This window comes from Streptopelia decaocto, assembly GCF_964273445.1.
Source record: "Streptopelia decaocto genome assembly, chromosome: 3".
Taxonomy (NCBI): Eukaryota; Metazoa; Chordata; class Aves; order Columbiformes; family Columbidae; genus Streptopelia; species Streptopelia decaocto.
This window is the reverse complement of record NC_138656.1, coordinates 34367977-34439006: the sequence shown is the minus strand read 5'-3', so window position 1 is coordinate 34439006 and position 71030 is coordinate 34367977. Positions and strand designations below refer to the sequence as shown.

General features: G+C 44.3%; 2 protein-coding genes across 3 annotated transcripts; one reads left to right on the top strand and one right to left on the bottom strand.

Moving 5' to 3' along the window:
- The first annotated feature begins 14598 nt into the window (after nt 1–14598).
- Nucleotides 14599–33511, top strand: RSPH9 (radial spoke head component 9). Of its 2 annotated transcripts, XM_082049343.1 has the most exons (6): nt 14599–14920; nt 15125–15287; nt 15845–15974; nt 16532–16678; nt 31644–31731; nt 33256–33386. In XM_082049343.1, exons 1-5 carry the CDS (start codon nt 14694–14696, stop codon nt 31700–31702), a joined length of 726 nt encoding a protein of 241 aa, XP_081905469.1. In that variant the 5' UTR covers nt 14599–14693; the 3' UTR covers nt 31703–31731; nt 33256–33386. The 2 variants fall into 2 exon arrangements, with proteins under 2 accessions (XP_081905469.1, XP_081905468.1); XM_082049342.1 differs by lacking the exon at nt 31644–31731 and having other exon boundaries at nt 14605–14920; nt 33256–33511.
- Nucleotides 33512–34737: 1226 nt separating this feature from the next.
- Nucleotides 34738–56523, bottom strand: MRPS18A (mitochondrial ribosomal protein S18A). Its single transcript, XM_082049344.1, has 6 exons — nt 56366–56523; nt 56147–56178; nt 52602–52706; nt 45427–45550; nt 44544–44610; nt 34738–35376 (listed from the first exon to the last, which is right to left on the bottom strand). Exons 1-6 carry the CDS (start codon nt 56463–56465, stop codon nt 35232–35234), a joined length of 573 nt encoding a protein of 190 aa, XP_081905470.1. The 5' UTR covers nt 56466–56523; the 3' UTR covers nt 34738–35231.
- Nucleotides 56524–71030: the final 14507 nt, after the last annotated feature.

Here is a 71030-nt window from a genome sequence, read left to right as displayed (position 1 = left end):
GCAGGTGCAGACACCAACTGTGTAATGGGGTGTGGGTGAAAGGAAGCCCTGGAGGTTGTCCTGACATGAACCCCTTTTAATCAAAACAACTGGAAGCAGAGACATGAGGGGGAACCAACTTGTACAGTTCAGCCTCTTCCTGATAGGGTCTGGTGAGCCCTGGGAATCCTGATGAGTCTGCTAGGACAGGAGGAGCTGGGCAATCAGAAACCCACTTGAGTCTGTAGCTTGCACCATCTCCTGATGTATCCCAGCCTTGGAGAAATCTTGAGTCCCAGCAGCACTGCCTGCCTGAGGAACAACCATCCAGGAGAGCGGCTGGGGATGTGCCAGAGCATGCAACTCATTACGCACAAAAGCACTATACCAAAACATAAAGGAACAAGAGATTAAAGGGGAACAGATGTTGGCTGATCTTGTTCACCCTTCTCCTGGGATGTGGTCTGGTGCAGCTGCTGTCTGCCCCAGGCTCTATACTAGCAGGGTAGGGATCTTTGCAGCCTTGCACTGCTCTACAGAGGACAGTACTGAGTATGGCCCTGCTCCTACCCTTTGCTGTGGCAGCTTGTTTCATGGGGAGACCTTTCTGTAAAAATTCATTTAAATGAATCCCTGTGATCATAAGACATAAGCATTTCACTGTGGGATGCTGAGCCCCACTGAGATGAACCATCCCATCCATAATGGGAAAGGAGATCTGAACCACTGGGTCATTAGTCCCAAGCCACGTTAAACCATTTGTGATGCAAAGCTTGCCATCAGAAAACCCAGAACAGGCTACTGCCACCGCCTGACCCTATACACAATTCAACTGCCAAAACTCATTTTCCTCAGTGCATAAACCACATTATTCCCCATTTTTGTATCTTTTTCCTGCCTTCCTTTCATTGTCCATAGCCTTTTTTTCAATATTCTGTCTGTCCTTGCCTCCCTTATTCTGCACACTGTTATATCAAGCCACGACTTGCTTGTATAATGGCTAGTCTTCCTCTCCTCACATCCTCCTTGCTCACTTTCTTTTTTCATAAATCCTCAGAGAAATGCTCCCACCCATATTGACACCTATGAAGGATTTTTGAAGGTGCTTCAGGCAACTTCTGGAGAACTTATGCTCCTGTGTCCCTTAGTACAAACAGGCTCACTCTTCAGTCATCTACTTTCTTTCCCCTTTCTCCATCATCCCTGAAGGAGAGGGATGAAAAAAACTTAACCAAGAAGAAACAGCCCAAACTGAACAGCTTATCCTTTTTTTGAATATTCTCCCTCAGTATCTCTAAGCCCTTTCTACTGTTTACTGATCTCTCCCTTCAGCCAGTCCCCACTACTGGGAGCTATTGTCTGCCTAATGTAGTGCAGAACACGCCAGCAAGCTCCAGCCAAATTCAAACCATTACTTGTAATGTACCTACCACTACAGTATCCACAAACACCTGTGAAATCCCAGTGAATTAAGCTTGAAGACTTAATGGCAGAAACTGGCCTCTCAATTTCTATTTGCATTTACTAGCTCACTCATACACATTTGGTAACTGAGGAACTGCAGCTGGAGCTCATCGCCTTCCAGCCTGTGACGGTACCTTCCCTGCATGTGTATCCTATGTCCTGCCTTCCCCACCTCCTATAGAGTCAGAAACAGGAGAGGGGGGTCAGACCTGCTGGTGCAGCTCAGGGACTGTCCTTCCTCCCTCTGTGCCACATGCTCCAGGCTGTTGCGCTCACAGGGCTGGGCTGAAAGCACAGCGACATGGCTAGAGCTCTGAGATTGCACCGAGTCTTCCCTGCAGGGACACCTTAACAGCTCCCTGCGCACCCCTGCTCGCAGCCGGGCCTTCCCCAACACCACCAACAGCACCTTTCCCATGTCTCACCTGATACAGCATCATATGCTACCTGATCCTTGCAAAAAAAAAAGAACATCTTTCTCAGCAGGTGTCCTGAGCCCCCCCAGGAAGTGTTTGCTCTTCTCTGTTTGCAGATCTCTTCTCATTTATCAGTCCAGCCTGGTCACTCATCACCTCCTGATGTTAATGCTGGAAGATAGGGCCACTGAGTGCAAGAGTGGCAAAGCTGTCATGCTCCAGCTGGGCAAAAGTGGAGCCTCACTCAGTAAATATTGACATGTCTGCAAGCAAACAGAAAGCTTTCAGCAAGCAGCTCTCTGGCTCCCTAAGCTGATGCTGGACCAGAGATGATCAGTGCTTTGTGGTTATGAGCTGCTGTTTACAGAGGGCAGGATGCAGGAATGGATCTCCAGCAGCTGTGATGACAGTGGCAAATTGATGGGCTCACAGGAGCCACCAGCTGCGTGCCTGCTGCCCACCTGCAATACAACAAGTGGCTATGACCACTTCAGCCACTGGAAAAACAAGCTATCTTTTCCATCCCTCCATTAAAAATAGACACCACGAACCAGAATTTTGTTCCAAGTATTTAATTCCCGTGCTTTCCTGTCCTAAAACATTGCCCTTAGTATTTAGATAGTTACTGTGCCTCCTGTAAATTGTCAGATTTAGGCAAGCCACAGGTGCAAGTGAGTATAAACGCAGGAATAATTTGATTGAGTCGTTCTTGTAGGTCCACAGAATTGAGTAGCCAGTCATTAGCAGCATCAGTTATTAAAGAAATCCCAAAGTTTAGTTTTTGTACCCTAATAAAAACTACAACTTACATCCAAAAATGGGAGTTTTATGCCCCCTTTCAGACTATTGCCTGGTAGCTAAATGACCACATTCCCTGCATAGGTGGAGCAGAGTCCTTACGCAAAGAAGAGATGGGATTGCAAGCAAGGGGTCGTGATGGATTGGGATTGGGTTCACTTCCTGGCCCACCCTCACTGTGACTTTGGGCAAGTTATTTGATCTCTTAATGCTCTAATTCCCATCCATGAAAAGGGGGTGATAATGCTTTCTCTCTCCAGCTTTTTCTTTTAACCACTTAAACTGAAAGCGATTTTGCCCCCCTTTTTTTTTTTCTTTGGTCTTGTGGTTTGTGTTTATTTGTATTCCTAGAACAATTAGATTCTGATCCACAGCAGAAGTTCCCTGGTACTGCAGTAAATGCAAATAATTATCTGTTCACATTTAGAGCCTGGGGGCACCATCAACAACCAATAAACAAGAGAATGACTCAGATCCTTAACTGACACTGAGAACTAAGGAGTGTCATAGTAAGGTCAGAAGCAGATCTCAGGACTCACCATGTGATTCATCCCTTTTGCCTGTTTTTCTGAACATTCAAGTTCTTTCTTTACACTTGCTTTCCACTCTCTGTTTTGTTTCTACTACCTGCCTCTTGCTTGTAAAGACAACAGTTAATCCTCACCTCCTTTCACCTGCATGAAATAAACACTCTAAGTAATGTGTGTGCTTTGGAGAGACAGGAGATCCCTGCCATGGAGCACTTCTCTCTTCTTCCTTGCTGTCTCTTCTCATTTTTCATTTTGTTTCTTGAGAGCAGGGATGTTGGCTGTGCCAGGGAGCAAGCCCAGTGTGCCTATAGCACTGCGATACACTCATCAAGTTGTTGGTGTAGACTGTACCAGGAAGAGTTTCTTATTTATTAATTTCCTAGAGTAAATCAGCAACTGAAAGTTTTTCTGTCAGATGGGTCCTTTGCTGAGCCAGGTGTTAGGTGATGACAGGTACCAAAAGCCTGGGAGAAGAGGGTGAAAACTGCAGCCTAGGGACAGTGGAAGAGAGCCCAAGGGTTTGGTTGGTGTAAGACCAAAGGTCTCACTGCTACAACTACAACCCAAGCACCAAGCAGGACTGGAAAACACCTAACTGTTGTTTCAACCTTAGCTTCTACAAAGCAGCTGTTTGATAGTAAGTAATTTCAGCTGTTCCTCTCCTTGGGCCATCTCTGCCCCATGGGGCCTATATAGAGTCTCATGAAGAAACCCATAGCTCCAGGCTGGGGTCAGTTCTTTTGCCAAGATCACTGTAAATCATGTCAAAGCCAGTGCCGAAACTAGTATGTGCCTCCAGCACTGGCAAGCTTACCGGGACAACTGAATTGCAGAAATGAAGATAACAAGGCGCATTGCTGGGGACCCGGGGCAGGGACAGAGAGAGAAGAGGGAGACACAGCAAAGGACAAAAAGAAAGGGACATAGTAGACACAAAAGTGACCTAAGGGTCAATTAGAAGGGCAAACTGGTGACACCTTTTGTTAAATATTCATTGACTGATGGTTTGCACAATTACAGTCAGAAGCAACATTGACAGCAGCAGGCACTGAAATGTTCCTGTGCTGGCAAGCTGCATTCCTCTTCCAAAACTCATACATCTCGACCACTGCAACAGTATCAGTGTGGATATGTAAGTATATATGGTGCTGAAAGTTATGCCAAGTAAGTTTTTCATACAAACTGCTTCCAGTGTAAGAACATACAGGTATGGAAACTACACTGTATGTCACCTATGCATGGAAAACAAAATGAAGACTCTTGTTATTTGGTGGCTTGTCTTCCCACTCGACAGTGGGAAAAGTGGGACTGGACTGCACCTCTGTCTTCTGTGCCTGGAAGAGAATGAGCAGTAAATAATTTATTTGGAGGCTTTTTCTGGCACGGACAGATGTGTATAGACACAGAAAGGAAACATTGCTTGTTGAAAGGTCAGCATATATTGGTTATGAGCAGGGGAATGTTCTCACAGGAAACACTGAAGGTTGTGCAGAAGTAAACATACCTCCAGTGTGGAGTGGTGTGGTGATCCAGCTGAGTCCCTCTCTGGGGACTGGCTTCCCAGGGATGATGCAGAAGGCTCTTGGGGTATTTACACAGCCTGATCTCTAAAGGCCAGCTGCCACTCAGAACAGTTTATCTTCTTTTCCTGATTATTCAGTCTGTGTTTTCTTTGCTCCTCCTGGCTGCCTCTTCCTCCAGTTCCTGGAACTGTGAGGAGCTGAGGCCCCTACAGCACCTGTGTGGGTGCACCAGGCAGAGGAGCTGCCCCTTCTCCGATGCCAAGAGCAGCCTGTCCGCCACACACGTCTCCACACCACCAGGCAATAGGCTGCCTCCAGATCCTTCCCAGGCAGACTTGTTTCCAAGGCCAGAAACCTCCTGTTTTCCTGGAGTGTGAAAACTCTGCTCTTAGCCCCTGGCACCTCCGCATTTTGCATTTCTTTCCATCAGGAGCACTCCCAAAAAAGACCCATCTTCTTGTAGCTACCAAAATTAGGAGAGACAGTTGCAGCTGGTGACAAGGCTGGATGAACTCTAATAGAGGCATAGGGAATACAATGAAAGAAGATCTCACTGGATGCATTTGGGTCCTGTAAAGGCTCCAAATTCCAAAAGCCTTTCAACAGAAAGAGCATCTGAAGCAGATACAGTTCTGATGCTCCTAGAGATGGTCAAAGCCCTTCTTTATTTCTGCTGGCAAAGGCTTACATGTCCATGTCTGCTACATCTCCCTGCAGGGACACAAAAGTCTATGCTCAAATATTTGTTGCGGTCTCCACTTTGGGCTGGAGGAGTCCTGACTTGCACAGGATTTCCAAATAGACAACGATTAAGCAGGCCAGGCTGAACAGCTGGCATCTCTTCAGCATACTTCTTAGCCAGAATTTTGCTTACTTCTTGCAACAGCAAGGTTCAGAGGGATGCATTCTTCTTTGTGGAACAAAGAGGGCACTGTTTACTAAGCTTTTGCTGTACAAAATCATTTCAGTGAAATTCTCATTTGCTGCTTGCCTGCTCCCTACTTTTGCAGGCCTGCTTTCTCGACTGCCTTCACTAGACCCATTATTTTTTTGACCCCAACCACTGTAACGATAAAATAAATCAACATGAGTTACCCATAGAACACAATTCACATCTGTTTCTGGAACACAGCACCTAGGAGAGAGATAGATTTACTCATCCACCTTGGGTCTTTTCTACAGTCATTACCCTGCAAAGAAGGAATACTTGTAAAATATGATTTTTAAAAGAGATGCATTTACTAAATGCACAAACAAAAGCTTCCCTTGCTACTTTCAGGTTCTATTAGCGTTAAATCTCTCAGTTTAAAAACAGCGGAGGAGAGGAGAAATGATGGTGTTACTATTCAGGAATTGTTCCTAGCACCCAAAGGAGATACTGTTTAAACCAAACAGAAAAGAGATTTCTTGCATGCTGCCTTCTCCCAAACCAGTTCTTTTAGGGTAGGGCTGAGTGCCTTGATGTTCTTACTACTGAGGGAGCAGAGGGGCTGCTCTGGTGGGTACAAAGTCTATGACTGTTTACAAGATACGATTTCCACAGCATACAAGGGAGCTAGTCATCAGCCAAGATTACTTCTGGCTTAAGCAATCAGTTCAATAGACTTTAGCATTGTTATATAATTGTAACCAGAAGTCCTTTGGGAGTTTGAACTGTGCTGTTATGGCCTCACAACAACTAATTTGTGAGGCATCTCTTCCCTTAGGAGTCCACATTAGTCAGTAATGTGGAGCAGCTGTGAGCTTTCTTTGGGAGAGAGGTACTCCCAATGACCAGAGCCCAGGTCATGCTCTAATCATCTCCCATGATATTATCTTACAGCTTTTCTTCAGATCATGTAGCCACCTCACAACCACTTTAACTTTCTCATCAAGTTCATATTGCTGGTTTATAATTTTGCCTCTCCATGGAAAACATCAAGCATCACACCCAACCTTACCACAACTGTTCTACTGCTGTTCCTGCAACTACTGTCCTATTGGCTCCTCATTTATACTCTACAGATGAGATCCTGATTCAGTTTCCAGCTTCAGCTTTTTTTCCCAACATGATGCTTCTAACTACTCTGCGATACACACATCTAACAACCTACCTGAACTCCTATTTCTGCTTACATCAGGTACACAATGTTTTGAAATAGGCTGCAGCTTTCACCTACCCTCAGCCAAGTTCATACAGCTGTGGCACGTAATTTCAAAGAGAAATGATCTCAAGCTGCCAAGGTCTGATTCTGGGTTAACAGGAGCAAAAACAAAGCTGTGGTCAAATGAAAAGGAAATATTACATTGTTTTGTATTTTGAAACTGATTAAGCTTTTACACACAGACACTCACTGAAGTCCTAAAGTGAGACATGCAGATCAGTCAGTACTGACCTGAGCAGCTCTTTCCCAAAACAATTACACCTTAACTCATCCCCGCAGGTAGTGGTAGCTGTAAAACTAACAGTGCTTGAGGTTGCCTTGTGGTGGTTCTCTGGGAAAGGAAATTTGGTTCAAAAGCACCACTGCAGTCCAAGTCTGCATGTCTCAGGTGTATAGAAGTTGGCAACAGCCCATCCCACAGTGATTCTACTGTCCCAAGTCAAGCTTTGTGATGTGTTGCTATTAGTCTGAAGTGAACCATAAGAGACACTATGGCTGTCCACAACAACACCCACTTCCCTGCCCTCAATCCTGTTATCTTTCCAACGGAAACCAGGAAGCCTGGCAGGGAGGGGAGGGAAGGGAAGAGAGGACAGACAGTTACACACCAGGGTTGCATCCTGACAAGCAATCAGGATATGATTGCCGTGCATATTTGGGTCTCTGAGCTGGAAAGCAGTCCCAGACCTCGCCATTCAGATGCACCTCTATATCTCAAAGGTTGTGAGCATGAAACTGCCCTGTGGGTGGCTATAATGCCCAAGCAACTGACTGTGGGAGACACACCCCATTTTCCATTGGCATAGTGCTGTGCTGCTGCATTGACAAACTCACAGTGGAGGCTTGGGCATGTGGTTTCTTTTACTGCTGTTGTGGAAGCTTCCCTGTTTCAGATCTACAATGACCTCCAGACATTGCTGGACAAGGACAAGGCCACTGGGCTGAAAGAAATTCTGAGGTAGTGGCTGGTAGAAGCAAAAGCAAATGTAACAGTTACTGCAGGAAAGCAAGCTGATAGTCATTATTATCATTATTATATGTTACATGACTTGTGTTTCTGTACAGACTGAAGACCACAAGTAAGACTGGGGTGAGGATTAACTCTGCTATGTGCTGAACAAATCCAGAGTGACCCTCCACCATTGCCATTTACAGTTGTAAGCCAGTCTCATGTAAAGGAAAATCTCAAAAGTTGCACCATTTACTTGTTCACTTTTTTGCTATAAATTATTTCATTTTTAAGATCAGAGAACTGGAAAAAAGATCAAACCAAGAAAGGCTGGAGTCTGCAAGGAACTGTGTGTCTCAAGCCTACAAATTATGATATTATAGAGTTAATCAGGTTTTGGGAGTGATGCAGACAATGATAAACAAATCAAGGCAAGATGGAGAGAGGTAGGAAATGAATTTCAAAGGATTATGACTCTGGTTCAGGTTATTAAGAAAAGTCTTCATGCATGCCCATGAAACCACAGACTGCATTCTCTCTTTAGATCAAGGAGGAGTGTCTAAGCAGACAAGGAAAAATTTATCCTACTGGGGCTCTGTCAATAAAGAAATGTCAATAAAGTTTCAGTTGAATAAAACAATTTCCCAACACAGGATAAAATACATTTTACAGGGTGGTCCATTACTTCTTTCAGTGACAACCCTTCTCTCAGTTACAAATGACTACTTAGCTTTTCAATACCTATGTTGGATGCACACATCCATTTAATATTTCAAATTTTTCACATATAATTCCTTCCTGAATGGGTAGTGTGTGTGTTTTCAAGATTTTACTAAATGAATAGGGATAAATTTTGCTCTTTGAAAATTTGATGTAATTCTGAAGTATCTGCCCCAATATAGACTTTCATTTGTTGTTAAATTAGAGTAAATGAGAGCACACTTTGGCCTCACGATATCCAGCATAGGGGTGGGAATATAATACAAGAAAGGCTTACTTTCTAACTGCTCGTAAGATTTAAGGCAGATAAATAAATAATAATAATAATCTTTGTTTCTGAAAGGAGATATTCAGTCTACCCAAAGCGCCATCCAAGTCATTAGAGGATTCCCAGATGCCAGTATTTGGAAAGGGTATTAGCTATTCAAACAGTTTAGGCAGAGGTCTCTGCTGTTCTCTCTCCTGGGTCATCTCAGATTTCCTCAATCTCTGCCCAGAACTGAGTGCAGGCAGGAATGAAAGGCTGGAAATTTCAGAGCAGTAACTTTTTCTCCAGAACTAGAAAGAGCGTATTTTTCAGTTTTGCAGTAAAAATGAGGAAAACTCCTTTGTTAGTGCAACTGCAAGGCTGGCTGGGCAAGGGCCACACGATGCATGTGGAGGGACAGACTCTGAAGCAGATGCTGTGCAGGGAGCCTTTTTTCTCTCTCCTTTTCAGATTTAATTTACCTGGCTCCAGTCTATCACTGGGAACAGAAACCACACAAAAGTGTCAGCATGACACGGCTGGGTTGTTCAAACAAAGTAATTCAGCAGCAGGTGGGAAGAGTGAATCTACACAAAGGCCAAAAGCTTGCTGAGGGGATGGCTGAGCTCTGCTGACAAGAGTCAGCGCCCCAGAGATGAGGATGTAAACACCTCTCTGGGTGTTTGATGCTTCGAGGGCACAGACAGTCATTTGAACCTGCCCACCCCACCAGAGTTGGTCTCTGGCTCCTGTACTTTTTTAGAGGTTAATAGCTCTAAGCAGGTGCTTAAGACTGAGCAGAAATTTCAGACTGGGAAGTATTTTCCCAAGGGAAAAAAAAAAAAGGTGTTGGAAACAGCAATCACTATGGAAAGTGACATGAGAAGAGGCCAGTGATCTCTATCTGGCAAAGGGAGAGACTCAGATCTCTCCAACAAGAGTAAGCTCTGCCTAGGTAAGAGCAAAGCTTACTAGAAGAAGGATGTTTCTGAAAATGTAATCTTTAATTAATGAGAATAATGAGATATGCCAATTGTTCTGATCCCAGAGCTGCCCTGGATCCACTTCTTCGCTTCTGCTCTGGGCCCTCGAGCGGTTGGCCAGAAACACTCATCCCATCATCACCATTTCACTGTAGCAACTGCAGCTTGTGGAGACAAGATGATTGTCAGTCCTAAAAACTGAACCTGCAAAAATCAGGGATCATCATCACCAAGCTACTTCCAGGGAACCACCAAAACAATTTGGCCATCTTTCATGCAGTGCCTGTCCTTGCTTAGGATGTCTAAAAGAAAGCTGTATTTGTTATTTGTGAACATATTAACTCCTAGTGCCAACACACTAGGATGATGGGCAGCTTGGAATGTGGATAATACCTACACTGATGGATTAAATCCTCCTGAAGCCTAACCGCAGTCAGGACTAAACTTACATAGCAGTTTCTCACTACGCTGTTTTGTCTTTCCCAGGGCTTCCCAACTGCATCCTCCTGCTCAGACTGTCAGCAGTTTGACTGGCAGCATGGTGGGCACAAGGTTAGAGGGCTGCATATCACCCCTCTGGGTACCTGAAAAACACAAAGAAAGATGTGTGTGTTCCCTTACCAGCTGGAAGAATCACAGCTTCTCATGTGATGCCCAGGCAAGATGATATAATCAGCACACTGGTACTTCTTACCCCAGTAAACTCTCTATCTGTCCCTGGTGCCAAGAGCAGTCAAGAGAATAGGTGTTATTAGGGGAGTGATGAAAAGCATGAAATAAACCTTAGACACAGAAAACTTCAAGTCACAAAACCAACAAAGCCCTTTGACTCTTGCACCTGTCTTTCCTCAGTCGAGCAGGACAACCACTTCTTTTTTGGGCATATTGCCTGCCCAGGATTATGCCCAAGATAATTTCTAGGGAAGCAAAGGCTTGTCATAGTTATCCCACAGATTTCCCCTTTATCTCAGCACAGCTGTTCCCACCCTGAACTACCAGCCTGATTTCTTGCTGTCTTCTTACTGAGAAGCCACGGCAGGGATTCCAGATGTGGAGAACCACAGACCACGGCATACGTTGCACCTGCATCCCTTCTTCTCCAAGTCTCCCAGTGACTGCTCACAGCCAGCTCAGGTCTCACCAATGGAGAAAACGGACAAGCCAGAAGCCCTACATCCCTTTTCTTCAAACAGTTTGTAGTATTCCAGGAGTTTTGCCACATTTAGTACAATCTCCAAGACAGAGAGAAGTGCCAGGTTGGGACATCCCTTGTCTCTTTTGTTGCTGTTAAACTGTTACTTGCTTTATGCTCAGCGAGCTCAAGGCTTCACTTTGCAGTTCTTGAAGCTGGTTCAACTGTTTGTCATCCACAACCTCCTCCCCTTCTGTCAAGCAGCCATCTATCATACTTACGGAGAAAACCCCTGTACTTTCCTTTCTTGATTACTATCTTATTTGCCTTATACAGTAATAACTTACATGCATGAAAATGATTCAAAGCTGCAATGCTTCTGAGGCCAGAGACAGTCTGAACTTTTGAGATAATTGGGAGGAGAATCAGACTTTATATTCAACACACCTGGGAGGAATGAGTTTATATTCATCATGCCTGGGAGGAATAACCCCTATCTGGGTGACAGATTGGACATGAGCTGGCAATGTGCGCCTTCAGTCTAGAAGGCCAATACGGGCAGCATCAAAATGAGTGTGGCCAACAGGTCAAGGAAGGTGATTCTGCCTCTCTGTTCCAGTGAGACCCCACCTGGCATGCTGCATCCAGCTCTGGAGCCCGCAGCACAGGAAAGACATGGACCTGTTGGAGAGGGGCCAGAGGAGGCCACCAAGATGATCAGAAGGCTGGAACACCTCTCCTATGAGGAAAGGCTGAGAGAGTTGGGGTTGTTCAGCCTGGAGGAGGCTCCAAGGAGACCTTGTTGTTGCCTTTCAGTACTGAAAAGGGGCCTGTTGGAAAGATGGACAGAGTTTTTAGCAGCGCCTGTTGTGGCAAGACAAGGGGTAGTGTTTTTAAACTAAAAGAAGGGAGATTCAGACTAGACATGAGGAAGAAATTTTTTACAATGAGGGTGGTAAAACACTGGAGCAGGTTTCCCAGAGAGTTGCTAGATGCCCCATCCCTGGAGACATTCCAGACCAGGCTGGATGGGGCTCTGAGCAACCTGATGTAGTTGAAGATGTCCCTGCTCATGGCCGGGGGGTTGGACTAGATGAATTTTGAAGGTCCCTTACAACCCAATGTATTCTATGATTGTGTGATCTATTTCTTGATGCATCAGGACTAACTTCAGACTGTCCTCACTGTACAAAGAAGTGATCCGGATGACCAATAGCAGTATAACTTGCGAGCAGTGTCAGCCTAACAGACACCCGAGATAGTACGACAGTTGTTTTGCATTACTACTTTGAGGGCAGCCCTCTTACTCTGTACCAGCAGAAATGATGACATGGATTAATAATTATTTTTTCTTTCTCTTGAGATGAGATATACTAAAGAACATGAAGGAAGATGGGCTAATTTCCTACTACATCAGTAAAAGTATTTTCAATTGTTTTGTAAAGACATGCAAGCATACAAGAGCCCCTGTGCACTTTAGCAGTAACTTACATGTATTTCAAGGTGCTTAACTCTGATGCTGCAAATAGTTTTGTGAGCTTCAGTACCTTCCCTAAGATGAGTGTGAGGAAACCCAAGTTCAATTTCTCACCCAGAAAGATGCCAGCTCTAACAGGGTGGAGCTGCGAGGAGCTGAAGCTGTTTGGCACAAGGGTACGTGCATTGTTCTGGGCAAAGACAGGAGCTGCTGTGCACTGCTGGGGCACGACACCTTGACCCCCTGAAGCAGGTCTCCAAGAAGAGCCACCCAGCCGGTAGCTGGCTGAGTGCTGCTGCTGCCTCCCTTCCCTCCTCTCCAGCAGCTCCTTCTTCGAGCCTGAGATGTCGAGGGATGGGAGAAACCGCTTACAAACTGTTTAGCAACAGTGATGGTAACCTTTGACCTTGCTGAATAGCAGCGCTTTTGACCTTTCATTTGTTAAATAATAGAACCACTTACTTCCCGATCCTTATCACTGTTTAGTAATTGGGGTCAAGACAAAGCAAGGCAGAGTACAGTTACCCACCCAACTTTACTGAACCAGGAAGAATTTGCTTAAGCTAAAGATTTCCTTTTTGATAATCTTCAGTCAGGACAGGCAAAGACCGGAGACTGGGTGGTTTAGAAGATCCATAACAGTCTAAAAAGCCTCTCAGCTGTTAGCATCTGGTTTGAATCCAGCTGTGGTTGACAGTGGCAGAAATTCATTATGGTCTCAGGTTGCCTCTGTGGCTTCTAAGAAATGAGTTTGTTTTGCAGTTCTACTGTTTAGTGGCCAGATAATAGCTGTAACATAAAATATTAACACACGGTTCTAGAGAGATTGGTGATTAAATGAGTTTACAAAGCCTGAAAATTCCTATTCCCACAGAGAATATCAGACTGTGGCACAGTGGTAGGTGACAGCATGGACAAAAAGTTTGCGGTCACTCCTGTGTGTTCTGCCCGATTCATGTCAAAGAGAGGTGGTTAACCTTCAGGAATCTGAGTCGCTTTTTGTGCAGTGTAAGTAAAACTAATGGGTCAGATTGTGTGCAGTGCAGCTCATTAAACGTCTCACTTGACAGGCAAGCAGGTGACAACTGTTACAGGCAGTGGTTCCAGGATCAGTGTTTTCCTTAGAAGTGAACAGGAAATGGATGAAAGAGAAATCCAAGAATTTATGATGTGACAATGGATTTAAGTGTAAGTGCATACACATATATTTATTTATATAATGCAGACATATAAAGGCTTAAACTTCCTGAAGATGCCAAACAAAAATTCTATTTGTCTAGGCAGCTGCACAATCTCATTACTTACTTATTGCATTTTGTATTAAGCCAGACTGCAAGATTTTTAGAGCAGGAGCTGTTTCGTGGACGTCTGTCTGTACGTGATTCAGCAAAATGAGCTCCTAAAGAGTGATTTAAAGGTTGCAATTTATAAATGTCATGTATTTGTAGATGTACATGAGGTAAATAAGATCAGTAAAAACGATACTGTAACTGGTACGATTCAGAGTTTTTTTTTTTTCTTTTTGTGCTGCTGTTCACACAAGAAATGAGGGAAATGGAGCTCTTTGTGGTATCCCAGCTAAGATGCGATATAATTGTACGTCCACCTGCTTTTTGGATTTACCGGTGGATTTGGGCCCCTTGAAATTGAGGAACTCCTATGCAGCACAGCCACTTCTAAATACACTTTGAAGGAGTTGCTGCTTCTCAGTGTCTCCGGGTGTCAGGACGGGGTGAGCGTTACATGGGGCTGCTACAGCCCGATCTACCTGACAGGCAGCTGCCCGCGGGCTCTCCCGGGCCCTGTTTTCTCCTTCCTTGCTCCAGAGGAAGCCGCCGGCCGCTCCCCAGCGGGCGCGCAGCCTCCTCGCCCTGGCTGCCCCGCTCTCCTCAGCTCCCCGCGAAGGGAAGGCCCGGGCCCAGGCGGCAGCTGTGCCAGCGCTCTGTCTCTGCTCAGTCGCTGAGCTACGGTGGCACTAGGGCTCCCCTCCCGCGGGGCTTTCCCGGCGGAGCCCTCAGCCCGAGCCGGCCGCCCTCCCACGGGTGGGGGGCCCGGCACCAGCCGCCCCGCCGGCGGCGGCGGCTCCGAGCTGCCGCCATTGTCCGTCTGCACCCACCGGCGCCGTTTCCATGGCAGTGGAGAGGCGGGACCCGCCGTTGCCATGGCGGCGCCGTTTCCCCCCCCCGTCGTTGCCAGGGCGCTGACTTTGATTGACGTTTCGGGCCGTTCCCTCCAGCGGAAGCCCACCCTCACCTTTGACCTCAGCTCTGCGGCAACGGCGCGGCGCCCGCCCGCCCGACGGTTGCCTGGCAACGGCGACGCGGAGCCGCCATGGAGGCGGCATTGCTGCCCGCCGGGCTGGAGCTGGTGGCCGGCGGCGGCGCGGGGCTGAGCCCGGAGAAGCGGGCGGTGCTGGGGAGCTCGCTGCTGCTCCTCCAGCGCGACTACCGCTTCGAGCGGGTCTGGTTCTGGGGCTGCATCCAGGGCGTGCGCGGCGCCTACTACATCGCCGAGGGGCTGGGGCCCGACCGCGCCGCTCCCCGCAGCCGCCTCTACAGGTGCGGAGGCCGGGCCTCACCGCCGCTGCGGGCCGGGGACGGGCTCCTCCCTGGGGAGGTGGGACGGGGAGCCCTCGGGAGGCCGGTTTGGGGGCTGGTGGGGAACGGCGTCCCAGCTGTCCCGGTGGGAGCCTCGCTGTGCCCCGAGGGGCCTGGCAAGGCTGCATCGAGCCCTGTTCTCCTGGTTGTGCTTGTCGCTGACAGCTTGAACTGCGTGGAGTGGAACCTCCTGCCACCAGCCACCAAGGAGATGGTTGCGCAGGCTGAGCAGCTGAAGGGTCGTTTCCAGGGGGATCCTTCTTTTGAGTATGAGAACCCTGAGATAAATGCAGAAGATGCTGAAGGATTGATAGAAGACGGTAAGGAGGTAAATACAGCAAACCACTTCCGAACTCTCTTTGCTACGGTTGTACCCCTCACACTGCACAGGTGGTGGCTCCTCCTGAGTAGCCTGAGCTTGTGCTCAGGAAGAACACACAGTTTCCTCTTTGCTGTCATTGTGTAGCAATGGTTTCTTGATTGAACTTTTAGTTTGGTTACTCCTGGGGTTAGACACAGCCCAGAAATATTTGTTCTCCTTTATGTTTTGTTATGCACAACTGGTAGAGATTGCCACTGCTGTGCCTGAAGCTTTGCATGGGAACTGCAGGTACCCTTCTTTAAAACTGAATAGACAAGTCACAAGTAGCTTAATTGAGAGGGAGGAAAGGATGAATGGAGGGACAGTTAATTCTCTGATGAGTCTCTATAGACTGACTGCTCCTAGCCACATTCTTATGAGAAAAATATTTGATTTGTGGTCCTCCTCTTAGTGCCATCCAAGCTGATGAGACTGTTGTGGTTTCTGTTGTCACTTTGAGTTTCTTTTCGGAAATGACAACAAGGAAAGCTCTGCCTTTAAAATTTGCCTGTTTTTCTTTAAAGCTCCTAATCAAGGAAGAGGCCCGCCTTGTAGCTACGATAGAACAGATAGACAGAGCAGTTGGTATCATCCCTCGGGGAGCATTTGTGAAGACTCCTCTTGGGTCTGTGCAGGAAAACAGAAACTTTGAAGGTAAAGTCTCATTGTCTTTCTCAGGATCAACTGTACTTTGGTCATAAAGGCTGTAAATTAAGATGACTTTTTCTTTAGATGATGTCTTGACTGCAGGTTTATTTTTTCCTTGAGTAAGATGAGGAGAGCATCCAATGCCACTAATGTTCAGGTGCATGATTGAACTGTGTAAGGTGGGAGGAAAGCCAGTAATGGCTCTGAGTCATTAAACCTGTAGTTTAATTTGTCTGTGTATAGTTCATGTCAGTGTTTAGTGATCATAGCTGCAGTGAATTCTCCATCTAGATAGAAGTTGTAACTAAACGGGCCCAGAGACTTGGTATTGACTCAGTGCCCATTGCTTACCTGGGACTGCAGTTAGCATGGCCTGCAATGCAGAGCATCAGGGAGTACTGCCACCCCTTTGTGGCAAGTCTTTGGTCTGCTGTGGAGTCCACTGGAGAAAGACTGTGGTTCTGTCCTCTGCGGTGGGCATTAAAGAAACAAAATGACATTTGATGGTATAATGTGTGTTAGCCCAGCTCACTGTATTAATGGTCACTAACGGCTGTTTGCAGGTCTTTCTTTGACAGAGGCAAAAAAGTTAAGCTCCTATTTCCATTTTGCTGAGCCTGTTAACCTGAAGAATAAAACCCTGCTGGAAAAGGCTGACCTGGACCCATCCACGGACTTTCTAGACTCTTTGGAACATGATATCCCACAAGGTAAAAGTAGCAGAATCAAGAGATGCAGTGGGGGGAAAGGCAGTCTGAGTAGCCTGGGAAACACTGAGAGAAGGTGTGGGTTACTGTGGAGTTGGTAGGCTGGGGAAGAGCTCCTGTGAATCTGTAAAGGAACTTTATCCTTTACTAAATATTGTAATTAATTCCTTTTTTAAAGTGATCATAAATGCTTAAAATGGTAAGATGTAAGTGTACCAGGGCTGTCACATCCTCACAACAGGTCTTCTGACCATACCGGCAGTTACTCCCTCTGCCTGAGTGCCACAATCTCTCCTGACTTCTGTAAAGCCTGTGACAGCTGGTGTCCCTGCCAGGAGAGATAACCTCACCAGTGACAGAGGGAACTTATGTGGTTGGAAGTATTTCACACCTCTTGTCCCACCCGGTATTGCTCTTCTTTATCTAAATGGGCTCTCATTAACACTAAGCTGATATCTCTGAGAGGCTGAATTCAAACCTTCCTATGATAAACTGTGTTAGAAATGCTGTAGTGTGGAATAATCTCTGCTCTAGCAGGATTACACACTCTGGAAGGAGAAAGGAAGATATGCATTCTGGAATTCGTCGTCAGTTCACATCTCTATGGTTCTGTTGGACAACTGTTAAATGTATTTAAAGCCTCTTTCAGGGATTCCTCTGGCAGGATATTTCTCTAAAGAGATGGGAATGACTTGTTTCTAATTGCTTTCTGCTGATTTTCTGCATTTTTCAGTTTGGGCCAAGTGTTTCCACATCCGGCTGTCTAGAAGGATTCTTGGGACACAATCAGAATTTAGGTTTGTTATTTTATTCCTATCCTGGAGTAGCAGGATAGGATAGTAGGCGGCCTGTGCCAGATGGAACTGGCTGGAAGGACAGTGAATTGCCAATGCTGTAAATAGCTTTTCAGACTTTGTCATATACATATATATATCTCTCAGCCTTTCTTTTGGCAAAAAAAGAACTGAGAATGACCCCAGTGAGATCCTGCCTGAATTCTTAACATTTTTAACTATTCAGAGCATAAACAGCACTAAAATCTAAACCATTGTTCAATTTAGCGGGAGTGTCTTTGCTGCAGTCATTTTCCAGAGGTGTAATCTGGAGAGATCGCACAATTTTACATAGACTGCCCCATTGAGTTGGCCCTTTTGACTCAAAAAGGAGTATTGCAAGGGGGGTTAAGTCTTAGATACTTCCTAAGAAAATTTTTGCTACAGTTTTGTATGGTAGTTCGGCCATGGCTACTGTTTGCATTTTTTCCCCTCTTTTTTCCTAGGGTTTGTGGTAGGAAGACTTTTTAATTTTGTGAGGCCTGAAACCACAGAGCCCCTGCAGCAGGACATAAATCTGCCATACTTTCTATGTTTACACTAGAAAACAGGCTCCAAGGGCTAAGAGCCTGAAGGCTCATTTGCATCACAGAGCTGGTTTTAGCCACCTTCAGCTGTGATGGAGAATGGCACCTTGGAAAGGTTACAGATCTCATACTGCAGTGTTTCTCTTCTAGTTCCAGGGACCAGGCAACTGCCAGGTCATGCTGTATATCAGACAGAATAAGGCAGTTTTGTGGAAGTCTTTAAATCAAATTTGACTTGTAGCTGAAAGTGGGGCTCAGCTGTGCCCCTGTCACGTTTGTCTTCCTGTGGCAACCTGGGGTCTGTGTAAGCGTGAACCTTTGCCCCCTTCTCAGGAGGTTGTTGCTGTTAGCGCAAGTCTCTGCCTCCTCAAAAAAAAGTTACCTCTCAAAGGCTACCTGAGCTCAAGTGCAGCTGAGTGCTTCTTAATGGAAGAGGAAAAGATTCATCATGGTGCCTGTGCAGCTCTTGGCTGTGTTGTCCTGCTCTTTTTGGACTGAACCTGGGGATTGATGGAATGAGCTTGTCAGGCGAAGGAAGTAAGACAGGAACTGGTTACAGGATCAGCAAGGCATGCAGCCTCTCTAATTGCACTCTATCACATGCAGATAGGAGCTCTGACATTAAAGATCAACCCATCCCCCTTTAACAAGCATTCAGGTTGCCTCAAGTACTGGTTGCTTGTGAAAATGTGGGGAAAAAAAAAAGAACAGAGGGCACACACAGGCTTTCTGCTGATTTTATCAGCATGGCTCCACCAAAGTCACTCACTCCTGGTTGCAAGGCACTCAAACTCCGGTTCTTGGACTACCTTCCCTCAACTGTGCCAGTGCGTGTTGGTCCTGACCCGGAGCAGATAGTGCTTTGTAGTTTTCCTGACATGTTGTTCATAGCTCTGGCAAATCCCCTTATTTTGACCTGAAGCTTTTATTGCCTTTCTGTGCAAGATCCTCTCTTGAACAGTTATTGTCACAGCAGAAGCAGGATTTTCCAAATCTATTGCATCTAGAATTGTGGCTGAAGCCAGAATTGTCTCTGCCCTCAACAAATACACAAAAAGGGGACCAAGGGCGAGAGGTATCTGAGTGATGCTCTCAGCCTGCATTGGCTAGAATTCCCCAAGCATCTTAAAAGATCTAAAGAACAGGACTGAGTGATTAAGGGCTGATTTTAACCTGTCTAAAAGTAACATCTCTGTTAGAATAGTTTTCTTTATTAATTGGAGGCTGAACATCTGTGACAGCTGTCAAGGGGGTAACTGTCATGAAATGTATGGTGTGTCATTATAGGAGAGCAGAGGTGTCTTACAGAATGGAAAGTTGGAGGCAGAGACAAGATTTTATATGACAGCTGAGAGGTGGGAAGAAAGGAAGTTAAAACTGGGTTGAATAAAGGAAACAGTGGTAAAAGCAGAGAGTTTAGTGCTAGATTGGAAAACCTGGAGTTTTATAACAAAACTGTCTGCCACCCTATCTTTACCAGTGATATCTGTGGTGATTGCAGGTTCCAGATTCTGTCTGTGTGTCTATTTATCAGGTTATCTGTGCATTTTAAGAGTTCAGAATATGTTGCTGCTCCTCCCCTAACCATACTGTGAGTCTGTTTTTTCTTTGTGTCTCAGCTCCCAGAGGCAAGTGATTGTGTGACTTAGCTTTTATTAAAAAATTACTTTAAAAAAATGATTGTAGAGAAAAGTGGGAGAATGTGAACTCTGTCTTAAAAGCAAATTCAATTGGTTTATCCCCTTTAAAATTTCCAGGTCTGTGAGCCAAACTCACTAATTTGAGTGGCCTGACTCATGAGTTTTGAACATGGAGGGGTTGTGATACTAATCTTCTGTCACCACAGTATCAGATCATGTAATGCTTCATTCTGATCCAAATGGCCAGCTGGCCAGAATATTGCATGCTGGGATCTGTAGGTTTTGCTGGCCATATGTCTGCATTAAAGATAGGCTTGTTTGCTCTAGTCTAAGCAGACAATCTGCTCAACTTTATGCACAATTAGATGTAGCCTTTCAGCTGCTGGCAGATTGCCAGCATAGTTCTTTCTGCTGCGCGGAGCAGCACCCTGGGCGGTAGCGTTTCAGGAACTCGAGTTGTGGCAGTTTTACGTGTGCTTGTAGATAATGGAATGGCAAAGCAAATAGCAATAATTCCTAGCATGCCTGCAGCATTTTCACTTGATGACATAAGGTTGTGTAGATATGAGATAATAGTCACTTGCCAGGCAGTGGCGTTGTGGGGAGAATGAACATGGAGGGAGAAGGGTGATTTTACTGTGATCATGGTCAGGCAATGCTATATTCTGTGTGGATAAACGAAGGGGATGAGAGAAAGCCTAAGGTATTATACTAGTGTAGAATAGAAAGCTTGGCAAGGAGCAAAATAGGGGACGGAGAATTCAGCTTTTTGGCACTCTCAAACTACCATTCAGAAAAGCAATAACTTGAGTCTGAAGGTCTGTTACAGATTCCTGACTCAGATCACTTTGATATGGAGATAAGGGACACCAACAGGGCACTGTTAAAAACTGATAGAGGAGGAGAGGTATGTCAGAGGCAAAGGGAAAGAAAAATGGAGATAGGAAAAAATATGAGTGGAAATTAGATTGCTATGAGAAGAATTTATTCAAAAGTCATGACTCCCAGTCAAGAAATAGCTGCTTTTGCCTAAAAGCCTACCACAGTCACTGGTGGAGTACAAGTAGGAATTAGAATTAAAAAAAAAAAAAGGAAATGCAGGAAGTTGGGAACAACTGATGACTGACAGAAATTGGAGTTGATCATGAGTAGAAAATGACAAAGGAGGCCAGGATAACCTGGAGTAATCCATGGCAACTATAAGGAGGATTTTTTTCAAGTACATTCAGAGGAAAAAAAAGCATAGTACTGGAAACTTTCACTAAAGTGGAATGGTAAAAGGCTGATAAGAATGTGGAAGGGCAGAAATGCTCAATACTTTTTTTCCAGTTTGTTTTGAAAGAATGCTGACTCACATCAAATGAAGAAAATAAAATACTATTTCAGACAGTTTTCAGACTATTTGCTAAAGGCAACCTTTTCTGTTCATCAAAAAATGAAAATGGCAGAGCCAGATAAGTTAATGCTGAAATAATTATCTCAGGAGACTTGTGGCATACTTACAATGCTGATCTTTAATAAATCCCAGCATTGCAGAAATATTCCCCTAAACTTATCTTGATTAGTGGTTGTGACTCAGAAATCACTGGATGGGCGTATTTATGGAAGGGGTCAAAAGGGGCTTCAGCTGGGACCAGTGCCAGTATTGATATTCTTCAATTTATTTCTGAATGATCTAGAAGTAAAGGATTGGCCGAGAGACAAATTATGACAAGGGAAAGACGGCTAAAGAGATCTGGTAACCTGTGCTTACTTAAAGTATATTTTGATGTAGCTACCTGCAAAATTGTGTATCTAAGAGCAGGGACTGGAAGCCAGACGTGTTCTGGAAGCTGAGGCTCTGAAAGGAAATCCATGCACAACCCACTGAACATCAGCTCCCAGTCTGATCCTGAGACTTAAAAGGCTAATACGATCTGTGGATTTATGAACAAGGGCGTAGCAAATCAGAACAGGGAGGTGACTTTACTTTTGCGTATTCTGTTAGTGGAATCAGAACTGGATTACTGCATGTTGCAAAACTGGAGAGTTGCAGAAAAGAATCACAAAATGATTCAAGGACTGGTGAGAGACATAAACAGTTCAACCTGTTTATCTTATGGAAAAGAACATGAGAATGACTGCATTACACTGTATAAATACTCCATGGAGTTTAAGTGTTGGGTACTGAAGATCTATTTAGTATAGCAGTAACCAGCAGCTGAAAATTACAGCCAGAAAAACTAAAATGAAAAATTAGGTGCAAGTTTGAACAGTGAAATGATTACCAGCTCGCAAGTGCAATGGATGAGTCTGTGGTTCTTAGTGTCTTAGCATCATGCTGGATATCTTGGGAATTATGTTTTAGCCCAATGCTAGTCACAGACATGAGTAGCTGAGTTCAGTTTAATGGGCAGTGGTATGTAGGAATTCAGAACAGACGATTTCCTGGTACACCTAGCTGTAAACTTGACAACAGCTGTGGAGCGTGATGTTTAGCTTGGGCTTTTTTATTGTCAGTGACAATAACAAAAAGGTGACAGTGGGTTCCTGAGACAGTGACTCTAAGCACAGCTGACTTTGCTTCCTGAACTGTGATGGGCTCAAAAGAGGACTGAGGAGATTCCTGACTGATTGCTCTCCATTGTAGAGAGTAAACCATGGAGCTGAGACCTCTCAGATGTAATTGCTGACTCTGTAATGCTGGGAGATTTTATAGCATCATTCTAAGTGGGTATACAGTGGCATGATGGATCATACTGAGTCTTGTCTCCTTGCTGTTTCAAGATTCAGCTAGAGGAGGAAGAACAGTGCCTCCTTTACCATTTTGACTGTGGAGGAAGTGACAGCCATTTAGTTTGTAGCTCTCTTTCTTCACCTGAATGTGCAGTGGTTTTGGAGCATTCCTTAAACAGCATTACAGACAAAGGCATTTGTGGCTATTTCCTTGGCTGAGTACTTTGGGCACTAGCCTTTCTGTAAGCTTGCTGAACAGTAGCTGGGGTTAGAACACTAACCTCCTGTCCTCTGAGCTTTATTAGCACGCTCTTTAGTGGTTTAGCAAAAGCTGGTGTTTAATGGGCCCCTTAAGATGGAGAGGTTGCATTTCTAAGTGGGAGACAGTTTCCTTTAGCCACTCTCACAGGACATTTTGGTAGCCCCATCTTGGATGCCCCAAAGGTAGGTAGAAAGGGAGGAAGAAGACCAGGAGACACAAACCTGCTTTATCTCCATGCATTAACAGAGCTAATTAACTCCCTTTTGACCCGCCTCCGGGCGATTAATCCCCTATCAGCCTCCGTCTCCAGCCATTTGAAGAGCCTGTGTCTGCAGAGGTATTTACAACCCCCAGCTAGCCAGCAGAGAGCAAGTCGGCCTGTTATCAGGGCTCTAAGACAAATGGCTGCCTATCTCCCCAGTGGCCTTGCAAAATCCAGCGGAGTGCTGTGCTGTGCTGGCCACCTACTTTCACCCAGCCTCCCTTCTCTGCTAACATTTCACAGATGTGACCTGAGCCCTCCTCTTTCATTGCTTAACAATAAGCAGCACCTCCCCAGCTCTGTGAAAGCTGAGAGCAAGAGCACTTTACTTCTTAGCCTGCCAAGAGCCACACGGGGACAAGGCTTTTCAAGCTGTCTCACTGAAATCCAAACTAAAAGAGCCATAATGAATGAGAGTTTCGTGTTAGCAAGGATAAAAAGAGGTAGCCAAAATGTAAACCAAAATACCTAGCAAGGCTCACAGCTGCCCTTGTTCCTGGTCCTTAGGCTTGTTATGTGTGAAACTGAGTTGCAGTATCCCATGGAGTTACCTGACATTTATAGAAGTGGTTTTGACAAACAAGTATTATAATACAGTGGTACAGAAGAAGTAAAACAGATCCATGTGCATAGAACAGTCAGCTTTCACATGTGGGAACTGATCTGAATAGCTGGCTCAAGGGGTTACTAGTTAGAGCATTGGTACCTGAATTTCTCTGTTAAAACTGAAGTCAGCCATCCCTAGAAATAATTCTAGGGTGGCCGTAGCTGCTACCTTCCAGCAGGGTGCACTATGGTGCCAGCATTGTCAGTGCTGAGCACAGAAAAGGGAACCACAGAAAAGTAAAATGAGAAAGAAAAGCACCAAGAGCAGCATCAAATTGAGGAGAAGGTATGGCCTGAATTTCCAGACTGTGTGTGGTATACTGACCTCCTGAACTGCAGGTATGGAGAAGAGGGTCTGTCCCTTCCAAGCTTAGGCAATTTTTGGAATGGTCACTGGGCTTTTTGATAGCTTTCTTAGCATCCTTAGTGATCACAGGCGTGCAGTGGTCATAGACAAACAAATAAGCATGTCTCCTGCATCATTCAAAAGCAGAGACACTCTTCATTTTTGCTAGTAATGTATGGATTGGGGAGCCTTTAGAGGCTATAAGGCCACTCCTGCAGTGACCCAAGAGAGCTGTCTGGGAGCAACACAAGATGTTGTCCCTCCTGCAGTGGGGGCACTGCCAGCTCAGGAGTTCAAGATGAGACTGGAACCTCCCATGTGGCAGCACAGCAGGAGGACTCCAGAGCCAGATAGCTTCTGACTGGCTATCCATGGCCTGCCTTGATTTCTGGAAAGGAGTCTGTTTTCCTTGGGCTTTGTGTCTATGAGTTATAAAGCAGTGCATTCACTGCTTTTGGGCCCTAGGTCTGTATCACCTCAGGGGGCTTGTTTAATCAGAGGCCTTGGATGAATTTACACCAGAGCAGGGCTGCCCATCAACTGAGAGCTGTGGTGGAGTTCTTCGCCCTCCTGACTGCTGCAGTGAAAGAATGAGGACAGGAGCTGAGTCTTCATAGCAGCTTTCCAGGGATTGTGTTTAAAGTTTTTTCCTCCTCAGTAAAAGAAATCATCGCCGACCCCATCTCCATTTCAGCTCTTGGTTCACTGGACATGAAAAGGAGATGAACTTCTTGCCGAACTGATGGAAAATGCTGGTAAAGACTCTTAGAACCAGAAATTGTTACAACCACATCAGTCAGCCTTGGCCAAACCCTTTCTCCAGGGAATGATGAAAAATTACTTGCAGGGGAAAGCCTAGGGCAGTCTGTGTGTCACTGAAGTCAGAACAAGGTCAGCTTTTGCTAGGAGTGATCTGTTTCTGAAGGTGCTCCATGTCAGGAGTGGCAGTTCTTCCTGTGCAGCAGTTGGCATCGGTGCCAGCCCTGCATATAGCTTTCCTTTGCTGTTTGCTGCCCCTTTGGCCATAGAACTTTTGCAGGGAGGGAGTCAACAGGCGTTGTCTTTTTTTACTGTACACAAATATCACATGGATTGAAATTCTGCATGCTGAAGGGGTGTGTGGCTGTGTGTAGTTGATTGCAGTTGATCTGTGGTGTATTTGTAGAGCAGTTGTGCTGTGCAGAGACAGGCTATCCCAGGTACTCGAAGATGCTTAGCCATCTTCAGTGTTCAGAATTAGCTTGAGTATTGACACAGCTGCACTGTGCTGTGTGGTATGCTCAGTCTGACAGTCTTCTCAGAAACTGGTAAACTCTTCAGGTAATTTGGGCTAGAATAGTATCTAGTTTAGTATGAAAATATTGACAGTTTATAATCTGTGCCATCTGTTCCAGGTCCTAAGCCCTTTTAACTAGCCCTGCTACTTTGATGAGGTAAGAAGTACAACTGGGGGACTGACAGGGCTTGTAGCCTTGCCCCTCCTGCAGGAGAGTGAATTGGATGTGCTCTAAGTATGTGGTGGGTTTTGAATCCCTGCATCGACTGCTTTGTGTTCTCTCAGAATTCAGAGATCAATGTGAGGTTCTTGGCCCCTAATCCAGCCCCTGTTCATCATTATCAGCTCCTCAAAGTGGCCAGAGCTTTGTTATCAGGAGAGGCAAAATCTTACAAGGTGGCCATAATCTCCTCTGAGAGTCAGACAGATATTCTCCCGTGGGTAAGAAAGTGACAGTGACCGAAAGCTCTAGGGGGAAGCGGGCTAGAACAAAGCTGTCCATTGCATCCTTTCATCAAACTGTTAATCTTTCTTTCAAAGACATCACATTTGTTTGGTGACAAAAGCCCCAAAGAAGCTGAATTGAGCCTGAAATCCTGTAGCAAGATTTAGAGGAAGCGTCTTTCATTCCGAGCAGGGAGGGGCGAGAGACTCCTTTTTCTTCCTACCAACCAATGGGCTCAGAGAAGCCCACGAAGGTGACGGATTAATGCAGCGGCTCCCCAGGTAGATGCTACGTGACTCCTGGCACGCTCCAAAAACGTTTCCACAGCGACTAGCTGAACAAGAAATATGGAGTGTGACGAGATCCAGCGTAAACTTGTGCTTCGGAAGGAGGGTGCTTTGCCACTCAGATTTCTAAATTTACCACAGAAGACGCAAGATACAGTGATCTGTATTGCAGTTGTCAGAATCCAAATAACAGGGATTTTAATCAGTTTTCCTACTCCTTTTAAGTTTTCATTGCATATGGTCTTGCTGTTTCCTCTAGCGCACAGCTCCATTCCGAATCTTTATTCTGGATGCTTTCTGTGCAAAGTCTGCATCTTTTTCTTGATAACAACAACAGAAAAGTAAAAAGGATTCTAGCTCTATTCTAATTATCAGGTGGATTTAGGACTAAAGGGCCAACTAACCAGGCTATAAGGGAGGCTGTAATTTGATGTGCATTACCTCTGTGCTAGCTTTTTCAGTCCTTCCCATTCTCTGCTGCTCATTTATGTCTGTGTATTGTCCTTTCTTTTGTGTTGGCATTGCTGGCTGTGTAGCCAGATTCCAGCTGGAAAAATAACTTTATTTTTGGCTAGACTATTTTTCAGCTAGATTGTTTCCCTGACCTGGTTCACTGAGCAGTAAATAAGAACTTTTGTGGTCTCTATGATGGAAGAGTGATGAGGGGGGGGGAATAAGGGTTTGAGGGCAAAGGCTGCTTCAACTGGATTAAGCAGCACTGTTGTCAGATGTCTAAGTATGGCCTGAATTTCACCTAGTACTTGGACGCACCTGAATACGGTGCACCGAGGACAACATTGCAATCCCTGGATCTTCCTTGTCAGCAGGAACAGGTATTTTGTGTGTCAACGAAAGGCCCAGGCCTGTCTTAATCATTTGTGCTGCAGAGGCATCCCCAATGGGAGAGGATAACGGAGAGAAAAAGCCTCTGAAGTAGGATCGTTTTACTTTGAGGTTTGGGCATGGTTGTATTTGTGTGTCAAAGAGGTGGCAGGCATTAGGACCAAGCGAGAGCTGCTTGGCAGCACCTGACTGGTTTTAAGCTGTGCTTTCCTGGCTCTGGTGGCTTTTTAAAATAGTACTGAACCTGCAACCAGTCTGTGTTTTTATTTAATTATTATTAAATAGTTATATGGGGAATTGGAGATACTGATAAGAGTGTTAACATATGGGGTGCAGGTGGTGTGTCATGCAAATGAAAGAGAATTAGTTTGCAGTCAGTAAGTGGCATGAAGGAGTTTGAGCCCACATAAGAGTATTTGGATGTGTCCTTCTGGCTGGTGGGCTGTGTGTGAAACATCTGTGTGGCGAAATTTGTTAAGAGCCAGAGCACAGGTGACCTTTCATTACAGCTGCTCTGCTTGGCAATTTGTCTTTGTTCCCTACAGGCAGCAAATTAGAAGTAGGAAGCTCTTCCCAGTGTAGGATTTTCTGTTGGAGTGGAATGGAAACTAAATCCCATGGGCGTAGCGTAGCTTTGTCAGAGCTAAGTGCTTGGGGTCACACAGCCAAGCAGCGGCTGCTTTTGCAAAGGGAAACAGTTCTGTTGCCCCTCTCTGGGTGTTCATATTTGTCCTATAGCTCAGTACTTCACTCTCACTCAGGACTGACTGCAGCAAGATACGTTATAACCTGCTCTTGCGACAACACACTGTGTTAATGGTAAGTGCAACCATGCTGTAGCTGCTTTTCCCTTGAGACATCTCCTCCTTTGCAGAGCAATTGATAATGTCACTTTTATGACCCTCTGCGAGCTTTTGTGACATGGAGCCTCTGTATCAGGCTGTCTAGCTCTTAGAGCTGTTTCTTCTCAAGCTTGCGCTGAAATGAGGCATTGCTGAATCACCTCCAGAGCAGCAATGTTATGAGAGGTCATACTGAAAGTGGACCAGTTACCGCAGGAAAGTTCTTCTGCAAACAACCCACTTAAAAGGCTTTTGTTTAAAAGCTAACGTCTCACGCACCCTATTGCCTCTGTGAATTACAAGATTCAGCCTGTAGCTGAGACAGACGTGGGGAATGAGACAGGGATTTCTATTGGCGACTGGAAAGGAAGAAGAAGCTGAGAAGGAGGTTGACTTTTGAAATTCAGCCCTGGTGTCCTGGCAGCTGTTGAAGAGCCATAAAAAAGGCAGTGGTTTAACACTGGGTGAGCATCAGGATCTTCAAAGCACTTTCTTGTTTGGGAAAGATGTAAGGAACTCCTCAGAATTCCTGCCTGTGTTTGGAGGGTGGAGGCTGCAGCCCGATCCAAAGAGGGAATAGGAAGCTCCAGATCTACATCCAGTGGATATTTTTCCCATGCTCTTTCCTCCCACACAGCAGCTCCCTCCCTTCCCTTCTGGAGCAGCAACAGGCAATAGTTTCAGCACAGACAGTGCCTGACATCCTTAGATTTGCTGGGTGCAGCTTAAGAATTAACTTGCTGTTTAAAGAAAAAGTATTTTGAAGAATGGAAACCTCACCAGAGCAGTGTTACTGTGAGAGATCTCTAGCGTGAGAGCAATGACCTCCAGTTCCCTGCACCTCAGCTTTGCGTGATGAGTGAAGTTAACTCAGCTGCCTAATTCAGAGACAATACAGGCTACAGTTCACATGTATATGCAAGTTAAAATCAGTATTTAACTCTAGGAAAGCCAGCTTTTACTTGCTGTCTCTTAGTCCTAGTTGTATTCCCTCCAATGCAAATAATTTTTTTTTTTTTTTTCCTGAAAACTTTTATCTAGGAGTCTTGTTATACCACGAAGAGCGATGCTCTGGGTTTCCCAACTTCACAGTAACAGACATGTTGTCTGACACAGGGGTACTGATGAGCAAAGGGACTGCCATGGGGTATTCTGAGCTAATGTTAGAAAGAATTTGATCTCAGCATCGTGCTTCTGCATTTTTATAGCCATACAGACCTACATCTACCTATGCAATGATTTTACTCAAAGAACCATTTGTAATAGGAGGGAAGTTAAAAAAAATAAAAAGGATAAAAGCAGCATTTAATTTTCATTATTCTCCTCATCCCTTTTTATATTGTATTATTAAATGCATTTATAGGCTTTCTCTTGAAGTAGGAAGGCATATTCATTTTAAGCTATTATTTCATACTGGTCATTAGCTACTGATTAAAGTACTTTTAGAATGATTTATGACATTATTTCAAACTCCTACAAGAAAGATGGGCTGGAAAAGGCATCCTGTTGTTTGAAGATTGTGAGATTTGAACTGTGATGGAAGAAAATACAATTGTCTTCAGTCTTTCAAGAAGAGCAATCTTCTCCATGTCTCCTGACTTCAAATATTGTTTTCTGGGCCATTTCCTCAAATGCTGCTAATGTGGTGAGGTATGGAAAAAAATAAGTACTGAGATAATGGGCCCTAATTTCTTCCTTTAAAGAAAAGGACCAGAATAAGCAGACAGATTCCAGAACTTTAATGTGGTGCCTTCTTAGGAGGCAGACAGCAACACTGTGTATCAAATGCAGTTTCTGAATAGGTTTGGTGTGTTGCAAAAGTACAGTCTGGAAAAGTATACTGAATAAATCACCTTTGATAGCTGGGTTAGAAAAATGTCCCCAGTTATCTGGTTAGTAAAAGGTGGAAGGTGGCACTACTGCTGCTGTTTGGCAATGCAGAAAAAAGAGCAGCTCTATGACTAATCATCATTCTAGCTGAAAACAGGATCTGAATGAAAATAGCATTGCAGTTTCAGGCAGTTTCTTATAATTTTTCCTGTCATCAACCTATGTTGTGTTGGTCTGGTTGGGATTGCCCTTAAGTAACCTGGTTGTTTTGTTCAGGGCCTCATTTCACAGGAAGACTTATGCAGCATTGACAAAACTTTGTTGTCTGTACTTACATAGAACTAGATGCAGAATCAATGGTCAGAGAGGAGCTGGAAAGTGAACAACTTAAAATTCCCCAAAGGTCTCACATTTATGAAAAGACAAATTTGAGAGCTTATAGCTTGGACAGATGGCAGGGAAATGAAGCAGCTGCACATCACTGCATAAAAGTGAATGCAGATCTAGCATAAAAGTGAATGGAGCTGTCTTCAATTACATCTGTTCATTTCTGCCAGGTGTGAAGGTGTATGGGAAGTTCCTTTGATCAGCACAGTTAACTGCTGATGAATACTCTGCAGAGATTGATAAGCCTGTGTGACACTGGGTAAAGGTTCTGAGATCATGGATCCATGTACTGTATTGCCTCAGAGCATAGGTATGGGTCTTTAATCAAGTTGAACTTGATTTACTTTACCTTCTCTGTGAATTTGTCCAACAAAAACAAGTCTGAATCCAGATATAGTTCCTGATAGCATTAATATCCCTGTTTTCCCTCTCACTTTTCCCACTTGTCATGCTCCAGGCATTTCTTTTTCTTCTTTGTAAATAGTTTGGGGGCAGAGGGTTCATCTGTGTACATTTACATACATATACAAGCTATCACATGTACTTAGGCTGCTGGATGCTTCCAGTATGTTGGGAGGCATTACAAACTAGATAATCCCTAAAGGCTTTCACCACCCAGCAAGGCAAGGCACAGTCCTACTCTTGACAGACTTGCTTCTCAGTGGACTGGTCCTAAATCAAAGATGATGAGAGCTCCTCATTCCATTATCTTTTTGTCAGAGAAACTCTTCCAAAAGTTTACAGTCCCTCCTGCAAACCAGTGTGTAAAGCTGCAGCAAGAACCACAAGTATTTGGATGAAGGGCTTGCAGATCATTTCTGCAGTTCAAGCTGTGAAAAACCTGCACTGAAATCAAAGTCAGTTCAATGTTCAAAGGAGAAATGGAAAAAGTAATTTGTCACAATTACGTTCAGACCTATTTGCTTGCCATTTGTTGCTCAACACCCCTACACATAGTCTAGCTACTGCCACTAGCAAATGTTAAAAACTTGTCAAGTTCAAGAAACTGTTTGAAAGCTTGTCCTTTGGCAGCACATGGCTGTAGTGTTTCAGTCACTGGATGATCTGCCTTATAGTGAGTTGCTCCCTAGCTGGGTTTCCATGCTACCCAAGCAGTGAAGTTTCTTAAGAACATACAGATTTTGTCAGAGACATAGTCAGTCAGTCAGAATTTGTAATCCCAGTGGCTGAACCATAATATGTGTTTTTACGCCAGGTATGACGAAGATCCAGTCCAGTTTGTGTCCATGAGAGTGACACTGGAGAGACTGCATGGGAGATTTGGGTTACCTTGTATGTGAAGCCACTGCCTGAAAAAGACACTAGCTTGTGTTTTAAGTAGGACCTGTGTAAAGAATGTCACAGCACAAGGAAGGTGAAAAGATGGCACACACCTGTACTGATCCTGCTCTATATTAAGTAGTGTTTTGCTTTACTGTGATTCCAGCTGTTTGTCTTTAGTGGAAACACGGAGCCGAGTGAGTCAGAAGCAAGCTCTCCAGTGCAGAAATCTCCCGAGTCTTTAAAGGCTGTGAATGTCTCTTTTGTACTTCTGTCCTGCAGCCAGAGTCAGTTTGTCAGGCACCTGTTCCTGCTGTTCATTTAGTTCCATGTTTGCACATAACTGAAGAAGGTACTTTAAAAGGTAACAGATTAAAGATAACACAGGACTTATGTTGTGCCTATTACGGTATAACAAACCTGTGAAACTTGCTACTAAAGGAGACAGGGGAAATAACGGTGTCCAATAAACTTTTGAAAAGTACAGAAATACAAAGATAAGAGGTAGGTAACAGGTCAGCAGCACAATTCTCGACACCTGGTTTTAGATGGCTTTAAACTGTGTTGTTCTTTTCTGATTCTGCAGCCACCATATATACGTTTCCCTTCAACCTCCCTCCTCCGTCAAGCCCTCAACTACCGTAGTTTGCTGTGAACTGCCTAAGAGATGACAGGTACTGTGAGTGAGTGTGCAAGAGCCCAAAACTCGGCAAACACCGATTGCGCAGCCAGCTGCTGCCTCTTGGCTGCCAGGCAAGCCAAACAGCCTGTGCTTCCTCGCAGCTGCAGGCAGACCAAACAAATAGCTTCAGGAGCTGCAGTCAACCCCTGGGCCATGTCCTGTGGAGACCTGCTGTAGGAACTTGTGGTGTTAAAGCCCCTCTGCCCTTGGTCGGATGTGACTGAAATTGGCCGAGGCAGAAGTTAGTGGGAGAGGGAGAACCAGCAGCTGACAGCAATCACAGAAGCCCTTCCCCAGGCTAACCATGACATGAGTAAGCATGAGTCACAGCACAAACTGATGAGCCTAAAATTATCTACAAGCATGAATACCATCTAACTGGCCCAACACATTATTGGCTTTCTGCTTACTCTGGAATTGACAGATTTTGGCTTTGGGTGCAGATAGGCTGACTGCTTGACTCTAGGCCAGTTGTAGCCTGACTGCTCCAACTGCATTTTCTTTTATTTGGGCTTGCTGCTTTTGCTTTTAGATGGAGATTCAGCAGAAACCTTGTTCCCTACATTGTAGCCTCTAGGCATTACTGATTTTGGTGCTGAAGCTGGTATTTTCTTCTCCTGGGAGCTCCTTGCCCTCTGGCACTGAATCCAAGCTGATGCTCCAGCCCCCTCCCCTCCGGCATTGTTCCCAGGCTGTAGTGTCAGAGCAAAACAAATACTCAGTGGCTCAGAGCTCCTCGCATCCAGGAGAAATTACATTTTCACACTGGCTCTGAATCTCCTCCGCAGAGCCAAAGCCAAATTAATGCGAAAACTAATCCCTTTGCCCCTACCACGCACATCCTCTTCAATGGTGGAGCCAAGAAAGACTGCAGAGAATTAACCTTTTCTGTAAGTTTCTCTGAGATAGGAAACACTCTGCTTTACATTTTTCCTTCTTCCTCTTTCCCAGTCACTGCACCAGGGAAACCAGTCTTCTATGGAGCAGGAAAACACCTTCTTCCTACTACTAATGCTACGAATTTATTTTAAGAAGACATTTCATACCTATGCAGGATTGCTACAGCTTGTCTTGGCTCTCTGTAGCTATTAGCCAGACCAAGTAGGTGGCAGAGCTTATTAGAGTAACTGCTGCCCACTCAGAAGCAGCCAAGAATAGCTGTAGCCTCTCCTAGGGATCAAGTGTACAAGTCTGGAGCTCCAGGAGTCCCTTCCTGTGACGCATATGACATTAGCATCATAGCCATGGGAATATGCTACTGTGTGAAACTAGACAGACATCTGGAAATGAAAGCAGCCTGTAATGCTGAACTGACAAAAGAAGAAAAGTCATCAAGGTTTCTGCTCTCCCTGAATTTCCCCTTTTCAGGTGTCACAAACTCCAGTGCAGCCTTGTGCGCTGTTAACTGGTCAGGCAGAACCTGCTGTAGTCCTCCTCTCAGCACGGTGACAGCTTGCTCCAGGAATGCCGCCTCTTTCTCCTTTGCAGTGACTCATTTGTGTATGTTCTCACACAGGCTCCTGGACTGTCCAGCTAGAGAAGGGAGGCACTGTGGTGGTGCTGCGGAGCCTGCTCTGGCTGGGACTAACCTTCTACCATGTCCCAATGACCAAGCAATATGGCTATGTCTACTTTGGCACTGGTGAGAAGAACATAGATCTGCCCTTCATGCTGTGACTCTCCCGTCTGGGACGAGGACTTGAGAACATCTAGATTTTTTACTTCAGATATTTGTCTTTATTGCTTGTTCTAATAAATGTGTGAAACCTCTGCACTTTGAGTAGGATTATATTGTACATGGCCTCTGGGCCCTGATTCTTCTCCTAGGACTTCACAGTATGCAATCCTCCCTCAACTCTAGACTGAATTCCCTGTAATGTGTCACTGCAGATCCTTTAAATAGGAACAAATTGCATTTTCTTCCACGATGGTTGAAGCTCTAGGTCAGAAATCAAACCTAGGCCATCTGTTTTATTACAAAGGCACCATGCATACACAAAAACCCACTTGGAGACAACACAAATGAAAACCTGCTGTCACCCATGAATGACATGCCTTGGAGTCAAAGCAGAAAGCTGATGCACACTTTAAGAGATCTCTACTAAACCCTGAACTCCAGAAAGGCACACTAAAGAGAGTGTTCTGTTTTTCAGATGTTAGGTTTCACCAAAATTAGAGGGGTTTTTCCAGCACATGGCACTAAACTGCAGGAAAAAAATTAACTGTGGGCATCACCTGGCCTTTGCAAAGTGTGCTCATTGTAGCTCACCTCAAAGCAATGGTTTAACCCAGTGGCTTCTCCATTAGTAAAACTCACTGAGCAGAGCTACTTGGGCTACAAGACATAGTAACTTCTGTATGTAGAAGAGAGAAAAAATCTTTTCCTTTCTGAAGGGCTGTAGGTTTCAAAGCTTCATAAAATAGAGAAGGTCAGCCAAAGATTTTATCTCAGTAGTTAATGAAGTCTTGGCTCTGTCTCCCAAACCAAAAAGATCTTGGCCAGCTCAAGGGGCTGAATGTAGGGCTTCCATTTCACAAGGCAAAGCTAAAAAGAACCATTATAATCTAATTCGATTTCTTCAGTAATCTGTGTTTATCCTTACCCTTTATTCCTGTCCATGCCGCTAGGTATTAGCAGATGATTCCGATGAATGGAGTACAAGGTTAAGTGCCATAGTAATATGCAAAAAAAACGGTTGTTGATTTGTAGCCCCCAGATAAATATCAAATAAATGGAGCCAAAGCAATAATGACCCTGATAAATTTAGTGAGCCTTTTATACCATGCCTGTAAGTAGCACTTCTCAAGTAGCAGTGGTCACTAGGTGGAAGGTGCGTACCTGTACTCTACAGGGAGAGAAATGGTGCCACTTTTTAGTTACAAGATGGAAAATTATGCACATCTATCAGCCCCAAACTATCCCAGGAAGCAGCTGTATCACTGACATGGTAGACTTGTGGCAAGTGTACTTGCAAGGTCAAAAAACTAGGCCAAGTCATCAAGCATGTCAACATTCTGTATTTGCTGGATCCAGGAGTGAAGCACAAGCCAGGAATCCTTACGGGGACATACAAGACACACACACACACCTGTCTGCCGCTGCCACAGGTGTTCTGCTGCAAATTATGGATAGTACAGATTACAAAAAAAATTTAATTTCAGTAGTCATTAACTATTTCTGTTACTGCCAAGAAGGCAAATATCTGAGTTGAAATACACGTTGAAATACATGAAATACCCAGTTGTGGACCATGGAACAAAAACCTTCAGATTTTTTCTGGCTTTGGGGTAAAAGTCTTTGCCTCCTGCTTTCTCCAAATCATTCTGCACACAGAACTTTGCTTTGCTGAATCTTATATTCTCCTAGAAGAGCAGATTGCATTCACTGGAGAAAATGACATTTTTGCGATAAGAAAAGTTGAGATACTGACAAACTTGCAAAAAACCTCAGAACAGTGGAAAACAGCTTAGTGAGTATGCCAGTTTTGGCCACTAGTGGTTGAAACAGAGAAGCTTGGGTGTATATTTGACATTATCCTTCAGCAAAGGGTGTCCGACTGGCAAGGGTTTTTTGCACCACTTAGGGCCCCTCCTCCAGATGGGCTTTGCAGATTTGATGGACCAGCGCGTCAGATACCTGTCAAAACAACACAAACGCATTTCAGTTTTAAACTGGTCACTGAGAAGAAGTTCCGACTGAAGCAGAAGCAGGCACTACAGCCTCTGCCTCCCCAGGTGCCTCTTTATAAAAGGAATAACCGTGAGCAGAGCTCCCTCAATTTAGAAGGGACTACTAGAAAGGAATTTTTGTTTTGGAACTAATAAGCTGCACCTCTGTACTGAAAGCACTGGCACCAGCCTGACTTTCAGTTTCATGAAACAGATCAGGTGTAGTCTCTACGCTGCTGGCAAGTTGTCCACCTGAAGCTAAACTGGAGTGCCAAATGCTTCCATTGGAACTAAGTCTAACACTGTATGCATCCAGCCTGTACGGGATGTGTTATTTCAACAGCCAGCCTCAATAAGGTAAACTAATTACAAAGGCTAAACCCTGTGAGAAATAAGTCTCTAAAAAGGGATTTGTTTAGTTTCAGTGTATAATTGGTTATTTCTTCTCCATGAGATAGGTTTCTGGCCTAGTCTTGTATTTTCACATGTGAAAATTTGCTTTCCTATTCTCTGTACAATACTATTGCAGCTTGCTGGTGCAGGAAGTCAGAACCTACAATGCAAGAGGTGCTAGAATGGAATTACCATCACAACTGCAAATCTCTGTGAAGAGCAATGTCTGGCAAAAATCCTCTGCTTTTTACCATATGAAGTTTTAGACTTGGCTTTGCAAACAGGCAGGGGATTTCAGATCCAGAATCAGTTACTGGAAATTCTACCCTGTGGCTGGGTGGCCTAGAGTTTTGTTAGGCTTTAAATCTTTTGCTACCAGTAGAGAGGGGAATAGAAGTCCTTAGAGAAAGAGGAGTCTTTTCAGACAATAAGGATCCAAAGTAAAACCCTAGCATAATCTGCACAAACAATGCTCCAACAAATTAGAATTTGGAACAGACTGATAAACTTTGTCCAGCGATGTTTGCATGCCTCTGTTGAGTAATCCCATGGTCTTAATGTAACCTCAATCAGTCATCCTCTCCACAAACAGCTTTGTTACCTTTTATTTGCATCGTGCAAATTTGAGATATTAAGAACTTCGGACAGAGACCATGTAATGCATTTGTTTGAAGGCATTTGGCACTTGCCTGAGAACTACAAAGAAAGCTTGCTATGCCAGGCAGCTACAGACTGTATAACAGCAGCCCATTTTCCTAGCACTTCCTCAGCAATCCCAAACAACACAAATTGAAAAATGAATCACATTTAGAGGCTCCTGCCACTGAAATGAAGCCACTTCCAAAATGCTTTGCTTTTGCTTTGAGGAGTTTACGGTAGTTAAAACACCTAGAAGCAACAGGAAGAGGGATCTGGGAGACAGCAAAGAACAAGATCCAGCCACTTGTTCTCCTGTGCATGTGCTGAATTAGTCCCTTTTGACCTTTCACGTTATGTAGTGCATTAGTGAAATCCCTTACATAACCACATCAGGACAGGAAGTAGGAGAGACTCTCTCGTCTCTAATTTCACACGTGAAGGGAGTTCAGAGAGTCCAAATGCAGGTCCCCAGTTCAGAATCTGGTAAAGAACTGTGGCAAGGCAGCTACATCGGGAGAAGCTGTAGGGTATTTGATGGGCACATGGGGCAAGGTCCTTCTTTTCACATTCCCCTTTCTGCACTTAGGAGGTCTGTAGCGCAAGTTTTAATATCGCAAAGCTGCACTTACAGCGAAGGAGGAAAAAAAAATCCCAAATTGTTTTAATGCATCAGTGTGCCAAGTGCAGTTCTGGTCACGTGTCCACAGGCTTACGGGAAAGTGCCCCTGTGATAATAAATGATCTCACTGGAAGAGAAGTGAATGTGAGATACACATCAATGCTGCGTGCAGGTTTAGACAGACAGTGGCTTTTTAAGAAATCCCTCTGTTTCTGTGTGGGGGCTGGAAGTGCACACCCCAATTCTGCATAGGAAGGAGGATTTAGTAATGGCCTGATTTTAAAGCTTTTGTTATTTCTCTTTTGAGCAGGTCTAATCCAGCGCTCTGGTCCAGGCTTTTGGCTTCCTTTGGGGACTGCAGGCTGGGGTTTTTCATTGTTAGCTGAAACAGACATTTGGACGCTTTCCCTTCCTGGAGCACATTTGCTTTTAGTGCTTTTAATACTTGCTTTGTCCCAAACTCAAACTTCTCCTATTTTGTTTGCTGCCTTTTTTTTTTTTCCCCCCACCTTGATTCAGCAGAGGCAAAAGCCTGATGCCTGGGAGCAGTCAGTCTACAAAGTTCCTTTTCCTCTGACTAACCCCAGTTCCTACTATTTCACAGATTTTTTTTTTTTTTCCCTAACAGTAAAAACAATCCACAAAACTCATGTTAGAGATGGACCTTTCCTGCACACTCTGCTGTCCATGTAAGGTAGTGTACCCCCTTTTCAAGACAAGTCACCCAATTTTCCATTGTATCCAAAGACACAGTTTGTCTTGGGGAGTTTTTACAATAACCTACACGCACACACTGGCAGATGGTCTGAATTTTCTCAATCAGCTGAGGGTTGTCAGGACAGACCTTCCATGTCGATGCCAAATGCAACTGTTCCACAGTCTCCTAACCTACCATCTCCGTGTGCAGAGCTCTCAACTCTGGAGAAAGGGGAACAAAACTGCCAATCTTGGGGACTGGCAACTCACCTCGGGGCTCTGCTTGCCCCCTTGAGTACGGTAGGATCCTGGTCAACAGCTAGAATCCCTATGCTCCAGCTGCACACATCAGTATAACAATTTGGATAAAGTGTGATGGGAATCCTGGTGGGATTTCCCTGATGGGAAAAGGCAAGATATAAACAGGATGGAAACAACTGTGGTTAGGCACCTGCAGTCATTGCAATTGCCTAAAATCTCTGTGGCATGTGGAAGTCCATTTCCACAGATTTTATGCAGTGAATAAAGCCTCCTCACTCAGAGGCTGCCACTTAACACCTAGGAGTAGCACAGGGCTTCCACCTCTGCTGGGTAAGGGAAATGACCTACCTGCTGCGCACCCACAGCCCTGCACGCAGCCCACACAAAGGCCACTTTGGTGCAGTTCAAGGCTGAACTTCTGAACGCCCCCCCCCCCCCCCCGAGCTTTTTCAGTCTGGCTTTTGTTTGGATAAAGAGCAGAAGGCTACAGACTGCAGGAAGCACTCGATCAAAGTGCTGGCAAGATTGCTCCTCCCTGCCACATCCCTTCCCATGACACCTCTTGGCTTTGCTCACCTGCAGCCGCTCTGGATCTTTGCTTTTGAATTCACATGCTATGCACAGCAGAGTTTGCATGCAGATGAGAGAAACCACATGCTGCTGGAGTGAAATGCTGATAGCAGTGAAACCAGATTCTGCTCCCAGGGACAAGAGGTGTCCACAGAGCCCAAGAACTTTGTAATTCATGAGGAGTTCATATGGAACCTTCCTCTTTCCTAACACACAGCAACTTCTTCAGTTCATGTGATGGAGGAGGGATTGACTTGGATATTATCTGTGCCAAGTTCTGGTCTTCCAGTAGGTAGCTGAAATTGGAGTGGCAGCTGAGCACTCCAGATCAAGTACTCCATAATCTACAGCACCTCTTGCTGCCACAGCCTGGACTCAGAGAAACTGTGACTTCCCTTAGTCCTTTTGGAAAGGGAACAACTTCACAGTGTTGTGCTTTAACCAATATTTTGGACCTGCCAAAAGAAAATGAGCGCTATACTCACATTAAGAGAGCATCTAGATGCTGGCTTGAACTCACTGACTGTTCTGGATAGAGTGTTAGTCCACACTATACATGTAACAACTTCCATGCTGGAAAAAAAAACTGCTGAGCTATTCAGGTTTCCATTCATGAAAGTAAGGATAGAAGTTTGACCTGCAGCTGTGCTTGACTGTTTCCCAGATGGTTCTCCTGTGAGGTGGCCTACACACACATGAATCTGGAATATGAGAACAGTCTGTCACTCTGCACAGTGCTGGTGAAATCCCTCAGAACTTCCTTGGCCTCATGGACTAGTAAAAATATTTTGTTTCTGCAGCACTTAACTGGAGCATGCCAGGCTGGCACACAAGTGAATGCAGAAATAACCGTAGGAAGTTATGAAAAGGAGAATTCAGGCTCAGGATGAGGGAATAATCCTTGGCTGCAAGACAAATTTGCTTGTGGAATCATCCCTTGGAAACAGTGAAACCCCTAGACTGGGCCAAACATGAGAAAATGAACTGCAGGGAGTAATTCTGCATTGATAGGGGGTAAATTTCACTGGTGTTCCATGTCCCAGTTCTGCAGGCAAATGGTATGGAAGAGAGGGGGAGGACAGTTGATTCAAGAGTTTATGGATTATGTGGGTACTTCAATGGTCATATTTCTTTAAAGGCACCCATAGCTAGTAAACCAGTTAAGCAATAACATTCATGAGCTATTGCTGTCAAAAACAAATCAAGCAGAAAGCAAAAAGACAAAGAACTGAAGTCCAAGAAAAGAGAAACATCATGGTCTCAGCTAGACAGTATCCCAATTGCAGAGGATAGAAGAGAGAGCTGTGAAGTGCTCCCCAGTTGAATTCTGACCACAAGGTGTTCTTATGCATCTCCTACCAGCCCCACGACCGCACAGCTTGGCTCAAACTGGCAATTCACTTTCATGTTATACTTTCTTCTGTAGGCCCATTATCATAAGAAGGACATTGGAGTACTAGAGAGAGTGCAGAGAAGGGCAACAAAGCTGGTGGGGGGCCTGGAGCACAAGTCTGATGAGGAGCAGCTGAGGGAACTGGGGCTGTTTAGCCTGGAGAAAAGGAGGCTGAGGGGAGACCTTATTACTGTCTACAACTACCTGGAAAGGAGGTTGTAGCATGAAGGGTGTTGGTCTCTTCTCCCAAGTAGCAAGTGATAGGACAAGAGGAAACAGCCTCAAGTTGTGCCAGGGGAGGTTTAGATTGGGTACTAAGAAAAAATTCTTCACAGAAGGGGTTGTCGGGCATTGGAACAGGCTGCCCAGGGAAGTGGCGGAGTCACCATCACCATCAAAAGGCATTTAGATAAGGTTCTTAGGGACATGGTTTAGTGCTAGAGTTAGGTTATGGTTGGAGTTGATGGTCCTGAGGGTCTCTTCCAACCAAAATGATTCTATGATTCTCTTACATCCTGGATGGGTGATCTCATACTACGCTACACAGCTGGATGACCAGGAACAAGCTGGGATCTGCTCTTCCTCTTGCATTCCAGTAGCAGAAACAGGATCAGGAAACAGGGTGGGTAGGGGAAGGCCATCTGCTAAGTGACCCAGTGCAAAGCAGGGCAACTCTTACCTCTCTGCAGAGAAATCTCGGGCATGTAGAAGAAATGTCCAAAGTTTGTACAATGGAGGCAATAAAACCACTTCAGAAAATAGGGCAGGGATCCTGCTTTTTGGAAAACATCATGGAGTAAGCACTAAAAGAGTACCTTCTGGAGAGGCAAAGCAGGCAGAGGGGTTCCAGAGGATAAATCCACACTTCACATCACTAGAAAAATGGCAGGGCAGCACTGCTGACCTTTGTAAAAACAAGACAGTTTGCTGATAGTTCCATAGGATGGCATGTTACATTTTAATCCCAGCTGGGTGATAGTCTGTGCACACCAGACGCTTTGTATTTGAAGCAGCCTCACTTTAAACAGGTTGACCATGACATAGGCCAAACATTCTGGCCAAGACAAGCCACAGGTGCAGCCAAGGAAAAGCAGAGTAGCAGCTATTCTGGTGCTCTCAAGAAGTATACATTAACACAGCTCCTCCTTTATGTATGTACTTAGCACCTTTGCTCAGCAGCCATATAGCTCCTCCTATGTAGCTGGCCTGTACATAATCTCAGGGGCAAAGGACAGTTTTTCATCAGGTTGGTTTTTCCCCTTTTGGCAGCAGATGAAGCTGTTCCCAAAAATAGAGACACAACCTTGGAAGAAGCCCTAGCCAAAGGGAGCATCAACCAGAACTCTGCAAGACTGGGGAAATGAAAAGGATTGCTCATCCAAATGAAGTAATCTGCCAGAATTCTGCCAGGCAGGGGCTGCTGCTTGAGTCTACAGAACATCCACAGAGACAACACGCAGTAAGCAAATGTTCAGGTCTGTATTATGGTAGAGCTGCTGAGCTCTGCCTCACACTTCAAGTTACATTCCTCACAATGAATCTCCTTCAGTCTCAGGTGCTCTGAGTGGAATCAGCCTCTAAGGTTATCTTAGGCTTTCATCATGGTCCTGTCACTTTAGCAGCTGATGGTGTAGTCTAATGTCAAGAACTCTACCATCAGCAAAACATTCTTCAGCTCAGTGTAAGATTTTCTGTCCCTGGGTGGTAGGAATTCTCATAGAAGTATGTGGGGTAACATCTACAGCAGACACTGGCTTCTCAGAAGTCCCTCCTTTAAAAGTGTGAATGATTTCCTAATTCAGAATGAAGAGTGAGATATCTGACTGCTTACAGGGGAGCAATGAGAAGAATTTCAGGGCAGAAGGGGTGAGCACACAAAAGTACAGATAAAATTCTGAGAGAAATATTCCTTCAGCAGGGCAAAGCTTACTGTCACAGTCTTGAGACAGACTATAAGTCTCTTTGGTGCTCTCTCTATTCTTTTCATCTTGCGCCTTCCTATTTTAGAACAGTATAGCAGGAATTGTGTCTTGCGCAAAGCTTTCTTCCATGTGCAATGCAAGATCCTGATGGCAAGAGAGTAAGTGCAGATGAGTAAGGAGACGACAGCAGGAACAGAGGACACGTGACTGGGAATTCTCAATATAATGGATATGACAAATCCACCTGTGAGAACTATCCATCTCACTTTGCAAACCTGATACAAGTTTGTCTCTTTGTTCGCTGGCTTGTTTCTGCATGACTACTTTCTTCTGACCAAGGAGGACCAGACTGCTGCAGAGACAAGTGACTTCTCTTTCACCTTTGCAAGCACCCATGCACAGCAATAGGCAAGCTGCTGTGCGAGAATCCCTGGTTCCTTCACACACCAATTGAGTGCTTCCCAAATTACTACAGATTTACAGAAAGCTTTACAAACAAGTACAGAGGCAAAGACAAAGTAAGCTTGGACAAATCATTCATGCAGGAACCTTTGGTACAAACTCTGGCTTCATTCCCAAAATAAGCACAGGCTGAATGTCTTAAGCATGTGGGCACCCTTCAGTCCAGAGGAAGGAAGCAATTGATATCTTCTGTCTTAGGTGGTGCCAGCTACTCTTCCAGAGAGCAATGCGGGAAGTGCAGGTTGGGGTACACATGGTGAAAACTCTCACAGAACCACAATGGCCAAGATGTCACAAGGCTCCCACAAGCAGAGCTTTCCTCTTCTGGCAGGCCAAGATGACCTAGGGAGCACTCCTCAAGTACCACTGCAGTCTATCCTGGCTCTGGGACTCAGTTGTTTAATTCCAGCCCCACCAACAAAACTTTCAATTTGATTTCTTGATTCCATTATCTTGCCTCTACCCAGACCCCAAAGCCTGCCTATTACAGTGCTGTTTCATCTGCTCAGCAACAGCTCTGGTCTCTTATTCCAAACTCTGCTTCCACCCTGATTACTAGGTTCCCTTGTAGGGAGGAGAAAAACAAGGGTGGTGTAGGGAGGGAGCAGCAATGCAATAGGGAGGGCTTGGATACTAATCTCCAATTTAAATCTCTTTTTAGAGGTGTAGCACACCTACTTCCATGTAGAATGTATCCAGAGGTATCTGTTCTTTGTTCTCACTAAAAGTCTACAGAACAATTTATAGGAATCGAGGCATTAGATCTGGAGTCCTGGTGTGATTCCAGCAAGATACAGGATTTGCCATTTCCTGTCTCAACCTGCTATGCAGGGTTGCTATGTGAATGCTAACAAGATAATGTGCTCCACCCCACAGCTGCTAGAAAAACACAGCTACTAAAGAATCCCAAAGACTTGTAAGATACAGGAAAGAAGTAGTTTTCAGAGCTGAAGTATATGATGGCTACAGGGCTTTATCAAATGTAGTCCTCTAATTTGATGCCCACTGATACCCAGTGTGCAGCATGCCAGTATCCAAGGGACATTTCCAAGGGCTTGCCTCAAATCTCCACTGCAGACAGTCAGAACTGAAAGGCAGGAGTCTTCAGCTGCCCCCAGCCCTGCAGCCTAAGCTCTCCCAGCAACAGCCCCATGGCCTCTGGTAACCCCACGGCTTGCTAATGCAAGGTTCATAAACTGCTCTGACATCGCCATGGAAACAGAGTGTGAGGTCATAAACAGGGGATTAGCACCTCTGAGCGCCCAGCACAGCCTAAGAGGCGGCTCCAGGCTTTCTCTTCACCCATCAAAGGCCAGGGGCCATAGAGGCCGGGGAGGGGGAAAAGACCCTGTAGCACAGGAAGGTGGAGGGCAAATCGCTGATTGGGGGAAACAAGGATGGGGCAGAGTGGAACAGGCTTGTGATGGGCCCTTGCTGGCTGCTCAGCCCCCCACTCACTGCTGGAACACCTCCAGGGCACCCTCCAGCTGTTGGGGCCCAGTCACCAAAAGGCTAAGAGAGAAGGGACTGTTTCACCTGGAGAAAAGCAAGCTCAGGGAGCATCTTATCAATGTTTAGCAATACTTGAAGGAAGGGAATAAAGAGGATGGAGCCAGGTTTTTCCCAATGGTGCCCAATGACAGGATAAGAAGCAATGGGCACAAACTGAAACACAAGGAATTCTGTTTGAACATAAGATAACATTGTTTCACAATGTGAGTTGGTTCTCTGGAACAAGCTGTCCAGAGAAATAATGGAAAGTCCATCCTTGAAGAAAAACCTGATCGGACATAGTCCTGGGTATCCTGCTCGAGCAAGGGGCTTGGACTATGTGATCTCCAGAGGCCCCTTCCAATCTCAACTATGCTGTGATGCTGTGGCTTACTCCTGTGACTGCTCTACTAAGTGTTAGTGATGAGGAGGCAAGTGCAGCTGAGGATGGGAGGGCAGAATCTGAGGTGTGGCAGTTTAATCCTGTGGGAATAAATGGTTTGAATGAGATGTGGTTTGCCCTTAAAACACTAACAAGAGAGTAGCATGAAGGACCTTTTCCAAAATGCTACGAATACTCTTGATGAGCCTTATTCCTTATGGCACGTTTTACCCAGTTATAAGGAAGTGTTTTTCCTGTTCCAATCTATCCTTGAAAAAAAGAAATGTGGAAAGACAAGACTATGCACCTGTTGAGCTTGGGTTTCTTGGGAACATGCCCTTCAGGAAGTGGAGGCCTGTGGTTTGGCAACAAACCTGAAACAGAAAAAAGAAAAGCGTGAGAATATTTTGCAGTGCCTCCTTGCCTCTATAGCATCCACAAGTTACCTTTCACCTTGTAAGCCAGGCAACCCAGATCCCTACTGGGACATCACAGCAAAAACTCAAGTACTGTAGAAAGGGTATTTTATCTTGAACTATTGCTGAACCTGCAGCCAGACAAAGAGGAGCTAGGAGGTTGTGCCGTGTACAGAAAAGAAAAACACAAAGACACAGCCACTTGGGCTCATCGGAGATGCTTTCTGAGAGGGCACAGGGCACTTGTGTCCAATCATATTCCACCTTCAGGATGAAAATCTGACTATTAAAATTCTCAGTCCATTCAATTTGGATACAACTCAGGTACCAGGCATAAAGATCAGCACTATACTCCAATTGTGTCAACCTGGGTCTCACTTCCAGGGTAAAGCAAAAAAGTATTCACATAGCAGATGGTAGACAGGTGCATGTTATTAGTGAAGTAGGTCAAGCTTATGCTAAATCAAGTAATTTCAGAAGCTGGTATTTAATCATTAGTTACTAGAGACTGAGCCACTTCCCAGATCTTTCTGCAACAGTAGACTCATCTACAGGAACAGGTGTCTGCTGCCAAAGCAGGAGCCAAGACACATAGAAAGTGGAACAAGTAGTCTCTGGTCCATTGTCCTGTCCCAGCATGTGTACCATAATGGTTTTGCTGGGTGACTGGACAATGACATCTCACTGAGCTATATTAACTGGGCAGGAGACGGCTCTCAAGGGGCTCTGTGGATGTCCCTCAGTAAGGGATTGTCTCAGGAGAAGGCTAGGTACCTGCACGGTGAGCCATCTGCACACAGACAGCAATCTTCTTATGCTCCTCCAAACAGAGCCCTGTGATCCTTCGTGGCAGCATCCCTCCATCAGAACGGATAAACTGACTCAGCAGCAAGACATCCTGAGAGAGCAAGAGAAGGACAAAACCATCAGCGCTACAGCTACTTTAACTGCTGTGATTCTTAGGTGTTGTGCTGATGCTCGTGCTGTGTACAGGACTTGAAACAAAGGAAAACAAACCAATGATTCCTTCCCTATGTGTTTTGGCTGCAGCCTGACAACAAGTTGCGTTTGCTTGCTGTCACTCCACCTGCCAGCTTAGCTCACTAAGGTCACTCAGATGGTCTGAGTCTTCCCCTGACTTCACTAGTGTAAACATATGATGTCAGCTGCAATCTCTGCTACTTCACTGTCACTTGCTCCAAGATTCTAGCTATGATAATGTGTCCTAGGTACTCAGGCACAGTTACACAAGACCTACAGATGGACAATGTTTACACAACTTGAAATGCCATCACAGCTGCTACCCTAAAGGTCACAGATATGTTAGATCACCTCTGGCCCCCTCCTTGTTCCCTCAGAAGGGGATTGTTCTCTGCTATCTACTCCTCAAACTTTTGTCCAGTTTCCCATGGTGGAACTTCCCTCATGTCTCTCTGGAGGGGTGGAGAGCAGGAAAGTGGTCCAAGATCTCGCACGAAGAAGCTTTGTATAAGAAATGAAAAGAACGTGTGCTGATAAGAAAGACCTAATAGGAAAAATCATTGCCTTCAGTCCTTCGGCTGTGCATTTATGAGCTGGGGCTGTTTGTTACAGCCATGCTGGATGGAAGGAACACTTGGAGAATGCCGAGGGCTCATCTGTGATTCAAGAATATTTTAGATTACACTGCTGTTGACCTTTCCAATTAAGAGCTCTAGAAACCTAAAGCATTCTTCATAAAAACAAAATTAAAGGGATCTTTAGGATCAGATAGTATCACAGAGCTAGGATAACAATTTTTTTTAAACACAGCAGCAGCAGCTGTTGCACAAGTGTCCCATTAACTGTACATAGTACAACAGCCCAGTATTTAGATATATGCTCTCCATCTCCACACGCAGCACCACTGCAAATGTACTCCATAGGCCAATACAAGCAGGTCCCCTTGACATGCTAACGTGAGCATAAGTTGGCCCAAACAGCCTCTAGAGACCATGTCCTTATTTTTTCCCCATCTCTTGATAGACTTGTTGCTGGTGGAGAGTTTACTTCTCTACCACTGTTGTAAACATGTTCATAGTTGAGGTAGCTGGACGATGTGGAGGCTGCCTGCAGGCTGGAGGGACCTGCCAGCACGCACCCCGACAGAACAAGAATTCAAATCAGGCACATCAGTACTCTACACCCCTCCTGTTTAGGGAAAACCACAAGAACAAAGAGTGCTTGTTACTTTTCACATTGGGTAACCCCGACTCTGCCTGTTGTTCACGGATTTGCAGACCTGCTCCCATCTCCCTATCTTTGCTCTTTTATAAAGAGTGCCCCAAAGCATTCCTAGGTTCATCTACTGCCCTTGCAAAAGTGGATATAAAATGAGTATTCAGAAAACCTAGCTATCTAGGAATTATACATCCATTCTCACTGCACAAGACCAGCTCAGCTCTGAAGGGAGCTGCTGGAATTCAGTACAGCTTTCTGATAATGACCGGTTCTGACATATACTTTCATACCAGTATTGCAGCCAAAATTTAGAGGTTTGTTGTTTGTTTTGGGTTTTGTGGTTTGTTTTTGTCCTTCCCTCTCCCCACCTCCAATCCCACCCTCACTAATATCATCATGACACACAATTTCCCTCTTCCCTTATCTGGCTTCCTTTCTACCTCTACTTGTCTACAATGAATGTGTCCAGGCTGATTTTCAGATACAGCTCCTTCAAAAACACGGCAGGTTAGGCAACTTCTCACTGATACAAAATGACTTATTAACCACCAGAGTGATGTTGTATCCAAAGAACAGAAAAGGCACAGTGGAGCAACTGGCAGCAAGCTCCTGAGAGGCCATTTATGGTTGAAAGAGAAGCCAAGTGTCCTCAGCCCAGTTAATGCACAGCCTTGCCAATGGGAACAGTAACCAGGGGATCAGTTGGTGCCAGCTGCGTTGGTGGAAGCTGGACAGAGGCCAGCCAAACAGTCCAAGGGCACTGACTTTTGGCCACTCCTGAAATGCACTGGATTGGATTCAGGAAACCAGAGCAAGACTCCATTTCCTTTTTGCCTCCTCTTTAGCCATGCAGTTCTCCAAATCACCAACAGCTCAACTTGCCATTTAGCACAAACACGGCATTTCCCAAAGTGAAAAAGGGCTGTCCAGCTCCAGGTGCCTAGAAAGAGAAAAACTTTCTAGACTTTTCTACTAGCCTGCTGCATTACTCTGTGGGGAAGAGGAAAAGGGGAGCTGATGGCAAGTTTGAGGCTGTTCCAGCCTTTGCAGCCATGAAACCTTAAGTAGGCCACAGGCTCTTGTGAGTGGTGTGTGTGGTCCAAGTGATTTCTCATATTACCACCACGCCTCATGGAGTCACAGGCTTGTTATCAAGTGTTTCTACGCAAAGAGAGGAGGTGGAAAGGAAAAGGAGAAAGTCTTTCTTTTTCTCCCTATGGGGAAAAAAAAAAAAAAAATAATCAGGAAAATCTGTTCTTTGTTATCATCTATGACCAACAGTATCACCAACTGAACAACACCCTTGTGTGGCAGCCATTTCTGAACTGAAATCATCCGCGTCCCAGCCGCTGCAGCTCCAAATTACACTCACAGAGTGTTTGACTTAGAATGTTGCACACTTGACAGACTGATTGTCCATTTCTGAAGATACCCACAGTTAATAGGCCAGGTGCCTCTCCCAGAGTACTTGCACAGATGCATCTTACCATAGGGAGAAAGCAGACAGGTACAGCCAACTTTATGGGGCAGCTGTGGAGGGAAACAAACAAGTATGTGGAGCGGTCAAAGAAAAAAATATGTCTGGCAAGTTCTCATGGTGCCGTCATGTTCCATGAAATTCACATTTTGTGCTAGTGGACAGCCAAGCCTGTAACCACAGATTTGCTTTAATCACTGGACAGCTCCCACGAGGCTGGACCCAGATTCCCACCCCTGTAATCTGCAGCATTTGATGAAAACAACTTGGATTGAATTATTCTAGGGCTAATAGGCAAAGCTCGCAGTTTGGTTTCCCCTAATTGCTGCCAAAGCAAGATGACATATTTACTGCCTACTCAGACTAACGATGTTTGAAGTGGATAAGGGGGAAAATGAAAAACAAGTTTAGCCTTCACCTCTAAAAGAGCTGGATAAACTTGCTAAACGCAACACTCTGCACAGCACATTCTTGTGAATGGATGGCAACCAAAATGCAGAGGCATCTTTGCATTTTAATATATGCAGACACTTTGAAAAGCGGGATCCTTGACTAGTTACATGCAATTCATTAGAACCTTCATTTACTGCAAGAAGAGTTCTGTCTGTGTAGCCAAATTACTACTGGACTGTATCAGACAAGTCTGCCAGTCATTATTTCCAGTTACACAAGAGTCTAGTTTTTCCCTTCTCCCTTACTTTGGAGTGCTGTACACCATTCTCCAGGCATTTCGTAACAGGACTGCAGGTTTCAATCCAGCTGCATCCTGACAATGACCAAAATAAATTTTTACCTCCAACGGATATGAGAAAAATCAACTGAGGTCTCAGTTTCAATGGACAGATGCATGCAGATCACAAATTTTGGGAATTTATACCTTAGGCACTGTTATCCTGAGCCTCAGCAGAGACTAAGGACTGAACTGGCACAGACAACTGCAGCCCTCCACACCACAGCTGAGGCAGGTCGGAATCATGACCTGCTAGCTCTTACAATGCCTGTTCAGTTGATTAATAACTTGGGAGACATTGGTCTCCCAGTTCTCTGACAGCCAAAGTAACTCATTATGCCGCTACTTTAGACTCTGCTAGTTGCACATGACAAAAGGAAAGTCCTATGAGGTCATATTACTCAGCTCCCTCAGGGGCTAATTCAACACTTCCCTTTTCATAGTGCCTCATTCAGCCCAATTACAAGCGTCCCAAGCAAAAAAGCTCACACTTTCCCTTCTGTGCAACTGACTGATCTCAGCTTATCAATCTCAAAGGAACCACTGTGATCCATCTATTCTGATCTCTTACCAAGCACAGATTATAGGTTGTGCTGTATGAACTGGGCTATCTCTGTAACAAAAATAGCTGTTCTCAATTTACAGACCTTTAGGACAATTAACCACCAGCGAGTAAACTGTACCACTGTTTAATTATCCACACAGTTAAACGCCTGCACTTTATTATTAAAGCATTTCAAGATTCTGCTGCTCATGACTGCTGCAGCAAAGAAAAATAGCAGAGACCGCTTTTGTGGGGAAAAGGGAAATTTTATTCTCCTTAACATTTAAAAGCTTGAAAATCCATGACTGGTACAAAGCATTCAAACATTGTAAGTGACTTATCCAAGCAGAAGAGGTGGCCTACTTCAGAACTGTAATTTCTCCTAGTTCTCATCAGCCCCACTGAGGAATGCCTCTAAATACCGAGGTAAGAATCTTAGAATCTGCCACAATTCTGAAAAACCAGTTCACACTGCTCTCTTTAGCTTTTTGTCCAGGTTCTCCTCTGCTCTACAGCAGGAGTATTGCATATATACACCAGATGCATATACTTTAAAAAAACTACATGACAGCCAAAATGAACGTATTCCTAGTTTGTCTCTCAGGACCACAATTTCTTACCAATGATCTCAACAATGATTCTCAAGACTCTGGCTGCAGAATCTCTCCTCACATTTGTTTTTTTTTCTTGCCTCCACACCAAACAGTAGAAATCAGGATCTAAGAACCAAACTGAACTGAAGCGTGGAAGAAAACTCATAACATTAGTTCCCTCTACAAACACACCTAAAACTCATGCTTTACATTGTCTGTTGGGACCTACTTCTCATCCTGTTCAGCCTCTACAGCATCACATTGTCTAAAACTGCTTCTTTATTCTCAATGGTGCATTTACCTCTACATACAACAGTCTTCTACCACAGACAGCAGTAGAAAGTTGGTTTATATATCAGTTTCCAAGATTTAATCCTCTCCCATGGCTCATTTAATCCCTGAGCATCAGTTTATAGTTTCTGGAGTTGTTACTATGTGACTCATTGAATGCTTTCTGGAAATGTGTAGAACTACCCAGTTTAATGATGTTGTTGCTTCCTTGCATTTACAAGTCACACATATTAACCTTAAGGAAAGTATTTTACAGTGCAAGTGATTGGTATGTTTTGATCACAACACAATTCAGCAACCACAAAGACACAATGCAAGAATTCGCTGCATTCAAACATGGCAAACACAAAATAATATATCTGTCTTTGTAGTTCTTTCCATACCTTAATGGTGTTTGCCATTCTCCTAATTTATTATCATCTGCAAATGCATTGTATTTTCAGTTTTTCCACATTGTTGAGAAACTAGATCACAGAATGCTAAGTACTCCCCCGCCCCAAACTTATTTCACTGTTTAATGTTGCATCCAGCTTGAGTCAGAATCATTGCCAACACTCTGATCCTAGACAAATTAATTTCTGCAACACAGGCTTTGAAAAGCACTAAACAGATATTTATTTACATCTCACATCTGTTGTTTCACCTGCCTGGACCAACTGCAAGTATTTTGTCTGGCAGTATTTCTGTACTCATGTTGCTCATAATTCATGAGTCATGATTAGTTCTATCAAACAGGTTATTTGTTTTTATTCCTAGTTGATACCATCTTACTTGGAATTTGTAACATTTGATTTACCAAGTGGCAATCATCAGCATAATGCTCCTTCCTCTCTCAGCGACTTAGTATTTCACTTGCCATTTTCAAACCATTTAATGATTCCTCAGGATTTTCTTCATGCTTTAAAAAAATCCTGCAAGCGAAGTAATGCTTAGCCAATTAACCAATTCCCTTAAGATCTTGGGGCTACACACAATCCAGGGCTGCTGGTCTGTACCTAATTCAATGCTTAAGTTATTTCTGTACCTGTTTTTTTCATGTTGTTTTACATCGGCAAGATTGCCATTACTACCTAGATATTAAAATATTTACTTTTCTTTAGTGTATGCACTAGAAAACTGCATGTGAGCAGCTCAGCCATCCTGCAGCCAATGTGGCTTTCAGTGCCCTTCTCCTCTCATTAATGGATTTTCTTTTTCACAAAGACTTCTTTTCCTCCAGATGCATCTGTATCTCTCTCGCCCTAATCCTATTGACATTAACTTATTCTGAGTTTTCTGTTGCGTTATCTTAGTAACAGCATGTTCCTGTCTGGTTTTCTTATTTTCTAATTCCAGTATTGGGTTTTTGGCTTGCAAGGGGGGCACTTAGTCCTTTTGTAAACTCTGTGCTAGAATGACCTCTTGTAAAGTCACATTCTGCATCTTCTATCTCATGCTACTTATTCTAAAGTGTTCTTAACTGTTGTGCTTTTGTTTTAAAACATTACAGGATTTCCCTCCCATCTTCTACATTTAGTGTTAGTAATCCTCTCATCAGTTAATAAACTTGTTAGAATTTCCTGCAAAAAGCTTGAATCAAAGTTATTTTTTCTGTTGCATCGGATGTAAACACATATCCTCTCCTTCATACTAAGAGTTTTACAAGTTATAAAAAACTTTTATTACCTTGTTGGACGATGACCCCGTGAGAAATTGTAGTGCTTAAAGACATATAATTGGTCTAGTAAAATCTTTTGGCCTCTCTGGAGTTAGAATAGGTCTGAATCAGTTGACTAAATGTTGCATTCCAGTTTGATTCTCCTGTAAGTACAATGCTGAAAGGAAGCTGGGCACAAAAGAGATATGGCCTTCGTAGATCAGACGGCCATGTGTATCATTCCAAACCTCCTATATAATAAAAGCTCATCCTTCTTTTTCCCCAGGAACACCATCAGCCAATTACTACACAATTACTGTGTAGGAAGCTCTTGTTACACCCAAGAGAAGCAGAGATGGAGTTAACTATCTTTACTACATCCAGCACAAGACAAGAAGGGAAGGTTGTACAGAATGTAGATCTGAGAGCAATATTTACCTAGCTAAGGGGATGGGGGAACTCTTCTTCATTTAACTTACCACATAATCGTACTTATGCTTCAGGTTCCAGCGACAGATAGGACACTGGCCAGAGGGGTTTGGAGGAGTTGGTGTCTCAGCATCCTCTATAATTCTCCCTTCAATCTAGGAAGCAATTTGAAGGACATCATGATCAGGCATAGCTTGGACCTCTACCTGTACCTGTGACTTGAGGAATACTTGTCATCAAGTCCACAACATATTGACCAGTATTGCGCAGAGGTAAGGGGAACAGTATCTGCATTATTCAACCCATTTACATAAAGATATACCAAGCACTTTGGGTATACAATGACTATGGAGGAAAGAACAAATCCAATGGGCATAAAGAACCATTTGGTAAATTCTTGTATAAGTTTTAGTAAACGTAAACTAGTTCACAGTCAGTGGGAAGTTCTCATAGTCACCTGAATTCCACTTATTGCAGTACTGCTTTGAACCATCATGCCTTGAAACTGTAGTGGCCCCTTAGCCAAAAGCTTTAAAACACATTTTTTTCTGCGAATAAGAGAATGTCACAGAATAGCAGATGCACATTGTGGGCCAAAACAAGCAGTGGCCCGCTAGATTATAAATCAGCAACAGGGGAAATTCTGAGCAAAAGTTAAACTTAATAAAGGGCTGTAGGATTTTTTTTTTTTTTCAAATTTAAACACACCAATATTTTTCCATCCAGTTTAATTCCCCAAACAATTCCTTTAGGAGATCATTTTATAATCTTTTCTATATCACTACAAAGCAGTGACATTTCACACTCAAGTTTTATCAAAAGTAACATGCAAACAGATGCAGAAGGTCTGTGTGGGAAGAACTTGAGAAATTTGTTTTCTAAATGTAGATATAATAGGAATATGAAGTCCATCTACATAGGTGCTTGTCTTCTTTTGAGGACTTATGAATAGAAATGAGAGCTTTCTCAAATTGCAGCTGAATGGACAGAAAAGACAATAAAACTAAGACTTTTTTTCTCCAAAATATTTTGGACGTTTCCTCTGGTCAAATTAAAATTAAAACCAGATTTTGAACACCAGCTGACAGCATCAAATAGCACAAGCACCAGAGTTTAAAAAGAAACCCTGGGTGGGATGCAATGTTACTTTTAAGAAAAAAGCTGTCTGATTTAGACTGAACTGTCAGGGTCTGTGCCTGAAAATCTGGGAAGAGAAAAGCATGACATTTTCTGTAAGTGTGTTTGGGACACTGGCATCCAGCTGAACTGTCAGAGCTAATTTATATCATGGATTTGTGTCTTTCTTGTCTAGTGGTGGCAAAATGGAAACAGAGAAGTTATTTTGTAGTTCAAGCATCTCAGTAACTCAAAGAGATAGAACATTGTCAATTTTTAAGTAAGATTCCTCCCTCTACAAGTAGAATAGCCAGTTTTACAAAAAACAAAAAGTAACTACAAATATAAAATAAAGGCCAGTATATAATTTTCTATTCATTAGTAAAGTTATACTCTGGGGAGCCAGTGTATCTGATCTTGATTCTTGCCAGCCTGGCCTCAGACTGTACTTTGATTGCAATTCCATCTTAGAATTCAGAATATTTATTCATTTCCCTGTCAATATCAATTTTTCTGGAAATAAATTTCAGTGTACATTATTTCGCATTTATCACCCAACTACTGAGGACTTTCATATTGTTAACTCACTCAGTTATTATTCTTCTGTTAGAGAACTACAAAGGAATATAGGGTCACTACATTCTCAGTATGCTGATGAAGTCCAGATTTCTCTGGGATTCATTCATCTGGTTCATGTTAAACACTTCCTCCAATACTGATAAAAGCACAGACACATAGAAAGATGAGTCCAGAAAAGACTAATGTAGAGCTGGTAGGATAAATGGAATGACCAGAGGATATGTTGAGAAATGTTTCAGCCCTTTAGCTGGTCAATTTACACCATTTGTTACAAGATTTTCCTCATCTAGGGACACTGATGGATCCTAGGCTGATGTCAGATATTATACAGTACAAATATCCAAATCTCCCTTATGCTTCTGCAATGGGCCAGGAAGAATTATTTTTCTAGAGACCTCTCCTACTGCAATGCATACCTTTTCTTATTCAAGCCTCAGCTAACGTATTGGGACTTCTCGATTATAATTTACATTCCCTCTGAAACCGACTGAGTGCCGAGTAAAGCAATCCACTGTGTGTTGTGTTATGTTCACACTCTCCCCTTGTTTTGGTTAAAACAACTTCAGAGCCTGCCTGCAACCTCTTCTCTTCAGGTCTCTGGGCAAAGATTAGTAGTTTGGCACTTGAAGAGAAGAAAAAGAGACTTTCCATCATACTTACTGTCAGTTTTGGAAATCTTGCAAACTGCCATATTCTATTTGATAATATATATCTAAAATATAAGTAACCTGCTCCATTCAGGTTTCAAATGTGACAATGTCCATTAATACACACATGACAAGAAGGAAACTCAGAATTTCAAAGGCATGAACAACTGTTTCATGCTGTTTCATAAGCAAGCAAAAAAGTCTGTCACCTCCTTATTATTTATATATAGAGATTAGCATTTAGTACACTGCCTTCTAGCTATTCCCAAATAATTTGTACTCCACTCTCCTCACTGTATTTATACCTTTCAAAAACATCTGTCACCTGTCTCCAGCCAAGGCACAGATTGCTACTGGCATATGTCATGTGAGCAGAATAATGCAACCTCCTTTCCTTCCCCAATAATTTCAGTGCTTCTGCTAAAAAAAAATAAAATAATAACAATTCTCTTGATAAAGTGCAACAGATCAGATAGTGTTAAATTAAGAAAAATGCAAATTCTACTGCTTGGGCCTCTTCCTTCCTGTCTTAAACCACAGCTAAGAAAATGCTTTTCTTTATCAGTTACTTCAGAACTTCTGTTTACTTTTCAGGAGCAGTTTTCCTTTAGTATTTAAGGTCTTCCTTTGATGATACTCGTTTCACTGAGGATTTTTTCTTACTACGTGCATTACAAGATACAAGCTTTGCATCACCTGTGGTCACTGTGGCACAGACACAACACAGATCAAAGGCAAGTGACATGCACTGCACACAGCCAGTACAGAGCCATCCTGTGATGTCACACTGGGCTGCTGGCCCAGGCCAAAGTGACAAAGTGACTGGGCAAACCTCCTTCATGCGGGCCCACACCCCAGACAATGCCAAGTGCCACCACTTCACAAAATGAACCCATTTGAAGAACTGCCTCTTGTGTTTTGGATTCCAAACGCCTCTGGTCAGGACTTCCAAGCTTACCAGGAGTTCAGCAAGGGATCTGGCACTGACGGGTGGATCTAACTGGAGCCACCCATGACCAGGAACACAGTGACAATCCCAACCTTCAGCAGCCAAGCCCTCCATGCCACTTAGTAACCCGTACCTACAATGCACCCCTACCTCGGTTTTGCCTACACACCCCGGGATGTCTTTCAGGCAGAAAAGCGACCCTTTTACCCTCTTTTTATTTCTTTCGGGGCGGGGCGGACACACGACGAGAGGCTGAGGGAGACGCGACGCCAAGGGCAGCGACTGAGGGGGCGCAGGGACTTACTGTGGTCGTGTTGCCTTTGGTCACCTCCACGACTGAGGAAAAAAAAAAAACAACAAACAAACAAAAAAAGGCAAAATGAGGCTCATTCAGTCTAAATCAATCAGTATTTTTTGGGGAGAGGGTGAAATACAGCGAACGCGTCCGTGTCTCCCGACCGGGGTGAGGCAACGGGGCAGCCCGCAGAGGCTCCACGGCGCCCAGGGCCACCCTCAGACTCACCCTCCCGGAGGGTTCGGACCGGCGGCGAGGCCCAACCGCTTCCGAAGAGCCCGGTGAACAACCGCCTCAACCCCCCTCGCAGCAGGCTGGGCGCAGCCATCTTCCCGTCGCCGGCGCTGCCGTCACTCTCGCTTCCGCCGGCGGGAAGGCGGGGGCTCTGCCGGCGCCATTTTGATGCGCGGCAGTTCCCCGCCCCTGGCACCTGAGAAGGGGGAGGAAGCGAGGGGTTTTGTTCCCCTGCCCAGCGTCTTCTCTCTGTGAGAGGAAGCCCCAGGGGTGGTTTAGCCTCAGCATTGTGGCGCAGAGGCCCCTGTGTTTGCATGGGCCCTGGGGTGACTCCTTCATCAGGGGATGTTTCAGCCCAGCTGTGGGGGGCAGAGAAGGGGCTTGTTTCCAATGTGCCTGTTTCATATCTGTACCTTCTAGGGGTGTTGAGGTCAGTGCATGTGCCTGCACTGGCTCGTGTAATTTGGCAGGTGAAGCTTTGAAGCAGCCTGTTGCCAAGCTGTAAGCTTGTCTTTGTAACCATGCAGTCCAGTTTACATGTTTTCCATTTTTCTTTTAATATCACTTGCTGTTGGGAGGTCTCAGGCAGCTTGTAGGCTGCTGAGAGATCACTTCTCCCATCGTCTTTCTTAGCATGCCCCATCTGTTAGCTTCTTCCACCTGCCTTTGGTGGAAGGTGGCCTGGAGGTGTCAGCTGAGGGGGTTGTGTCAGGCAGTTGGGACTTCAGATACCAACAAACCATTCATTTTAGATGGTAATGCTGTATCGTCATGAAGAGCGTCCTCCAGGTTGAGTTGAACTGTACTCGATAGCAAAGGACATTCATGGGGTTTCCCCAAGTACTTGTTTGCTTTTTCTTTGTCATTTCAACTCTTTAAAAAATGCAGGAAGCAAAACTAATGGAGTGAGATAAAATCCCTTGGAAGTCATGTGTGTTGATGGACATTCATGCCATTCTATTCCATCAGCAGTCAACAGTGCTCATGTGATTTCTTCTGTATGTTTTCCTGAGTTTCTTGCTAAAATGTGGTATAAAATGTAAATTGTGGCATAAACATAAAATTTAATATAAAATAAAATTTGATCTTCCTGTATCAGGAGGTCTTCTACCCTCTTTTTCTTGTGTGTTATACGTGCTTCTTGTTACAGTCCAGTTTGCAAATCTCTCTCTGTGGCAGATCTGAGCACTCAACTCTGGGACTTTCCAAAGAAGTGGGAATGAAGGCAGGGCTCCTGTCCAGGCGCTTGTGCTCCGTGCCAAGCAATGAAAATAGGGCCATCCCAGTTATTCAGAGAACAAATTGAGCAAGAAGGGTTGCCAGAAGAGACTTCTTCCTTTCTCGACGTGTTATGCTATATAATGATATCTAGAAACAAGGCGATCTTTAGCTTGTCCAAAAGCTTAAACATAACAGCCAAACAAAATATTTACTTCCATCCAGTCTAAGGATAACTTCCTTATGAGGAGAAGGAATATTGCTAGGCTCAGTGGTGTAGTGATGTCACATTTTTATGAGGTGCTTGTGTTTTATTTTGTTTTCTTTACATAGAGGATTTTATTCTAGTGGAAGGAGTTTGACTGCAACAACCTGACAGGAGAGTTCATTCAATGCCTTAAATTGAATGCAATTTCTTCTGTTGGCTTCCTGGCCTCTCATGATGGGGAAAACTAAAGGGTTGACTCTCTTCATGGGACAGAAACCAACAGTTGGTAAGCACAGGGCTGGCTCACTGTGGTGAAGATATGTAGACAGAGGGTTAGGGGCTGTTCAAGAGCTTTTCCATGTCATAGGACTTTCGATGTAGTTAAGCAGCACGATGGCTTTGGGTCAGACAGAGAGAGACCAGCAGCATGGTGATAATTCAGATGCAGTGAGTACTCCTCTTGCTTGCCTCACCTTCAAATAAATGCTGCCTCTAAAGGAATTCAAGTGACACAATTTAATGTAAAGAAGGAAAACAGTTGCCTTCTTAAAAAACTACAGTTTCTGGGTTGAGCGAATTCATTCTTCTCCTGAGACCTTTTTTCTGTCTTCTGAGTATTTTCTACAACTGTTAGCAATGCAGACCATCAAGTCCCAAGGAGACAAACAAAGCATGTGCCAATTTGAGTCAAAGCCCATCATCTCTTTCCAAGTTTAGAAATTTGACATATTTCTGATTTCTTGCAGATAATTTTTGAATGTGTTTATTTCATCAAGCCCTTGTATTCAGAGGAAAAAAAGTACCCCTGAATACTATGTCTGCATACACAAAAGAGAAAATGAAGTGATTTTCTTTCTGTAAGTTGGTTCAGCCATGGTCTGTGATTTGTCAGCACAGTGGAGGGTGGTCCAGTTTAGGCAGAACTGGATGTTTCCAAGGAACGGAACAGGATGTCACCGGTCATTGAAGAATGACTCCTTTTCCTTTTGAATTAAAATTAAACCTGCGCTCCCAAGTGTGGATCTGGTTAGGAGCAAGGAGGTATCATATTTTAGATGAGAAACTTATGTCCTAGTTGCTTATGGCCTCCAGAGATTTTTTAGGGACTGCTCTCAAATAAAAGGTATTCCCTTATTTGGACTGCTTTGGGATTAGACGTAGATGTTCTGTAAGCTCCATTTTTCTTTTCCTGCTAATTTGTGTTTTGCTCTTGTCTGAAAAATGGAATATATTTTCCTATTTTTCTTAATTCCTATAACATATTAATATTTTCTTCTTCCAACTACAGAGAAACTTTTCTGGTCCTTTGGGCCTTTTCTGGTCCATTGGATGCTAGTGGATGACATGTATGTCTGCTCCAGAGCCTTGCCCGTGCAAATAGCTTACGAAGGCTGAGCTTGTTCCAACCAAACATGATTAAAAGTCATAGAAATCGAGATGGAAAAAGCTATTAGGTCACGTAGTTCCCACACGCGCCCCCCGGACCAGTACAGGTTTGTTTCCAATGGTACATTTTTGGTGATTTCCAGAAGGGGTCACTGCAGGTCAGCGTTCACTTTGCATCCAACAGCCTGCCTCCCTTCCCCCCTCCTGAAAAATTAGGAAACCTTCTGAACCTGGTGGCGAGTAGGTTGCGAAATGTCTAGAATTTTTATTATAGCTTGTAATTTGATGTTGGGTGATCAAAAGCAGAATAAATGTATTCATGTCCAACAACTGATCATCCAAGATTTTAAATGAGCAAATTTAGCAAGCACTTCAAAATGATGTGTTAGCTACGTGTGGATATTAAATGCTACAAATCCTGAGGACTGTTCCGGGGGATGCTCAGTTGTAACGAGAAAGACACAGATTCACAGGTTTACCCTGTTGGGTAGTCCATGCTTAGAAAGAATGTATTGCAATAATATTTTATAGTTACACTAAAAAATGTCTAGATAATTCAAATCAAATTTCTGATTGTAAACAGCAAAAGTGTCAAAACCCCCTTAAGTCTGAATAAGAGAAGGGAATAACTAATGGTTTTTCACCTTGCACCAAAAATGCAGTTCATCCTGCCCAAGCATCGCGATATGGAAACCTTTCTGCAGAGTGTCTGGTGTCACGAGTCTGTTCGGGTTCAGAGGCTCCCGCGGGCTCCATCTCACCTGCGGGAATGGGGGCTCCTGGTCGAGAGCGGCCACATGCTCACCAGCAAGAAAGGCCTCGCTGTCCCACACAGCAAAGCTCGCCCCAAATGCCTGTGGCTGTGGAGAAGTGACAAGCAGCTTCTGAAACAGGCTTTAGAGAGTGGAGGCTGGGACAAAAATTAATAATTTGAAGTGTGGAGGAGGATGGAAAGTGGCTGGAGATGGCAAGAAGGAAGCCCTGCAAAGAGAGCAGGGCGAGATGGTGCTTGGGTAGTGTGGAGGAGGATGGAAAGTGGCTGGAGATGGCAAGAAGGAAGCCCTGCAAAGAGAGCAGGGCGAGATGGCGCTTGGGTAGGAGAACGAGCGACTCACTTGAAAATAACTTGTTTATATTTTTAAGGTTTTCCTATTTTCCCAGTGGATATGGCTATTTTTTTCGAAGTAAAATAACCAAGTCATAATTTCATTACGTTTTCTTCCAAGATTTCAAGCTAAGTGTAAACAAGAAAAATCCATTGGGAATATTAATCCAACTTCCTTTTTCAAGAGCACTTCAGTTCTCTTTCTCCCCCCACCCCTCTCCTTATGTAATTTCAGTGCTACTGTTCTTATAGCCAGTATCTGTTGACACCAGCTGAAATACCTCAGTGATGGCATTTGTCAGAGGGAGAAGCCTTTGCAATCACTGAAAAACACTTCTGATACAGAAATGATCAAGTTCTGAGATTTTCAGTGTTTAAAAAATATTAATGACTTCTGACATTTTGGGAATGTTCCGTATGGGCAAGTCATAGTGATGGAAAACAACTGAACCACTGGCACTGAGATTTGATCTCTGGCAATTAATATTTGGGCTGCATGGGAGAATCATAAAGAACAATAGCTCTGGAACAACACCATGGCAATCAGACCGGCAAACTTCCAAAGCTTTAATTTTTGCAAATGTTAAGTGCCTTTTTCTTTTTTTTTTTTTTTTTTTCCCCAAGCCAGGTGAAGGAGTGACTTCAGAAAAGCAGACAATGAAAAACATTAAATTTGTAAGGCTCGGTTGGCGTAAAGATCACAATGTTGAATGTTCAGTACCAGTGTGCTGAAACACAAGCAGTGTTCATTTGCACTAAATGAAGACAGGCATTTTATCTGGGACATAACAATAAAATGTTTTAAAATATGTTTATATGTTTCTATAATAAAAATTTTGTGTCTTCAGCTGTTTCCAGGCTGCATTGTAATGAATGCTGAGTTTGCCTTCAACAACAGACATGCTTGTAAATGGAAAGGAGGAGCAGGAGAAGACCTGGAATCCTCTGGTTCATTGACACGAGGAGAGTCCTGGGGGTCTTTCACTGGGGAGTCAGGGAAGCCTGGAGCCAGCTGTCTGCGTCGGGGTTTTTATGCTGTTGGCTGCAGCACATATGACCTCGACTCAGTTTCTCTCTTGTTGCCACCAAAGCCTGAGGCTTACCAGAGAGGCCTTGGGACAGCACAGGCAAAACCAGTTATACGCAGTCCTTCCTTCTGGCAAACTGATGCGTGGCTGTAGAAACTGCTGCATTAAATATTTAGTATGGACATCTGTAAGCTTCACAGCCCTGTCTCTGAGTGCTGGAGGATCCACAAGCTCAGCCTCTGATCACTCCTGTCAAGACTGACATGAGGCTGAGCACAGAGCAGGCTCTGCAGCCTGTTCCGGACAGAAATCAAACACCTGGGCTTTAAGTGATTTGGGATTTTTTTAACAAGGCATGGATTCAAGACTGAAATAGTTTGCAGGAGAGAGTGCCAGCTGGGTTTATACTTTGCAAGAAGAGTAGAGGCTCTGTCATAATGATGAACTTTGCAGTCCTCTTGCTCCTCTTCCCATATTTAGCTCAATGAGATCAGAATGGGGGAAACCCATGCTGTGCTCTGATGTTGGACCATGATGGGACGTGATGGAGAGATCTCCAGCAGGGTTTTCCTCTTATGGCTCCTCCAGCCAGATGGCTTCAATCTACTGACCAATTCTCTGTGCTTTGTGTGAGGTCTGTATGTAATTTAAATGGAGCCTGTTCTCAGCTAGTTTTGCCTTTTCTTTGCTCCCCTCCCCCACATACACATACATTCCCAACTGACCGTTTTCATGCTTCCCCTTTTCTCTGGCCATTCAGGGAAATGATGCTGGCACCATATAACACATATATCAGCTGGATTTGCCTCAAAGCCCTTCACTTCTGGAGGCTTTCAGTCATCTAACTCCTCCGAGTATTTCTGAGAAGAGCGTTCACTTAGGCAACTGTGCTGTTGATGTAGCTCTCAGAATGGCATTTCTTTGTGATGCTGCTGTTTTCCAGCTGGTTAGAAGTTTAGAATGCGACAGTTCTTGTACTCACCTATGTTTGCTACCACCCTGAGTCCTGGCAGATTTGTCTAGTCAACAAAGCACAGTTATCTGAACATCCATTTATTTTTGCATTTTGCAAATCTGGAAAGAACGCATTTGGTCTCTAGGTGTTTGTTTGTTTGTTTGTGTGGTTTTTGTTTGTTTGTTTTGTTTTTGTTTATTTTTTCATGTACTGGGATTGTTCAGCACAAAAAGGCTCAAATATAATGACAAATAAAAGCAACAACGGCCCTTCTCACTACATTTTTATCACTTAGCACCAGAATTACACTGAGTAATAGACAATAGGAGACAGTCTTATTAGACAGTCTTCTAAATAGAAGACGGCAGAAGACAATAGAAGAGTGATAACAGCACAAGACAGTAGGACATCCCTGTTTGTTTTGTTTCAGTCATCATCAAGCTTGCTTCCTGGACTGACATGTTGATCAGATGGGCTTAAGTGATGGTTGTTGGTCTATTAAAATGAATTTTACTCAATCCCTAACCGTATGTGCTTTCTGCTTTGCAATCTGTTGCATTGCATTTTTTAGTGAATACTTTCATTAGTCAGTGACCTGACAGAGACTTGGAGGCCTCCTTGCCAGTCAGGTGAAAGCACAATATACTCCTGCATTTCTTATGGCTTCCTAATATGAGTCACAGCCGGCTACCTTATCTGGTTAGAGACAGATAAGGGAAAAGGGAATTTCCCTTGGGGAAAGAAGAGCACAAGAGTACTTTCATGACACTTTTCAATTCTCCTGGTACGTTGGACTTTGGGGCCTACATGGGCCTCTGCCATGTTGTACAGCTCAAAGAGGCCCATTCCACTGACAAGGATTTCCAAAGTGTATTGCAGTGCAGTGCTCCTTCTCTTTTAATTTTATTTCATTTCTGTCAGTTCTTCTTGGGAAAGGCACTCAGTGTCTGTTGGTGTGAGTGATAATGACAAGCAATTCCCATTTTGATATCTGAGACATGGGAACGAACTCCCCGCCTGACCCCAAAGATCCTCGTTTCTGGTACCCTGCAGATCTAGTATATAACCAAGAAGTACTCTGACTTCATCCGCCCAAAAAACAGAAAAACAAGACTGCTAACTAATCTTGCTGAGTGAATCGGAGAAGAATATGAGCTTGGCATGGAACAAGAAAATGGAGACAGTGCTCGGCAGAGATGAAAGTGAGATACTGATGGTCAGAGTTTAATCGGGTTTTCATAAAACATGCTGTTCTTCACAATTTGGCTAGCGCTTGAGAGTTTTTGAGTCTGGTAAGACAATAAAACTTCAAACCATTTGCTTTGCAACTGGAAAAACGAACCAGAGAGATATTCAGAAGAGCACTAGGACTCTTTGTCTCTTGTATTGAGAAGAAGCAATTCAGCAGTGAGGGAACGAGAGTCTCTTGCAGCCATACAAGCACAGTTTAGCAGTAAATCAGCTCAGCTGCAGTCCTCACCACACGATATTCTTTAGTTGCCACTGGGGAGAATTCTGCTCATCTCCAGACAAGATTTTGACTTGAGTTAATGTTTATTTCCGTTTTTACAGATGTGCTGTCCAGTGATGGATGGGGTGTGTTAACCTTCTACTTTTTCACACCTGGTCCACACCTGTTTGGGATCTCATTCCCTGCCCTACTGGGCAGAAGCTCTTGAACTTTGTTGGATCCTGGATCTCAAGCCAACTGAGGGTGGTGAACAACTTTGAAAATCTTGGCCAGAGGGCTTTTTGTTTTTAAAGTCAGAGAGGTTGATAGGTTTTGTTTTGTTCTTGAGTGAATATTCATTCTCATGACAAAAACATTTCACAATAAGCTGTTCCCATTTGACAGCTCTTTGGCAGCACATGTGTGAAATGAGTTGTTTTTTTGTAGTCCAGTTCCTAGTGGGCAAGAATATCCCTGTCTCAAAAGGCATTGGATATTTGTGGTGCTCATTGATAGTTTAATCAAAGAAGTTGTGGATTAAATATTCCTCAGAGTCTCAGCCCTCTAGGGAAAGTAGAAGTTGATCCTCCAGCACACTCTGAAGAAACTTGTTCTTGTCTTGCCTGTGCTGCTCCTTTTGGGTAAGAAGGGGCTTTGGTCTCCAGGGCTGTGGATTCAAGAGCATGAAATTCAATACAAAAACTTTTAACCGAAAAGCAAATGGCATTGTTTAGAATCTTGTTATGGCATGTTTTTTTCATTTGCGCTGTGGGAGCTTTAAATATTAGTATGTGAGCCCTAGCCAAATTTAGGTTGGTCAAGACTACAGAGGAACTGTGAGGAAGTTCAGAGAGACCCAGCTAAGCTTATTGAAAAGGCAGCTCAATGGCAAGATAAGTTCCCTGTAGAATGCCAGAAGATAATGCATGACTGGGAGAGAACTCATTTGCTCAGATATCTTGAAATGCTCTAATTTAATTCTTCTAGTTTAGCAAAAGACCTGAGACAACACTTCTGAGTGTGCTCATCAATATTACTGAGAATATACTTGGGCAGTGTATGAATGGCAGGTATGTGGAGAGTCACTGTGGTTATTAATAACATAATTAAAAGCCAGAATAAACATCATGTTTCAGGCTTTTAAACTAATACCAGTTAAAATTTAGATGATGGACAGGTTACTAAGTGAATTTTACATTCTCCCCTGACTTGTCTGGTAGCTTTTTCTGGAGATGAAAGACGAACTATAGAGACCTTGGGACTGATACAGCAGAGCGACACATGTTCCACATCTGCTGTTTTCTGTATGGGCTCAAGGATGTGCCAAGTCAAGACTGAGGTGCATGGAAGGAGCTGTGCCATGAATCTGGCACAAGAACACTTGAGGTGTCATAAGCAAAGGCCAAGGCGTACCAGCAGAGATGGGTTATGGGATCATAGAGCTGAGTTGTGATTAGCTTGTGAGCAGACCAGCATGTCACTGTGCTATCGGGGGCTATTGACCAAGGCTCAAAGACAGCTCCTGAGCAATATGTTGTCATCCCAGGGCAGGAATAGTAGGGGAGCTGCAGGTCAGTATGAGGAGCATCCACAGAGTTTATTGTGGTGAGCCCAGGGAACAACAGAGAAAGGAGGAGAGTTGCCAGTCAGGAATGAAGGATGTTGGCAGAGCTCAGTATTTGGAGTGATAGGTTATTGTTAAGGTGCTTTCTTCTTCCTTGTATGCCACTGTATGTCTTTCCTGTTTTTTTTTTTCTTTTTTTTTTGTTTAGATTTTTCTTTAAGAGTCTAAATCCCACTGAGCAGCAGGTGATCCTGACTATAACATAGAGAAATAAGCTTGGGAAAGTTTTGTTAAAAGAGAGCAGGTTATAAAAACAACTCTCTCTGCAAGGCTTGAACCTGTCAGCATGACGCTGCTGACGATGCGGCTGGAGGGGAACGTGGCAGACTCCTCAGCCCTGGAGCAGAGCAGCCCACACAGCCTGCAAGTGTTATGGGCCCAGCGCGGGTTTGGGGGAGGTGTGCCTGCCTTGCCAGGTGGGCCGTGCATGGAAGTCAGATGCTTAAGTGGCTGTAAGCCTCTAATCAAAGCGATTGTTTTGAATCCTGGTTCTGCCAAGGGCTTGAGAAGGGAGAGGAAAGAGCATGAAAGTCCTGCTGGGCTCATCTCCAAAGTACAGGGTGCTTCTGAGTGTCCTCTTCAGGACTAAATTATTAACCCCTTGCAAGATGAAGTAACTTTTTCTAAGCATAGTTCTCTCTGCAAGTCACTGCAGCATCAAGATGTGCTGGTGTCCCATAAAAAACTGCTAGGAAGAAAGTGCCCAAGCGACTGGGGAGGCTTGTGTCACTGAGGCCCGGGATGCCAGTCTGTCCAGGATGTCTTGGTGTCCTGCCCAGGGTCAGCAGCCCTAGAGCAGGGATTGCTGCAAACATTCAGTAGTTGGACTTGATGATCCTTGTGGGTCCCTTCCAACTCAGGACATTCTATGATTCTGTGATTTCCACACAGACAAATGGACTCTGTTCCTGTTGGCTTTGGTCCTGTCTCTTTTGTGCTCCAGAAGGGGAGAATTTACCCTCTGCAAACACATGGCTTACATGCAGTTCTCCTGGAGCTCAGACAGTCAGCCAAATCAGCAGGAGCTTTTTGGAAACGACAGGAACCAACTGAAGTCAGTTTTGATCTAGCAGGAACTTTACTAAACCAGTCTTGATTAGGAGTTTCTTTCATTAGGCCAAGTTGGTAGGAACCGCAGAGAGCTGCCTGAAAAGGTGTAATTCCTGGTGAGGAGCTCTTGGAAGGAGGCCACCTACTAGAGGAAGGAGTCAGGGCCATGCTGAGTTATGTGATGCTAGAAGGGACTTGTTTCTCAACCAGCTGAACCAGACTAGGCTCTTTAAGTTTTTCTCAGCTTTTCCTGTTGCATACTAAGCCCCTTTCCAAACAAGCAGCAATGGACCTGTAGCTTTTGTGTAAGGACTAGCAGAATCTACTATACCTTTTGTGGGCACCTTGAGGCCAGACTGGAACCTTCTCTGCTCACAGGTGCTGTGTAATTCCACAGTGTAGTCCTCACCTCAGCTGTATGGAGGCTTCTCTTGATCTTCAGATATACTGCAGGTAATTATTTCCTCTTGTCCTTAGAGCTGTCTATTTGGAGAATAGGTGTCATATCATAGCATGACATGTGAATGTATGCAGTGTCATGTTGTGGAATAGTGGGCATGCCATGCTTCTAACCATGCAGGATCATATGTGAGCATGCCCTTGTGTCTGTCTGTCAAGGCAGCTCACCCTTTCTCCCGGGATTATTCTGCTTCCTGTTTTCTGGGCTGTTACACCCTGATGATGGCATAAATTTTCTGGAGATGCTTCCAGACTGTCCTTCTCCTAATGCAGCATCTGCTCCGTGTTCCTAGGTGACAAGCTAAGGATGCTGTCCACCTGGGTTCAATTCTGTGTTTTACCACATACTTTCTGCAAGACCTTGGCAAGTCATGAAGTGATTTTTCCAATGTGTTTTCCTCGTGACCAATCAAGTGACGCATTTTTAGAAGCAAAACTCAAACTCCAAGAGAACAGCAAGGATAAGCTTTTGCATGCCGGCCATCCATGAAGTACAGAGTACCTATATGTGGTCTGTGTGATTGTGCTTGAGAAGTAATAGCTTAGAGTAATTATGGAATGATCAAGAGCATAACTACATTGGCAGAGCCACCTAGTGGGAATATGCTTCACATGTCTTGAAATCTTTCTGCTGGGCTGGGCACCATTTACTGCCTCCTGTCTTCCCAGCCTAGGACCATTCCTTTGCTTACCCAGTGACAAAAATGAGGACAGTATAGGATTGCATCAGTTTAAATGCATCTACATGAGGATTTTTGCTGGCACAGTTATATCAGCAGCTCTCTCTGGCAGGATGAGCTTTGCAGTGTGGGACAAGCCTTAATCTTTGAGTTCCTCAGGGACTTAACCATAACTGGGACATAATTGTGCCACTCTTCCCTGTAGGTCTGTATGAAGATGAACACATTAAAATGAAGAGTTGCACAAGCTGTTGCTGAAGGGACCATTGAAAAACTTTGATAAATAGAGTATCGTTCCACCAAGATTTCATAAGATGGTTTGAAACATGTGCATTTGATAAGTCGAAGTGAAAACATGCACAAAGTGGAGAGGTAGATCAGTTCAACATTTCCCTAATTCTAAATATCCTTTGCAATGCTACTAAAGATACCCATGTTTATATACAAGGTAGGAAAATATAAAACAGGAGAGCATTACAGTGATCTGTTTACTTTTAGCTACACACCCCGCATGCACAGTGTTTTGGTCATTGGTTCTCAGTCTTGTCTCTCAGACAGAGTGAAATCATTGAACTGAGGGTTCTTAAGGGGCAAGTGTGGATAATGACACTTTACTGTAAATTCAAGGGCTTTCGGCTGATCTTTGTTAGTTTCTGCTACAGGGCCAGTAGTTCTGAGACTTAGTGAGCAATTTGGTCTCTTTCAAAACAAAATTGTGAAATTGATCCAACTCTGTTCTTGAAAGCTTCTGCGGGTGAAAGGACTGTGACCTGATCCATTCCTCCACAGGTCAGACTCTGTTATAGGAGCTTTTTCCAGTGTGGCTTGTAAAAGCATCTCCTTCTCTTGGCCCGAAAGCTGATGGCCCAGTTGACCCACCACTTTTGGCTTTAGGAAGGGGCCCTGATCCCACTGGTTTCAGAAACAAACATTCCTTGTGGCTGCTTCTCTGAAGTCAGCATTTCACTTCAATGCATACTTGGCCATATACTTTAAAGTAGCTTTTTTTTTTTTTTTTTTTTTTTTCTCCTCTCTCTCTTCCAGCTATTAGAGCACAAGGGGTTCAGAATGTCTGGTAATGCAAGAGCAATGTGATGCCAGGGGCTCCATTGCTGGCAGCATAGTGTAAACATGCTTATCTTGTAAGCTGGTAGCAAAAGAAATTCTTAGAAAGCCAAGGAAAGACTACCTGGAAAATTAACAAAGGTGTTAGATGTGGATCAGCCACCTTCCTTTTTGCAGCTCTCAAAATGAATCCTTCTCCTGCAAGGTAGTTAGGGCATTTTAGGGAGTGGTAAGTGAACCACACCTCTTCTTCCAAATTCTTCTCACAGACCCACCATTGGGCCTTAATTCTGCCAAGGAAAAATCTTTTAAAGTTCAGTGTCAACAGGCAAGTACTGTCTGTTCTCTGTAAGGACAACATGTATCTGAGGCATCTAAAAATATCATTCTATGTTGAGAACTAGAGAATCTGTGTCCTCTGTAAGGACCTGAGTTACAGAGAGTAACTAAAATCAAAATGTATTAGCTTCGTCTAGTAGCTGGTAGCATGTGAGGGCAGTTTTCAGAAAATACTTGTTTTAATTCTTGGTTTCCTGAATTGATATATCTGTCTGTCCACTTACCTGTCTACCTCTACTGGGCATGCACGATGTGATGGTGAAGAGCACAGACCCTGCGTTAGTTTTCAAGGTAGATTCTTTGCATATGAGCAGTGCCTGTAACAGACAGCTGGGGACAGATCATCAGGAAGCCAAATGTAACTTCCTTGTCATATGGGACAGACGTGAGATATATGGGATAGTCATAGAGTTAGAGGGTGCTAAGTGCAGTTTTCTCTTATGTTGCTGTTCACTGTCCCTTTGCACTCAATAGTCCTGACAACATGCATTAAGTTATGCAAAATGGCAGGCATGGAAAAAAGACTGATGAGTGGTATCTTGTTTCCAGGCCGTTTGTTCCAGCCCAGGAGTCTTTCCATGTCATCTAATTCCCTGTGTTTTTATAAATTGCAGAGAGGAACTGGACTGTAGCATACAAGTCACGTTGCTGCTTTTTTTTCCCCCCCCAATAGTATACAGTATACACTGGATTATGACATGAACTGCAAATGCTCTGGGGATTTTTGCCCTTTAGTACAAAGATTTCAGCCTGTGCCCCAGTACAGCTCTGCCTCTGTCTTCTAATGGGAGGCCTCAGCACGGGGAAGCACGTCCTAGGAAGGCAGAACAACAGGGCGGGAATTGGTCAGATGCAGAGGAGAGCGGCTGGATGCTAATGGCCAGATAGGCTCTGACAGCCTCACACCAATGGGCCACTCTTCTCTACAGGGAGTTTACGAAGCCTTGGCCTGTGTGGCCACCTCCACTTACGAATGAAAATCAAAACCAGATTGATGTCCCCCTCCCAACAGCAGCTGCCTGTTTTGTTTTTTTTTTTTTCTTGCATAAATTGTGCTCCCCTGCCCCTCTCCAGGGGAGCTCCATAAAATAAATGGATTCATTACATGCGGATTTCCTTTTCCTTCTTCTCTGGAGAAACAAAGAGCCTATTAGACACAATATGGAAATGCACATACGCATGCACACACGTGCAGACAACATGAAAATGTGCACGTGCACATGCAGTGTATAAGCTCCCTACCATCTCTGTACCCAGACAGTGCTATAAAATATGTGCAGAAACCCTCTTCTCCTTTACATATACAGATCTGCAGAACACACAAGCCTGTATTCATTTGCACAGATCTGCAACTTAAATTCTAAGCTAACAAGGACAGGAAAGCCCAGGGCAAATTACCTCCTCCCAGAAGATGCAGCACGGAGATTGAGCTGAGTGGGGGTTGCTTGCTTTCACCAAAGCCTCCCCCGGTGCCCAGGACCTGTGTTTTAACCAACAACATAAGTGCCTGTCCTTCTTAGAGCAGGGCTTGCAACAGGCTGCAAGCAAGGGACGTGGTAACCACAGGAGCTGGGAGGCTGCCAGGTCTCCCTCCAGCTGAAGTGGAGGAGGAGGGATGAAGGTAGGGAAATGGTTGGGAGCTCTTCATTCCTCTCATCTCCAGGTGGCGGCAATACTGGCACAGGAAAGAGCTGGAAAAACACACCTTTCCTAGAAAGCTCTGCCTGTGGGCAGTAGCCACAGACGCACATCCTACACACCTGCACACCGGGGTGAGCGACACGCTGGAAACCCCTCACTAAGCATGTTATACGAAGTTAGGAGATGCATCTCTTCACCTTCAAGATGCTGGCATAAGATGTTGGCCCTGGGACAAGACTGTAGTATGTGGGTATGTTCACATTGTATGCTAAACCTGGGTCAGAGCCTGGGTTTGAGCACTAACTTGCTTCCAATGCAAATTGTGAATGCCCTGACCCTCAGGTCCAACTCCCTCCAACTTCAGTCAGAAAGCCTTCAGGGGTCTGAAAGCCCAGCTTCAACAGGGTGCTGTGCTGTAGAAACAAGAACCAAATTACAACAGCACTGGGAA

What these genes read in the sequence shown, in the direction of transcription:
- MRPS18A (XM_082049344.1), bottom strand. Translation starts at nt 56,465, where the DNA reads ATGGCTGCGCCCAGCCTGCTGCGAGGGGGGTTGAGGCGGTTGTTCACC. An exon ending in GCAGATGGCTCACCGTGCAG is followed by an intron (nt 44,611 to 45,426) that starts GTACCTAGCCTT and finishes TTTCTGTTTCAG; the next exon opens with GTTTGTTGCCAAACCACAGG. An exon ending in AAGAAACCCAAGCTCAACAG is followed by an intron (nt 35,377 to 44,543) that starts GTGCATAGTCTT and finishes TTGTTTTGACAG; the next exon opens with GTATCTGACGCGCTGGTCCA.
- RSPH9 (XM_082049342.1), top strand. Translation starts at nt 14,694, where the DNA reads ATGGAGGCGGCATTGCTGCCCGCCGGGCTGGAGCTGGTGGCCGGCGGC. An exon ending in CCCCGCAGCCGCCTCTACAG is followed by an intron (nt 14,921 to 15,124) that starts GTGCGGAGGCCG and finishes TGTCGCTGACAG; the next exon opens with CTTGAACTGCGTGGAGTGGA. An exon ending in TGATAGAAGACGGTAAGGAG is followed by an intron (nt 15,288 to 15,844) that starts GTAAATACAGCA and finishes TTTTCTTTAAAG; the next exon opens with CTCCTAATCAAGGAAGAGGC.